At 43.8% G+C, this 70,778-nt stretch overlaps 4 protein-coding genes across 11 annotated transcripts in view; 1 reads left to right on the forward strand and 3 right to left on the reverse strand.

Moving 5' to 3' along the window:
- Window positions 1-19,744, reverse strand: part of ADAT1 (adenosine deaminase tRNA specific 1) — a 25,699-nt gene extending 5,955 nt beyond the window's left edge. Inside the window, exons 1-10 of one of the 7 annotated variants that reach the window (XM_079799401.1) lie at window positions 19,447-19,744; window positions 18,914-19,027; window positions 15,758-15,947; window positions 15,393-15,461; window positions 14,403-14,457; window positions 13,790-13,920; window positions 10,602-10,703; window positions 8,816-9,434; window positions 8,043-8,188; window positions 7,417-7,516 (exon numbers count right to left, since the gene is read on the reverse strand). In XM_079799401.1, the coding sequence (XP_079655527.1) occupies window positions 7,417-7,516; window positions 8,043-8,188; window positions 8,816-9,434; window positions 10,602-10,703; window positions 13,790-13,920; window positions 14,403-14,457; window positions 15,393-15,461; window positions 15,758-15,926 (1,391 nt within the window). In that variant the 5' untranslated portion in view covers window positions 15,927-15,947; window positions 18,914-19,027; window positions 19,447-19,744. The other 6 variants (XM_079799402.1, XM_079799400.1, XM_079799399.1 and 3 more) reach the window with 6 other exon arrangements.
- Window positions 19,745-22,626: 2,882 nt separating this feature from the next.
- KARS1 (lysyl-tRNA synthetase 1) lies at window positions 22,627-40,293 on the reverse strand. Of its 2 annotated transcripts, XM_079759925.1 has the most exons (15): window positions 40,175-40,293; window positions 36,305-36,484; window positions 34,222-34,372; window positions 32,916-33,081; window positions 31,411-31,504; window positions 30,630-30,816; window positions 30,422-30,547; window positions 27,768-27,887; window positions 26,570-26,732; window positions 26,288-26,461; window positions 26,054-26,139; window positions 25,708-25,793; window positions 24,999-25,125; window positions 23,439-23,582; window positions 22,627-22,904 (listed from the first exon to the last, which is right to left on the reverse strand). In XM_079759925.1, exons 2-15 carry the CDS (start codon window positions 36,448-36,450, stop codon window positions 22,809-22,811), a joined length of 1,866 nt encoding a protein of 621 aa, XP_079616051.1. In that variant the 5' UTR covers window positions 36,451-36,484; window positions 40,175-40,293; the 3' UTR covers window positions 22,627-22,808. The 2 variants fall into 2 exon arrangements, with proteins under 2 accessions (XP_079616051.1, XP_079616052.1); XM_079759926.1 differs by lacking the exon at window positions 36,305-36,484 and having other exon boundaries at window positions 40,175-40,292.
- Window positions 23,606-24,922, reverse strand: LOC307092607 (NADH dehydrogenase [ubiquinone] 1 beta subcomplex subunit 5, mitochondrial-like). The gene has a single exon (XM_079759927.1). The coding sequence runs from the start codon at window positions 24,330-24,332 to the stop codon at window positions 23,715-23,717; it is 618 nt and encodes a 205-aa protein (XP_079616053.1). The 5' UTR covers window positions 24,333-24,922; the 3' UTR covers window positions 23,606-23,714.
- An 81-nt stretch (window positions 40,294-40,374) lies between the features above and the next one.
- TERF2IP (TERF2 interacting protein) lies at window positions 40,375-51,871 on the forward strand. The gene is made up of 3 exons (XM_079759505.1): window positions 40,375-41,124; window positions 48,364-48,512; window positions 50,647-51,871. Exons 1-3 carry the CDS (start codon window positions 40,455-40,457, stop codon window positions 51,037-51,039), a joined length of 1,212 nt encoding a protein of 403 aa, XP_079615631.1. The 5' UTR covers window positions 40,375-40,454; the 3' UTR covers window positions 51,040-51,871.
- Window positions 51,872-70,778: the final 18,907 nt, after the last annotated feature.

The raw sequence follows: 70,778 nt of genomic DNA on the forward strand, positions 1-70,778 counted from the left end.
AGCTGGGAACTGTTGTGTGTGTCCACAATGTGTGTCTCCTGTCTACACACCGTATCTTTCACTGTTTCCACAAATGGCACCATCAGCTTGGACACAGTGGCCATATTGGTACATATGATATAAGGGATTGTACAATCTGTCAAGAAACTCCCTTACTTGGCTGGAACCTGGCCTCCTGAAAAGAATCACTGCTTAAAGCAGAACCTTGAGCCCTCACAGGCTGCTTTCCCTGGGCCTGAATTGTGGTAAATGGCTTTTGGCACTCAGGAATATAAAGCTGCTTTAACATTTAAAAAAAAACCCAAAGCCAAAAAAATAATGGAACTCATCTCATTAACAGATTAGAGGAGAAAAGTAATATAACTATGAGGAAAATGTATGCAGAAAAAGCATTTATTAGAATTCAACATCCATCAGATGATTTAAATTCTTTTTCAAATGAGAAGAAAGGTATTGAAATTCATGGAGGGTATCTATAAAAACCTATAGCAAATATATGTCCTTAAATCAGGAATAAGACAAGAGTACTTGTCATCACTGCTTTTATCTAACATTATACAGAAGGTTCTGGACAGTAAGACAAGAAATAAAAGGAATAAGGATTGAAAAGCAAAAACTAGCTCTAGTTGGTTTGGCTCAGTGGATAGAGCATCGGTCTGCAGACTGAAGGGTCCCATATTTGATTCCAGTCAAGGGCACATGCCTGGGCTCGATCCCCAGTAGAGGGTGTGTAGGAGGCAGCCAATCAATGATTCTCTCACATCATTGATGTTTCTATCTCTCTCTCCCTCTCCCTTCCTCTCTGAAATAAGTAAGAATATATATATATATATATATAAAGAAAAGCAAAAACCAAAGCCATTATTTGCAGATGAGTGTGATGTTGTCAGTTCTAGTCAGCACAATATGTCAAAAAATGAAAGAAATGGAAGATTAGAAAGGAAATGCTACTTACAGAAGATTATCTATATTAAAAAATTCTAGACCCTGGTAGCTCAGTTGGTTAGAACATCATCCTGATACGCCAAGATTTGGGGTTCAATCTCTAGTCAGGGCACATATAAGAAGCAACCCATAAATTCATCAATAAGTGGAACAACAAATCAATGTTTCTCTCACTCTCTCTAAAAATCAATAAAAATAAAAATTTTAAAAATTCCAAAGGAATTCCTAAATAAAATAATAGGATAATAGTGTTAGCAGAAGTTGCTGGATACAAACACTGATTGCAGCAGAGAGAAACAAAAAATTGATTTCAACAACAATGCCCAGAAAATGAAATAAAAAGAAATTACATCTATTGTACCCAACCTCTAAGATGGTGATTCGTGCCTCCTGGAATCCATGCCTCTGTGCAATCCCCTCCCACACTGAAGAGGACTGATCTGTATAACCATTAGGAGGTTGCAGATGCAGGGTGACTTCTGAGGTTAGGCCATAAAAAACACTGTGGCTCCTGCCCTGTTCTCTTGAGTCACTTGTTCTGGGGATCTCAGCCACCGTGTTGTAAAGAGGAACACTGGTAGCCTTATGGAGAGATCCAAGTCGGGAGGAACTGAGGCCTCCTGCGACAGCCAGCACTGACCTGCCAGCCACATGAGTGAGCCATTTTGGAATTGGAACCTCTAACCACAGTCAAGCCTTTAGATGACTGCAACCTTGTGAGTCGCTGAGTCAGAATTATCCAGCTAAGCTCCTCCCAAATTCCTGACCCACAGAAATATGAAATAATAAATGTTGATTGTTGTTTTAAGCCACTAAGTTTTGGGGGGCAATTTGTTACACAGCAAGAGATAATTAATATAACATTCAAGGAAAAACTCTAATAAAATATGTGAGATTTTTTTGTTAATCCTCACCAGAAGATATTTTTTCCCCACTGATTTTTAGAGTGGAAGGGAGAGGGAGAGACAGAGAAAAAAAAATTGATGTGAAAGAGACACATGGATTGGTTGCCTCCCACACGCGCCCTGACCAGGGCCAGGATCAAGCCTGCAACCGAGGTATGTGCCCTTGATCAGAATTGACCCTGGGACCTTCAGTCCCCTGGCCAAGACTAACCACTGAGCAAAATTGGCTAGGGCAAAGATGTGAGATTTATATGAAGAAAATTAAACTTTACTGAAATATATATAAGAAGACTTAAGAAAGCTATACATACATATGTAATTTAAAAAATATATATATTTTTAAAAATATATTTTTATTGATTTCAGAGAGGAAGGGAGAGGGAGAGAGAGACTGAAACATCAATGATGAGAACCACTCACTGATCGGCTGCCTCCTGCATGCCCCTACTGGGAATTGAGCCTGCAACCCAGGCATGTGCCCTTGACCATAATCGAACCCAGGACCCTTTAGTCCGCAGGCCGAAACTCTAGTCACTAAGAAAAACCAGCCAGGGCTTAAAAAATATTTTAAAATTAATTTTAGAGAGAGGAAGGGAGAGGGAGATGGAGATAGGGAGAGAGAAAAACATCGATGTGAGAAACATTGATTGGTTGCCTCCCGTACACACCCCTACCAGGGATCAAACCCACAACCTGGGTATGTTCCCTGACGGGGAATCATGCACCTTTTGGTGCACTGAATGACGGTCAACCAACTGAGCCAGGGCCCATAATTTTTTTTTTTTAAGATTACACCTTCACATTGATATTTTCGATCTAGCACTATCCTTACTCTAACATACTTAGATATACATTTATTTTGTAATCCCTCAGTCTTTTCTTTTATAATCCAATGAGCTATATAATAATTCCCTGGGATGCCTGTTATCTGGACAGGGAGGGAAGAGAATTTTCCATTTTAGGGCAAAGGAATTTGCCTGTAAGAAGCAGGGTAAAATTAAGCTTCACAAAAATTAGGGTCCTGTTATCTCATTGTTGGTAAAAAACAAACAAATGAAAACACCAAGATTTAAATAAAATAGTTCTTTTAGTGTTGCACTAGTATATTGTCCCAGTCTGAGTTCCTATTCCCTATAGTTCTAAAGAAGGTGGTCCCTGGATGCCAGCACTCAGGAATGAGCAATGAGAAAACCTGCTTTCTCCCCAGCAGCTGCTGGTCTTTAGAATAAAACTGACTCTTTCACAAATAATATGAAGCTTTATTTGACAAATGAAGGGGAAATCCACCTTAACAAGATGTCTACTGCAAGCACTGCACCATGTTAGAGGCATCCTCTCCTTCAATTTTCACAACAGTCCTGTGCAGTACATACTCTTAGTTACCTTTGCTTCATTGCTGGGGAAACAGAAGCTCAGAGGCCAGAGTAATCTTTCCAAGTTCACACAACCAGGGAGAAAGGGAGCCAGGAAGTACAAAGCGCCTGCTTTTCCGACCAAATACTTCCTCCCTGGGTCGAGTTTGCCTTGTAAGTGCAGAGACACAATGTGTCAGAGACCTCAGGTCATCTACTCCAATGTCCTCGTTTTACAGAGATGAACACACTGAGGCCCAGAGGGCAGGTGGGCTTGTTCAAAGTCACCTGGATAACCAGAGACAGAGCAAAGGTGGGAACAGGAGACACTCCCAATCACACAGAAATCAGTGACATGTTGGGAGAAGCTGGAGAACACTACTATGGGAATTTAGAGAAAAGATGATCATTTTGAGCCAGAAGGCAGTGGTGGTTGAGCTGAATGCTTAAAGTAAAAGAGGGTGTGGATTCACAGTAAAGAAGAGCATTTTAGACTTAAGCAAAGGAGCAAACCTAAACCACAGTCAGGTGGGTGGGGCCAGTAAGAGTTGCTGCTAGCCCCTCACCAAGACTCAGCAGGAAACATGTGGTTCCTGTCCCTCACAACCTGCTCTGTTCACACATCCTTGGTCCCCTGAGAGGTGCTGACAATGGTGGCCTGAAGCCAGGAAGGCTCTTGGGGAAAAACTCCAAAAATCTCTACCCACAAACAGTTTTGTAAACATTGCTCAATTCAACATCCTAGGCCCGTGGTCGGCAAACTGTGGCTCGCGAGCCACATGCGGCTCTTTGGCCCCTTGAGTGTGGCTCTTCCACAAAATACCACGGCCTGGGCGAGTCTATTTTGAAGAAGTGGTGTTAGAAGAAGTTTAAGTTTAAAAAACTTGTCTCTCAAAATAAATTTCAATCGTTGTACTGTTGATATTTGGCTCTGTTGACTAATGAGTTTGCTGACCACTGTACCTAGGCCACCAGGGACAGGCCACATCTGCCATCTAGGCCATTTAAAAACTAGTTAATGGCTGTGAAGAATGAACCTTTTTTTTTTTTAAGTCTAATAAGATGTAATTAGTTGTTGTTTGTGTTGAATCAGGCAAATAAACATGTCAAAAAAATCCACCTACATATAATACCTTAATAAAAAAAAAATCCACCTGTGAAACTCAATTTCACAGCTCAACCCAGACTGTGGTGGAGAGGCCACTCCCCCACAATCCCTCCCACTCTGAGGCTATTGCAGAGCACCTGTGGCTCAGTAGGAGGAAAAAGGGTAGAGACCAGCTGAGCATTTAGCACAAGAAGAACTGGCAAGATAGATATATGAATCTCCAAACACACTAGAATAACTATCTCATGTCCATCAGCTCATAAGCTCTACACTTCAGCAAAAGCCAATTTGAAGACACAAAATCTTATTTCCATGGTGCCCTTTTGCCAATACAATCACTATGGAGCTTTGTTATAAGTGGGTTCCAACCTGGACCTACTAAACCAGAATCCCTAGTGGAAAAGCCCAATTAAATATTCTTTTCAAAATCTCCCAGGGGGAAAGAACAGCATTTCCAAAAAATGGTGCCAAAGAATAAAGTTGGTCCCCTACCTCACACCTTATAGAAAAAGTAACTCAAAGTGGATCAGTCAAAAGCATAAGAGCTAAACTATAAAACTATCAGAAGAAAACATAGAGTAAATCTTTGTGACCTTGGATTAGGCAATGGTTTCTTAGACATGACACCAAATGCACAAACAACCAAAGAAAAAAATAGGTATCAAAATTTTAAGTGTTTTAAGCACTGTCAAAAGGTGGGAAGACAGCCCACAGAATTGGAGAAAATATTTATGAAAGTGTATCTGATAAAGGACTAGTGACTAGAATATATAAAGAAATCTTACTACTCAAAAATAAAAGATAAATAAAGCAATTTTTAAAAATGGGCTAAGGATCTGAATAGATGTTTCTTCAAAGAAGATATACAAATGGCTAATAAGTATGTGAAAAGATACTTAAGATCATTAGTTATCAGGGAAATGCAAATCAAAACCACAGTGAGATAGCACTTTACACACATTAGCATGGCTTTAATATAAAAGACAGACAATAACAAGTATTATAAATGATGTAGAATAACTGAAACTCATACATTGCTGGTGGAAGTTTTTTTTTTTTAAACATATTTTATTGATTTTTTACAGAGAGGAAGAGAGAGGGAATAGAGAGTCAGAAACATCGATGAGAGAGAAACATTGATCAGCTGCCTCTTGCACACCCCCTACTGGGGATGTGCCTGCAACCAAGGTACATGCCCTTGACCGGAATCGAACCTGGGACCCTTAAGTCCGCAGGCCGACGCTCTATCCACTGAGCCAAACCGGTTTTGGCTGGTGGAAGTTTTAAAGTGGTGTAGCTGCCTGGCTGGTGTGGCTCAGTGGTTGAGTATCAACCTATGAACCAGGAGGTCACGGTTTGAATCCTGGTCAGGGCACATGCCCACACTGCAGACTCGATCCCCAGTGTGGGGTGTGTAGGAGGCAGCTGATCAATGATTCTCTCTCATCATTGATGTTTCTATCTCTATATCCCTCTCTCTTCCTCTCTGAAATCAATAAAAAATATATACATATTAAAAAAATGGTGTAGCTGTGCCCAGCTGGTGTGGCTTACTAGTAGTGGTTGAACATTGACCCAGGAACAAGAGATGGGGGGGATCGATTCCTGATCAGGGCACACGCCCAGGTTTTGGGCTCAATCCCCAGAAGCGGGTGTGCAGGAGGCAGCCAATCAATGATGTTTTTCTCTCATCAATGTTTCTATCTCTCTATCCTCTCCCTTCCTCTCTCTCTAATAATAAAAAAAAGAAATTCAACTAAGATGGTATAGCTGTTATGGAAAATAGTTTGGCAGTACCTTAAAAGTTAAATGTAAGGTTATTTTTTTTTTTTTTAAAAAGATATTTTATTGATTTCTTAGAGAGAGGAAGGGAGAGGGATAGTTAGAAACATCGATGAGAGAGAAACATCAATCAGCTGCCTCCTACACACCTCACACTGGGGATGTGCCCGCAACCAAGGTACATGCCCTTGACCGGAATCAAACCTGGGACCCTTCAGTCTGCAGGGTGACGCTCTATCCACTGAGCCAAACCAGTTAGGGCACGTAAGGTTATCTTAATACCCAGGAATTCCACTCCTAGGTACACACAAGAGAACTGAAAACATATGTCCACCAAAAATATTGTTACAAATGTTCATAGCAGTATCCTATATAATAAAAGCCATGATGTCATCACAAGATGGCCACCACAAAGATGGCCACCCTCATGTTGTCATAAGACGGTCATCACAAGATGGCTGGCAGGGGAGGGCAGTTGTGGGTGACCAGGCCAGCAGGGGTGGGCAGTTGGGGGTGACTAGGCCTGCAAGGGAGGGCAGTTGGGGGTGATCAGACCTGCAGGGGAGGGCAGTTGGGGACAACCAGGCCTGCAGGGGCGTGCAATTGGGGGCAATTGGGCTGGCAGGGGAGGGCAGTTGGGTGTGATCAGGCCAGCAGGGAAGCTGTTAGGCATCAATCAGGCTGGCAGAGGAGAGGTTAGGAGGCGATCAGGCTGGCAGGCAGAAGTGGTTAGGGGCAATCAGGCAGGCAGGCAGGCAAGCAATTAAGAGCTAGCAGTCCCGTATTGTGAGAGGGATATCCGACTGCCAGTTTAGGCCCGATCCCTGCGGGAGTCAGACATGCCCCAAGGAGTCCCAGATTGGAGAGGGTGCTGGTTAGGCTGAGGGACCCCCCAGCCCCCACCGTGCATGAATTTCATGCACCGGGCCTCTAGTTTATTCATAACAGCCAAAAAGTGAAGCAAATGTCCATCAATGGATGAGCAGATAAACAAAAGGTGATATAATCATACAATAGAATATTATTTAGCCAAAAAATAGAATGAAGAACTGATAAATGCTACAACATAGATGAACCTTGAAAAAATGCTAAGTGAATTAAGTTAGACATAAAAGGCCACATGCTGTATGATACTATTTATATGACACATCTAGAATAGATAAATCTGTGGAGACAGAATGGAAATTAGGGGTTGCCAGAAGTGGGGAGAGGGAAGTGTGGGGAGTGACCGTTAACGGATATAGGGTTTTCTTTTTGGGATGATGAGATGTTGTGGAATTAGTGGTGTGGTATACCCATCTCCTTCTGTCCCAATGTGCTGTACCTGGCCTGAAGGCTTCTGATTCCCTTCTTCGTTGTTCCCTGCGGAAAGCCACTGGCAGTGACATCCAATGGCTGCTCAGGAACTGCACTCCAGCTGATGGCTGTGAAAAGATAAGATTCTAGAGTTAAAACTGTTCAGTTTTCTATAAACCCCAGAAGTGTTTTAATAAAAATATTTCCCTGCCTCTGCAGACCCATGAGAGCTAGATATAACGTCAGACATAATGACGGTCACTCTGACCCTTGGCTTCCAGAGTACAAGTGGTTCATAATTAATCCTCCTCCTCCTCCTCATCATCAAAACAACTATCACTGAGCATTTATTATATGCTAAACACACAGTAAATGAATGAAACAGAATTTCTCACTTAATCCTCATAACAACCCTGATAAATAAATTATATTCTTATCTGAAGGTGAAGAAATGAGGCTGAAAGAGGATTAAGTAGGTTGCCCAGGGTCACATAGAGCATGAACCTGACACAGTGTGGGTGTCTCCAAAGTCCACACTATGGACCATTTGCATGGTAAACAGCCTCTCCAGGCCGAGAGGATGCAGCCCATCCCAAGCCACTCCATGGTCTGGGGACAAGTTGCTCCAGGGCAAGTGGAACCTGGATCCCTTACCTGCTCCACAAGGAACAAGTCGCCCTGTTCTGTCAGCCCTTTTTGCCTGCACTGCACAGCGGCTCTGCTCAAACAGTAAATCCGACTGCTGTATTTTTATTTCTTGAACTCCAAAGCCTTTGGGTAAAGAGGAGACATTCTGACACCTAAACGGGACGGAAAATGCATTCAGTTTAGGCATGCTCCTTGAGAAAGAGAGTATCTAGGCCTGTGGACCACATCACCACCCTTGTGTCTCGGTGGGAGGCAAAGGCCATTTGACACAGGCCTTCCCCTGGCCATGGCGTCATCCTGCCCTCAGTCACTACAGCGTTCACTGGCTTTAGCTGCCTTCTTTAGGGGGACCACACTTGAGTGGTCAACCTTTGTCATTTACCTTTTTAAAAATTAACACTAATGTTTGAAGGTTTTTAAAAAATTTAACAGCAATATGTGTACACTGTAGAAAAATTAGAAAATACAATAATCACAAAGAAGAAAAAACTACCAATAATACCACATCTCAGTGGTAATAAATATTAATACCTTTGTGCATATCTTCCTACAATCTTTTTCTATAAGCACATATACTTTAAGACTAAAATGAACTTACTTTATCTTCTAAATTGTTCTTTAAACATTATGAGCATCTTATCATATTAAATTTCCTCAATAGAAGTCTTAACAGAAATCACTTGATCTACTGCTGGCCATTTTAGTGATTTCCTTTTCTTTTTAAAAAATGATGACACACGACGCTAAATGTTTGGAGCCCTCCCTCCCCGCCCTCTCACCTCCTCATCAGTGCCCTCTGCATGGCTTCCTGGTTGTACGGGCACTTCCCGATGACCACGGCTGACAGGTAGACAGGCTCTTCCAGGAAGTGCATCAACAGTGACCCCTGGCATCCGAGGACATTCCACCGTGCCAGCTTGTCGCTGCAGGACATGGAGCAAGTCCTGTCTCCCCGGCCTGGCTTCACTCGGAGCAGCCCTACCCGGTGATACGCAACACCAGGCTTCCCCGAGTCTCCAACTTCGCCGGGCACACACTTGGCTCCTGTCCTATAAACATCCACCACTTTGGGACCACTGGGGGCCGTCCCAGGAACAGTGGCCAGTTCCTCTGAGGTGACGTTAGAGCTGCTGCCACTTGGTGGGATTGGGACACTTCCCTGATTGCCAAAGCTCTGATGGTGAGCCACACCGTTGGTGACTTTTCTGTCAGGAGTTCCGGGCTCAAGCCTCATTTTTTTGGTCATGGGACTGTCCGGGTCTTCACAGTTCCTTTTATCTTCAGTAGCTTCCAGGTTGCCACTGGCTTCCATTGATGGTTTATGGGCCCAATCTCTACTGACAGGATAGCAAGGCTGATCTTCAAACTCAAGCATTGGAATGATGGAGGCATCCCCACCTACAGGAGAAGAAACCCCTTAAACCAGTGGTTCTCAAAGTGCCACTAGCCACAGCAGCATATCTTAGGAACTTGTTAGAAATGCAAATTCTTGGGACCCACAGTAGACCTGCTGCAACAGAAACTCTGGAGGTGTATCCAGCAGTCTGTACATTAATAAACTCTCCAGATGATTCGGATGCAAACTCAAGTTTGAGAACCACTACTTTAAACAAAGCTTAATATTATTCTCCCAGCTGACCTGAGATGAATTAAGAACAGTTGCCCAAATTTGCCTAATACGAATCCTTTTGTTGAAGACCCCGAACCTCTGCTAGACTCAGTGAGTTATAATCTCTGGAGGGGAGGGGTCTGGAAAACTGACTATTTTAACAAAGATCCCAGGGAACTCTTATCACAGGAAGTTTTGGAAACACTAGTTTTAATATACATTTTTATTGATTTCAGAGAGGAAGGGAGAGACAGACAGAAACATCAGTGGTGAGAGAGAATCATTGATTGACTGCCTCCTGCACGCCCCCTACTGGGGATCGAGCCCGCAAACCCAGGCATGTGCCCTTGACCAGAATCAAACCTGGGAGACCCTTCAGTCTGTAGGCCAACGCTCTATCCACTGAGCCAAACCAGCTAGGGCAACACTAGTTTTAGGCCAGGGTTTCTCAACCTCCGCATTATTGACATTTTGGGTCAGATAATTCTATACTGTGTGGTCTGTCCTGTACATTACAGGATGTTTAGCAACCTCCCTGGTCTCCACTTATTAGAGTTCCCTAGTCTATCAAAAATGTCTTCGATGTTGCTAAATGTCTCCTGGGGAACAAAACAGTCCTACGCTGAGAACCTCTTGTTTAGAATGAGCAGTTTCCCAAGTGCATTTTGTGGAATGTTATCCCTCAAGATGTCCTGGAAAACAAAAGTGGGTGGCTGATTTCATGGTTAAATAAGTTTGGAAAATAATGCTTAAAATTTCCCCATCTTAGAGATGTATGTGCATATCCTCAGAGTAAAAACTCTGCAGTAAATTACATAGCTGGTGTTTCCCTATACTGGTTTAGGGATTTCTGACCTACTCTGTGCTTACAGGGAATAGAAAAGAAACAAAAACAGGTTAGTAAAGAGTACTCCGAGAGATGCAAATCAAAATTATAATGTGGTACCATCTCACACCTGTCAGAATGGCTATCATCAACAAATGACAAGTGCTGGTGAGGATGCGGAGAAAAAGGAACCCTCGTGCACTGCTGGTGGGAATGCAGACTGGTGCAGCCACTGTGGAGAACAATATGGAGTTTCCTCAAAAAACTAAAAATGGAACTCACATTTGACTCAGTAATTCCACTTCTAGGAATATATCCCAAGAAACTAGAAACACCAATCAGAAAGGATATATGTACCCCTATGTTCATAGCAGCACAATTTACCATAGCTAAGATTTGGAAACAGCCTAAGTGCCCATCAGCAGGTGAGTGGATTAAAAAACTGTGGTACATCTACACAATGGAATACTACGCTGTGGTAAAAAAGAAGGAATTCTCACCATTTGCAACAGCATGGATGGACCTGGAGAGCACTATGCTAAGCGAAATAAGCCAGTCGGAAAAAGATAAATATCATATGATCTCACTCATTTATGGAATATAATAAAAAACATAAACTGCCGAAACCGGTTTGGCTCAGTGGATAGAGCGTCGGCCTGCGGACTCAAGGGTCTCAGGTTCGATTCCGGTCAGGGGCATGTACCTTGGTTGCGGGCACATCCCCAGTAGGGGGTGTTCAATAGGCAGCTGATGGATGTTTCTCTCTCATCGATGTTTCTAACTCTCTCCCTCTCTATTCCTCTCTGTAAAAAATCAATAAAATATATTTTAACCCCCCCCCCAAAAAAAACCCATAAACTGATGAACAAAAACAGATCCAGAGACAGAGAAGCATTGATCAGACCGTCAAACCTCAGAGGGAAGGTAGGCGAGGGTGAGGATAAGGTAGAGAGATCAACCAAAGGACTTGTATGCATGCATATGAGCCTAACCAATGGATACAGACACGGGGTGGGGGGGGCATGAATGTGGGAGTGGGGGGCAATCGGGAGATAAGGACACATATGTAATACCTTAATCAATAAAGGGGGGAAAAAAAGAGCACAGCTTTCGAGAAGGGAGCTATTTCTTCAAACACTAACCTAATGTGGTGCTTTTCTAAAGCATTTGAGTAATACATCTGTAGCTTTAAAACTGAAGAGTGGGAAAGGCAAGAGATGCATTAGTGGGCGTGTTGCCAGAGAGGCTGGCTGGCAGATTTCCAGAGACCTCATAAGGTGACAGTGACTTTGGAGAATTTATCAGGGCTCACTTCCCACTCTGCAGGCTCAGAGATTTGATCTTGACAGATGCCTGAACTCGAGAGGCTGACTCATGCTAATAAAACTCACAAATAAGAGTCTGAAGTAACTAACCCACGCACCAAATTATCAATTAATAATGAGGAGTAAATGCCAAGAGAGCCAAATAGTCACATTCTTTAGGTAGTGTTCTTTCTTTCTGCAGACAAACCATGGATGGACATCACATTAAGAAATTTTTTTAGAGCTCTCCCTCCAGGGAACACGCAGGCAGCTTCCCCTACCCCCTTATCTACAGCCCATTAACTCCTGAGCCCATTTCTTCTACTGTTCACTTCTATTTCTGTGACTTACTAAATACATTTTCTCTTATATTTTGGGTAAAAATTATTATTTTTTTAAATGAGCCAGGGAGTTAGATTAGTGGCTCTAGATTTTTATTTCACAGACTAGTAAAATTTCCAAAAGATTTTAAGATTAACAGAAGATCAACTTTTTATTCCATCAAGTAAGGTCTTTAAGAATCCTAATTACTGTTATTTTAAAAAGATTAAAATCTTATAGCCTTTAATTGAAAGAAATTAGCTTTTTAAAAAACTCACTACATAGTCCTGATTTTTCTCATCGATCAGTACACTCACAGAGCAGTACCAACCTGCGGACATTGATTTATGTCATTTGATTAGGTGGTCAGACTAGCTTGATCCTGAGATGCATCTGATTCTCTACTAGAATCAGCCAGACCCTGGCTACTCAAAGTGTGGTCCACAGGCCAACACCAATGGCATCAACCATGAGTTGATTAGAAATGTAGAACCTCAGGCTCCACCCCAGAATTTAAATCTGAATTTTAGCATGATTCCTGGGTGATTCGTATGCATATTACAGTTTGAGAAGCACTGAGTTAGGAAACATCCTTTGGTCCTAGGACCAGAGCACCCACTGTTAAGAACAGCATGGATGAGCCCTATCATTTTTCTGGCCTTTGACTCTTAAACAACTCTTTTTCAATACTCATTCTTTCTTAAGCTATATATATGTATTTTTAAATATATTTTATTGATTTTTTACAGAGAGGAAGGGAGAGGGATAGAGAGCTAGAAACATCGATGAGAAAGAAACATCGACCAGCTGCCTCTTGCACACCCCCTACCAGGGATGTGCCCGCAACCAAGGTACATGCCCCTGACCGGAATCGAACCTGGGACCCTTCAGTCCGCAGACCGACGCTCTATCCACTGAGCCATACCGGTTTTGGCTAAACTATATTTTTTATTTGAGTTATGATCAAGTCTTCACAGCTATTCTGTCTCTTAGAGTGATTACCTATCTTTGCTCTAATTACATGTGTTGCTCTTAAAGTTTAATACACAGAGAATAATCTTACATCCTTATTTCAAAGATTTTACGGTGAGGACAGCCATCCCTGAGGTGTTACCTACCAAGGGCAGAAATTATTCTTAATTTTCAAGACAAAAACCAAGAGAAATGACTCTCTGTAGGCCAGGTCTGATCTTCCTGCCTAATGCAATCACAGCACCTGAACATCCTCCTGTAACTCACCAAAATTTACCTTAACCATGATTGTCAACATTCCCTAAAAGACTATGAGAGTAAGCAAGGGGCTAGTCTTATTCATTGTATGTACCCAGTGTGTCATACTGTCCCTGACAAATAGAAAGTATTTGTTTAATGCATGAATGAATGAATGAGTGAATGAAGTAAGTTTATACTTCTAAGCCTTATTGTTGGTTTCAGACCTGGTGGGGTTTCAGCTTTAGGATCCCCAGTTCTGATTAGACACTGAAAAGTGAGTCCCCCTGCCCGGATATCCCTGCCCTGCCTTTTCTTGGCAGAGAAATGGTTAGGCACACTGGCCTGTTCACAAAAAGGCACTGCTGTTGGTTGTAGCTACACTTCAGCCCGAAGTGCTTTTTTTGAGAAACATATCTACCGATAAGACAAACATAAGGAAGTAAACAATGCAACATTAATCCAAAGGCTTGACTATACTTACAGGGCGTATGGCTGGAGAAAAATAAAAACGAAAGGTCTGGTCTGAGTTTCCACAGTCCTCTCTGAGTTCCTGGGATAAAAATGCTATCCTCCTTCCGTGTGGCCGCCAAGTGAAGTTGATGGAGGAGGTACCTAATGGGTGCAGGAAGGTATCAGAAAGAATACCAATCTCTGTGGTAAATGGAAGACTGGCTGGGTAATTATTAAGAAAGAAAGACCTACTAATGACCAATGGAACTGATAGTTATTTGGAATTATGAGAAATCTAGACCAGTGATTCTGAAAGTGTGGTCCTTGAACTGGTTGCATAAGCATCATCTGGAATTTGTTAGAAATGCAACTTTAAGAAAAAAGAAAGAAAAGAAATGAAAGAAATGCAACTTTGACCGGCTGATTCAGAATCTCTGGGGGTGGGCCCAGCAATCTGGATTTTAAAAAACCCCTTAGGTGATTCTGATGTACACTCAAGCATGAGACCTACTGTATAGACCAGTGTTAGTCAAAGTTTAGTTCACAGGCTAAATAACATAATCCGTTTTGCTGGGAGCTTATTAAAAATGCAAATTCTGGGGCCAACCCAGGCTAAATCAGACTCTCTGGAGATGTGACTTTACCTTTGGAAACTCCTTCTGGCTATGACCTCAGCATGGCTATCATTGAGGATATCTCCTGTGGCAAAGACAGGACACTAGTGAAGACACAGGAACCTGGAGACGCCCTGGTTCCTGGCAGCAGAACATAGCAGTTTCCCCCAGCACCCAGGACGGCCATGTAGCTCCTGGAGGGCTTTGCCAGAAAGCATCACAATTATTAACGGCAATGCATTTACTGCAGGCTTCCTCAAATCAGCACTATTGACATTTTGGACCAGGAAATTTTTTGTTGTGGGGGTCTGTCCTATGCATTGTAGGATGTTAAGCAGCATTCCTGGCAGGCCAGCAGCACACTCCCCTTTCCCAGGTGTGACAACCAAAAATGTCTCCAGACATTGCCAAATGTCCCCTGGGGGCAAAATCTCCCCTAGCTGAGAACTACTGATTTATAGGGAAATCTTTATCTGGTGGAGGACAGGGGTCCCAGATCTTGTGTGCCCTGGTGTCATACTTGGGCTCATGCTGACATATTTCCATGGGATTCAATCCATAGTGGTCCTTGAACAACTTCCTCATATACAGGAGGCAAAGCTAGGAGAATGGGCAAAGGAAACTTGAGGAGGCCTCTGCTAACTGGAAGATGAAGATGCCAGATCTCCAAGGAATTTCCATATTCTTTTTGGTGCCGAAGTCTAAGTCAAGATTGCTGTCTGGGTTTTCAGAGATACTGAAAATTAGCTAATCCCAGGGAACTTCTGTTTGAGCATGAACATACTGGCCAACTTTCAATCCACTCAGAAAGTTCGTTCCTGGCAGCCTTTGCTTCCACTGGTTATTCCCATTCTTTGAATGAGTTCTGTCCTTCCAACTGGAGCCAGTGACAGGCAGCGTGAACTGAAATGTCAGCCATCTCAGTAATATGACCCCTTGGCCCTGGAGAGGAAAGTGCAACATGGACACCATTTCCAAAGCTCCCTACACAGGCAATGTTTAGACCCAATGTGGGCTTACCGCTCTTCCTCATTTTGGACTGGCCTATGCATTTTGTTCCTGTTCCCATTGAGACAACTTCCTTTGTCACTGAGGGAGAAAAAACGAGTTATTAATGAGCTTTTAGAATCGGAATAGTACCCAGGCCTCGGGGTTAATAAGTCTGCACATTCCTCAGCATTCCCATATAGGCTGACCCATCTAGGACTGCGGTTCCAGCACGGCCATTTCCCACCGCTTGAAGTACTGCGCCACCTGGCGGAGAGCAGGGGAACATGCCCAATATCGCAGTTTATACTCGGCGACGACTGTCCCTGTGTAGAGCCGTGTATCATTCTACCACCTCTGACAAAAAGAGGGAGAGTTTCAAGGAGAAAAGGTCTCACCTTGCACCTGTTTGTCAGGGCAGTCACAGGCTTGGCCAGCTAGAGGCTGTATCTTCACCACGGCTGCTAGTAACGTCCATTCCCGGTTGGGCTCAGGCTTCCCCTGCTTGGGCAGCCTGCTCCTATAGTGCTCGTAACACAGGCCCGCAATCTCATCCGGGGTCCACATGGTTGAGCTGGTGCTGAGATCCTGATCAAAAATCACAACCATCACAAGTACAGAAAGGAGGGCCAATGCACAATGCTACACCCTCGCACCAGTGTATTTCAACAGGCTTTCAGGTGTAGCTCAACCTGTGTTCACACTGAGGTTTCTTTATCTGAAACTCTATGGGTCATTTTCTCCTACTTCCCTGCCCATTTTCATCTTTAAGGAAAGATCAAAGAAATCCCAAATCCTACCAACCCCAGAAGACAACTATTTCTTCAAGCTGTTTTTTAAAAAAATATATATTTTTATTGATTTCAGAAAGGGAGAGGGGGAGAGACAGAAACATCAATGATGAGAGAATCATTGATTGGCTGCCTCCTGCATGCCCCCCACTGGGGATCGAGCCTGCAACCTAGACATGTGCCCTTGACCCGAATCAAACCGGGGACCCTTTGGTTCCCAGGCCAACGCTCTAGCCACTGAGCCAAACCAGTCAGGGCCAAGCTGTTTTTTATCCTCACTTTCAGGTATTTTATTTTTCTCTCTCCTCTACCCCCTTCCCCCAAATTGGTTCTCTCTTTGAAAAAAATATTTTTATTGATTTCAGAGAGAAAGGAAGAGAGAGATAGAAACATCAATGATGAAAGAGAATAATTGATTGGCTGCCTCCTGCACACCCCTCCCTGGGGATTGAGCCCCTGACCAGAATTGAACCTGGGACCCTTCAGCCTGCAGGCTGACACTCTATCCACTAAGCCAAACTGGCTAGGGCACAAATTGGTTCTGGACTTCCCTCCAGTAAATCTCCACTGATGCCCCTCTCAGGAAAGCAACCCTTTAATTTCTCCTATAACATTTTATGAATCAGAGTGAAGTGACAGAGCCCAGTAGCTTCTCACTAGCCAAGTGTTCTCATAGGAATTGTGAAGAGTGTGGGTTTAGTCACCATTTCTGGGGTCTAATTACGGCTTTGCCTATATTAACTTTGTGGAACTGGGTAGATTGCTTAACCTGTGTCTGTTTCTTCATCTATTAAAATAATAATTATAGTCAAATTTAATCCATGGGGTTATTGTGAGGATTAAGTGTCTATAAAAAGTAACTGCTATAATATTGAGCGTAGTGTCAACTGTAATTAGTATTACTAAAAAGAACCTTTGATTTGGAGGAAAACCAAATTTGGAGGAACCTTTGGATGTGAAGGGAAAAGGGGCCACATCCTAAACCTGACAAGTTCAGGGAAGGCCTATATGGCAAGCCTTACAAACTCAGAGACCAAAAGTAACTACATAGATGACTTGAATATAAAACTTCCTAACAAAAAGCAAGTTATGGTGGGTAGTCATGTCCTAGGCCTGTAGATTCCTTGACAAAGGTCAATCTTTACCCTGTGAACCTGTCTATTGTCTTTCTGCATCGAAGAAAACATACTTTTGAAATATCAGAGTATTCTCCTTTTCCAGACCCCTGAGAGCACAACTACCATCAGAGCAAGAGACCATAGAAGCCCTCATTGTCATCTTGTTCCCTACATACCATCTCTATCTATAATCTATAATAAAAGGGTAATATGCTAATTAGACCAGACGTCTTCCAGACATCATTCCGGACATCCTTCCTCACGAAGCCGGGTGCGGAGGGAAGCAGCCCAGGTCCTGGGTGCTGGAGAGAAGCCGGTGCTGGCAGCGGGGGAAGGAAGGCCTACTCTTGCATGAATTTTTGTGCATCTGGCCTCTAGTCTATAATAATAAAAGCATACTATGCTAATTAGACCGGACATCCTTCTGGATCACCTTCTGGACGAAGCCCGGGCTGTGAGGGAAGGCCAGGTCCCGGGTGCCTGCTGGTGGCCGGAGGAAAGCCGGGGTCCCGCATGCCAGAGGGAAACTGGTGCTGGCAGCCGGGTGAAGGAAGGCCTACTCTTTTTTTAAATATATTTTATTGTTTTTTTTACAGAGAGGAAGAGAGAGGGATAGAGAGCTAGAAACATCAATGAGAGAGAAACATTGATCAGCTGCCTCTTGCACACCCCCTACTGGGGATGTGCCCACAACCAAGGTACATTCCCTTGACTGGAATCGAACCTGGGACCCTTCAGTCCGCAGGCCGACACTCTATCCACTGAGCCAAACCAGTTAGAGCTGGAAGGCCTACTCTTGCATGAATTTCCTGCATCGGGCCTCTAGTGTGCTATAAATGTTGATGATTGACTATCCTGTATCTACCAATGTAAAACATCTGTGTTTCTCTCTTTGGCCTTTTTATCCAATCCCCGAGATGTCCCTGCTTTGCTTTCTCCAGCCCCCTTAATCTACATGGATTTCATGTAACCCTCCTAAGTCTCCTTTTATTCTAATACATAAAATAAGTTGCAAAACTACTATTCTCTAAAGCATTTTCTCAATCCATCAAGATTTTGCTTCCTGGCATTTGTCAGTTTGGTTCAAATACACTTATAAAAATTATAGGTTTGGACCTTTCTTACCTCCACAAAGCTTATATCAAAACACTAAGGACAACCAATCACAGCCAACTAGGCTTTAAGCTATAGCCAATCAAATAATTTCCTTTCTTGCTTATGCACTTTCTCTGTCTTTCCCTAGCTCCTGTCTGCAGAGTGCTCCAAACCACTTCTGGTTTGGTGCTGGAAGATTAGTATTACTTTTTGCTCAAATAAACTTTTAAAATTCTTTCACATGCCTATCTATTTAGCAGTTCAGATGTGCAGGCCTATTACTGCAATAACTGGTCATAGAAAATCAGACCAGAGTGATTTAAAAACAAGAATCTGGCAGAAACTGATATAACTGTGACTTTAAAGTCAGAAAAACCAACGCAAGTCTTGCATCTATTGGAGCAAAAGAAAAGTATGGGAGACTCTAAAATCCTCCATTTGGATTTCCCCCTCATTTCTAGGGGGAAGGGATGCGGCTATCACAGGGCAATATATTTTATGAAGGCAGATACTCAGAGAAACAGCCTGAAATTAAACCAGAGATACACACCACAAGCTGCTAACAGCAAGGAAGACAGAACTTGCTGTAAGAAACGTTGACGCCTAAGATGAAGCAGCCCAGAACTGGATATCGCCTCATTAACATATGTGAGTCTGGATGAGCCTGCACAATACATGAAGGAATGTATTTTTATATACTGGGTCCACTAAAATTCAAATCCACTCTCTCCTGGATCTTAAACAGCTTCTTCCTATGCAACAATATAGCTCAGTTAAACAGATTATTATTATTTTTCTTGGCCTGCAAGACCAAGACCGCTTGTTATTACAGTTGCAAAGAGCTTATGAACACACTACCTTTGAAGTAAAAATTAAGGCAGGTCGGCTGCCAGCGGAGTGAAGGGTTTAGCGAGGTTGGGAGGACGGTCAGCCACGCCCCTCAGGCCCCCTCCTCAATGAACTCGGTAGCGGACCCTCTTCTCCAGAGGCCTGGGCTGGGGCCCATTGGTCCAGTTACAACAGACACCCAAGGTGACCAGGGGGTCTCCAGACCCGAGAAGCAGGGATACCGTGCGCGCCTACCTCCGCGGGTGATGCGGGATGCGGCGGCGCGGGCACACCCCCCGCGCTCGCCCGCAGCTAGAGCTCACACACGCGGCGTACACGGGCGACGCCGAGCAAGGAGCTGCACTTTGCCACGCAGCGCGCATGAGGGGGTGGCACGGTCCTCACCTCTTCCCACACAATATGGCCTCGGAAAAGTCAGACCGAGGGCACCTCACCGGGAGTCCAAGATCCCCAGCTCGTCCGCGTGCCCACGGCCGAGCAAACCCACCGTCTCACCGTCGCTCCCCTCCCACCTTCCAGACGCGCGCCCTCGAGGGAACACGCGGAACCGCGCAGCGTCGGGAACGTGACGCCACAAAGAGGCTGCTCTTCCAAGCCCCGCCCCCAGAAGTGCGCAGGGAATGCTGGCTCTTGTAGTCCTTCAGGGGGCGTGGTGCTGGTGCTTACAGTCCGGCGGCCTGCGGAAGCTGACTCCGGGGTAAGATAGGGTTCAAATAATAGTAGAATGATATCATGTCTTGGAACACTAGCCTGAAACACATTGTCTAAAACAGCAATGTCCAATAGAAATATAAGTTGAGCTAGATATGTAATATAAAAGTTTCTAATAGACATATTTTAAAAAGTCAAGCTAAATAGGTGAAACTAATTTTAAACACATCTTATTTAACCCAGTATATCCAAAGTGGTATTTCAAGGGTAATCAATATGTTAAAAAAATTGAGATATTTTAAATTCTTTTTTTTATACCAAGTTTAAGAAATCCAGGGTGTATTTTACACTTAGAGCATATCTCAGTTTGAACCAGCCACATTCTAAATGCTCAATAGCCACATGTGGCTAATAATGAGGACTTTATAATCCTTCTATCATCTTGTCATTTTCCTGCTTGACCCCATAAACAAGTTGTCTACTGCTGCTTTAGTTCTATCTCCAGCCTTGTTGAGGCTCTGAGAGCTGGCTTCTGCCCCCAGCTTACTACTAAAAAGCTCTTTAATGATCACTTGTGACCTCATTAATCCCTTTCTCTTCAAAGGTCCACATTGATGGTACAATGTTGCCTGAAGTCCAGGCCCTTATCTTGGCTCTATACCCTCTGCCTTGGTGAGATGATTGTTTTCACTTTAACACCACCTTGCTGAAGGATGTGCCAGGTGCAAGTGTTTCCCCTGGAATACCACCTGGTTACCTACTATCATGCCAAGTGCTCCTGGAGCCTATGCTTAACTAACAGCGAGAGGTGTAGGTGCTCACCACTCTCTGAAGTTATTTCTACTTAGGTAACTCTGCATGCTTAGATAATTTTATCAGTAGACTGGCACCTCTCAAACCAGGATGCTTGCCGTTTTGCTGAGGTACAGAAGATAAGTCCTTTGTTATATGACTCATTGGAAAAAAAGGTCCCCCCAGATGCCTCCCTGTGCCAGGGATCAGGGACTCCATTATAACAGCAGTCCCTCAGCCGTACCCTTATCATTCTTGAGTTGAGTTGAAAAATAAGAAAGATTCAGACTACAGTAGGTCCTCGGGTTACGTCGGAGATCCATTCCTATGGCGTAAGTCGGAACACACCTACATAAGCACCCATGTCACTCACATGGAGCACATACACAGCAGTAATGAAATGAAACAGTAAAAAAAAAATTAAAAGAAAGATAACAATTCCTGACCTTCACTTGTGGTAACTAAATAATAAAAAACATAAAGCACATATGTACATACGTTGAAATGACAGAACTTTTTTTTTTAATAAATAAATGGGAGATGGCGACGTAACCACGAAACGTTGAGTCTGACGTAACCTGAGGACTGCCTGTATTCAACATGCTGCTATCCCCATCCATCTTCTAACAGGCATGTCAAACTTAACCAAATACTCTTCCGTTTCAAACCTGCCCTTCCATCTCAGTAAATATAGGGCAATTCTACTTTTCAGTTGTTTAGACCCAAATCCTTGAATTCATCTTAGGCTTTCTCACAATCCACTTTCAATCAGCAAATTTTGCTGACCTCAGGAACACAGGCAGGGAGTCCAATGACTTGTAACCACCTTTATTACCTTAAACCACCCAAGTCTAAGCCATCATCTCTCCGCATCCCACTGAAATAGCGCAAGTGGTCTCCCTACTTGCACTCTTGTCCTCCACATGCTAACTAGATCTTTTAAAAACAAATTATCTGCTCTGCCCAGCCGGAGTGACTCAGTGTCTGAGCATCGACCCATGAACCAGGAGGTCACAGGTTGATTCCTGGTCAGGGCACATGCCCAGGTTGTGGGCTCAATCTCCAGTTGGAGGTGTGCCAGAGGTAGCCAATTAGTAATTCTCTCGTCATTGATGTTTCTCTTTCCCTTCCTCTCTGACATCAATTAAAACACACACCACATATTAAGAAAATAAAAACCCAATGGCTTTCCATCTCATTTATAAAACACTCCTCTGCATGGCTAACGGGGGGTGGGGGTGGAGGGGGACGGTGGCTGTGAGATCTGGCACTTCACTGACCTTCATTAGCTCTCCAGTCACATCAGAACCTTTGCTCTTCCTAAATGTGGTCCTCTAGTCTGAATTACTCTTTTCCCTCAGATCTCCATCTCCAGATCTCTACTTAGTTACTTAGATATTCTCTGATCACATATTTGAAATAGCACTGTCCCTATGCACCTCTAAAATAGTACCTGTCTCCTTATTCTGCTTTACTTTTCTTCTTAGTATGTACTTCTACCAGAAATAATATATACTTGTCTCTTTATTGTCTGCTCACCCAACCCCCACCCCTAAGTAAAGAATGTAAGTTCTATGAAAGCAGGGACTTGGCTTTTGTTCATGGCTGTGTTCCTAATCCCTTAGACCAGTGGTCGGCAAACTCATTAGTCAACAGAGCCAAATATCAACAGTACAACGATTGAAATTTCTTTTGAGAGCCAAATTTTTTAAACTTAAACTTCTTCTAACGCCACTTCTTCAAAATAGACTCACCCAGGTCGTGGTATTTTGTGGAAGAGCCACACTCAAGGGGCCAAAGAGCTGCATGTGGCTCGCGAGCCGCAGTTTGCCGACCACGGCCTTAGACCAATGCCTGGCAGACATTAATATAAATTTGTTGAATAAAGAGGTATAATTCTAAACCTTCTTTAGGCCAGCAACCTGAGAAAAAAGTTGACATTCCAAAGGTAAAAGAGTGATGAGGCAGAGATAGAGACAAATCGTTTATTTGGTAACAAGAAGTAAAAGAGGAATTCTTATTTCCTTTTCTCTCTGTGGTTACTGAACTGCAATAGTGAAGTGGATAGCAACATATAAGAATTCCCTTGCAGTCCCTGATCTTCTGCAATAGTGCAAAGATGCCTGAGTTCTGTGACTTGCAATTATTATTTTCTAGACAGAAGTGCCAGCTGTTGTGCCTTCCACTGTATCAACAGTTACATTTTCCTTCTTGTCTTCAGGTTTCATGGCAGGAAACAGAAGTACTTCCTACAGGAGATAAAATGCATTTTGAAGCTAAAAAACACTCCTTTTGCCTCTGGTTATTGTTACAACCAAAACCCAGAGATCCCTACATCCCAGCTGAAAAGACAGATGTGTTCTTTAATTCAACTCAGTTCCTTTCCATTATAGAGGATGGAAAAGAATACAAACATGCACAGCACGGCCCAGGGCACAATGTCAAAGGAATCAATAAACGTGGGCGTTCTCTGAAAGTCTGATTTTCTCATCTATAAAAAGGGACTAACTATAGTTTCTATACCACAAAGGGCTGACTTAAGTTAAATGAGATAACGCATAGCATGTTTCTTGGATCCTCAAGAAATGCAGCAATTAGTATTCCTTCTGCCTCAAATCCTGTAAGGTTAGATGCTCTGATCTTCTGCCCATGGCGTTACCTATAACTCCTTTGCCCGCTCCTCCCTCCAGCCCAAAGCGCACTCTTATTCTCCAGGCCCAACACTCCCAGGTCTGACCCAGTGGAGCGCTTCAGGGTGGTGTGCACATGGAGGGCTGCTGTACCTTGATGTTATTGGAGTCTGTGAGAAACATGGTGACTCGATCAATGCCCATGCCCCAGCCAGCTGTGGGGGGCAGCCCGTATTCCAGGGCAGTGCAGAAGTTTTCATCTATGAACATGGCCTCATCATCGCCAGCGGCCTTGGCCTAGAAGAGAAAAGAACCACACAGGGACACTGTTCCGGGCTGCATCATCTCTCAGTGTCTTTTTTTTTTTTGCAATGGAAGAGGGTCTTTTATTCATTACTCTGAGCAAAAGCACGAAATATATTTATTACTTCATTTTTCCATAAAGAGAATGTACTTTGTATTTAGAGAAATAAAAAATTGGGCGTCGGGATGTGTTTTGGGAGAATGATCAATAAGCCCCTTATCAATGGTTGGTTCCTGAAACCAGGGACCATCACCTCTCGCACGCATTAATCTTCGTACTTCCATCTCCTTTAACCGTAATTCAGCCTTTTCAGCTTCAATTTGAAGGATAGCCATTGTTTGTTCATAATTCTTTTCAGGACTATCATAAAAAGTTCGGGCAATCCATCTTGATATAGGATGCTTGTAATATTCCCAGTGTTCTGGGATATAGCCTTCTGGAATTTCTGCTAACTCAGCTTCACCAATGAATACATTCACCAGAGTTATGCCAATTATTACTGGAATCCCAGTCAAACAAAGGTAGAATTTCAGTAAATTCAAAAAACGCCTGTCATAGAATCGAGAAGGTTTGATAACAAACAGTCTTTTCCCATGGTCTGCACTGTGTCTCACAGGAGCAACAGCCTTCGGGAAGCCCCGCGTGAGGAAGCCCCCGGATCCGAGCCGCGGGCCCAGGCGGCGGCCAGCCAGCGCCGCCAGCGCGGTGACCGAAGCCCGCTGCAGCAAGCTCATGGCCGCCATGGCTACCTCTCAGTGTCTTGAGTCAGCATGTTAAGACACTCAGAGGATGACCATTCCAGGGATGCTCTGGACACCTAGCACTTACTGGGAATGGGGTTTCCTAGTAAATCTAGGATGGAGCCTGGAGGTCAGAACAGATGAAATCTATCTCAGAACACATGCAAATTTCTCTGAAATGAAAGTAACTCCATGGCTTGGGGGTCTGCAAGCCCCGTGAGACTGATTTTCAGAGACTCTGATGATTCCCAAGAGTCCTCCTCTCATTTCCTAAAACTGCCTGTCAGTGGCAATGTTCGTGCAGGCAGCCTGTGAGGGCTTTGTCTGCATTCATCTTTATCTGCCGCTCACCCCCAGTCACGTCAATAAATGTACCATCTGAGAAAAATTACATTCTTGTTAGGCAAATGTATTTTTAAGTCAAGTGTCACACTCCCTACAGAGATAATTATGCCTAAAGCTCCTCTTATGTAGAAATTCTAGGGCCCAACTAGTCAAGTTCTCCATCTTAAAATGTGAGCTCCTCTAGTGAAGCCAGTGGCTTTATCCTTCATTTCTGCTGAAGTCACCAAGAGATGCAAACAATGACACAGACCAGGGTTCAAGCTGATTTCCTGGTGAGTATGGGCACTGATGAAATGTATGCCTCTGCTCCTTCTCCTCCCTTACCTTGGCCTGTTCTTCGAAAAGCTGCCGTTGCTTCATGGGGTCATTCAGCTCGGTGTAGGCATTGCATATTTCCTTCTTCATGACAAAAAGCTCAAAGCGCTCAGTCAGACCCTCTTTAGAGCGGTGCCTGGGGACAAGAGACCAAAGGGGAGGTTCACTAATAATAATCTACCATCTGGTACGAACATGAGTTCCTGAATTCCAGCCGACTCAAAAGTTACTGAAGCCTGCACGCATTCTCAGCACCAAATCATTTGGTACAATAGTGAGGACGGTTACACAAGGAGACAAGGAAGCTCTATCTTCACAACCTGGGTGGTAGACTGCCACACTGAACCACACTTCCTATCGTCCCTGTCACATGGACTCTGGGCTGCCCATATGACTTGCTTGGTCAATGGGACAACAGCAGAGGCTTGATATGTGTTTGCACACTGGGGTTTATCCTTTGGGAGTGCTTCCTCTTAGAACCCAGCTGCCAAATAAGAGTCCAGGCTACACTGTCAGAGAGGTGCACGTGGAGAAGCAAGGTGCCCTGGCAGAGTTCCCAGTTGAAAAAAGCCACCTGAGTTACCCTAGCCAACACTACGTAGAAGAGAGATTACCCAATGAACTCATGAAATGTTGAGAATTAATAAGCTATTTTATGCTACTTAAATCTGGGGATGTTATGAAGCAATAGGTAACTGACACATGCTGTATATCTTACCATTTTGCCAGAGGGCTCATTATCTGAGGGTGGTCACAGATGAATGTAGGATTGATGCAGGTCACTTCCAGGAACTCCCCAACAAGCTTGGTGAGAAAGAAAAGCAGAGCTAGAGATCCTTTCTGAATGGCATTTTGATGGTCCCAGGCTAGGTGGAAGAGGATCAGTCTCCACCCATACCAACTCTTCAAGGGCCAAGGATTAACTGAGATACCATCCATAACTATTTTGCAGAATTTAATATAGCAAAACTTGTTAATTCTCTTATGTCTAGTTCACCTTCATAAGGAACAGGGGGCTGGTTACCACCGGATGAAGGGATGTACTAACGTGCATGGCCTTTCACCTTATCTAGGAGCCTGGCTGTAGTCCGAGGTGGAGGGCATTCAACACCTTTTGTCACACAGATATCATCAAGGATTTTGCGAGTTTCTGTAATACAAATGTACGAGTTAGGACAGAAGACATCACACTTCCCCAGTAAGACGGTATATAAAGTGCGAAATGCTAGCCCCAACATTATCTAATTCAGAACTAAACAGAAAGGAGGGGCATACAATGGAGGAGTGCATCACTTTACCTTCAGTTTCGAAGAGGTTCGTTTCTGGCAGCTTCACGCCCAGGGCTTTCTCGAGCTCTTCTACCATGCTGATTTTCCGAAATGGTGGGGTGAAGTCAATCTCGTAGGCTTGGCCCTCTGGGCCATCTGGATGGTAGGTGACCTTATAACTGCCTGTAATGTGCTTTACCATCCCTGGGAAAGAAATACCATTTAAAGAGGACCAATGGGAAGTCCTCCTGGAAGCAGCACACCAGCCCCTCAGACTGATATAAAAAAGACAAAGCAAGCGGGAGGGGTCACCTGAAATCATCTTCTCTGTGATTTCCATGAGATCTCGATAGTCTGCGTAGGCCATGTAGAACTCACAGGTGGTGAACTCAGGATTGTGAGTCATGTCAATTCCTTCATTCCGGAACTGGCGTCCAATTTCATAAACCCGGTCAATGCCACCAACCACCAGCATCTAACAATAACATATATGTGGTCATGGTGGCTAATCTTGTCTTAATGACTCTGGAAAGTTTCAGCCTATAAAAGCTGTGCCTTGGTTTTTACAGCTCAGGCATGATCTCAGGTCCCTACCTGAATGCCGAGCACCCTACTCTCTTTAGGTCTTTGTACTCTCTTTAGTGGATAGTCATCACTAATTATTTTGGCTGCCAGGACTTCTGAATCCTGTTCCTTTGTCTGGGTGTCCCCCGTATCTTGTGAGTGTAAACCTCCCCAAGAAAGAAGCCTCTCGGGGTTAGGATGCAGACACACGACCACAGCTCCCCACCAATCAGACACAACTGTGAGGCTTCAACTAGGAAGCTATTGAAAGAAGATGTAGGTATTGCACGGAATTCCTTCCGGCCAAGGGCGCCAGAGAGATCTCGCTTTTAGAAGTAGTAACTGCAGAGGGTCCTAGGGGCAGTGACCTGTGCCTAGTGCCAGGGTTATGACCTTACAGGTTTCCCAGGGGATGACCTTACAGCGGATTCAGAAACCTCAGCATGTGGTTTCCAAGCCTGATTTTTTGATCCTCCTGAAAACTGTGATCATCCTCATATATTTTAATACATTTTTCTTTTGCTTAAACTAGTTGTAAGAGATTTTGTTGTCTACAACTAAGAATCTTGAATGATAAGTCTTCAATATTTACTTTGGTGATTTGAAGGTAGTTATTTCAAACTTCTAGAGAGAGATTAAGTTCTCTTTTCTTCAAAACACTAAAATCAGATCTAATTCAAGGAGAACTATAAACTATAATGGAAACCAAAGTAGGGTAGGAAGACCTGTACACCTAGGAAAGATCCCTTTGCCCTCTAACCTGTAAAGTTCTACTGATCTCGTAGAGAAATTCTGTAAGTTTAACCCTCACAAGCCTGAAAAATTAGAATATTCTCCCAGCTGTTCTACCCTCACTATTCCTCTTATTTCTAACTGCATCTGTCCAGTCAATGGCTTTCCAACATTCTGCTTCTCTAAGGCAACAAGGCTTCTTCTTCTTGATTACCTTATGGTAGAGTTCTGGAGCAATTCTCATGTATAAATTCATGTCCAGCTCATTGTGGTAGGTGATAAAAGGCTTTGCCACAGCTCCCCCTGGGATGATGTTCATCATGGGAGTTTCAATCTAAAGGATAGGGAGAAACATTTAGTTCTCAGGAGTGTCAAACCAGAGGCGTTGGGGAAAGTTCATGTTCTATCCCTAAGTAAAAGTTAAATTCAATAGTAATGTGCAAGTACTTGACAAAAAAGTAGAGGCAGCTTAATTTTCCAAATACCAAACACCATTAACATAGTACAACAGTTCCTTGGATAACATTTCGTTAATTATAACATTTAAATGCCACAGAAACTTAACTCTTAATATCAATCAGCCTTAATAGCAACAGTAAAATTATTTTCATTATGTTGTTTTGTTTAAAGTTGCAGAATCGCCGAAACCGGTTTGGCTCAGTGGATAGAGCGCTGGCCTGTGGACTGAAGGGTCCCAGGTTCGATTCTGGTCAAGGGCATGTACCTTGGTTGCGGGCACATCCCCAGTAGGAGGTGTGCAAGAGGTAGCTGATCGATGTTTCTCTCTCATCGATGTTTCTAACTCTCTATCTCTCTCCCTTCCACTCTGTAAAATCAATAAAATATACTTTAAAAAAATAAAATAAAAAAATAAAGTTGCAGAATCTATCGATGATGTTAAGGGAGGATTTACTGTACCATACACTTTCACAAGCTGTTAAGTGTGAATCTAAATGGGGAACAGCCTTTCTTGAGTATAATTTATTAAATTTTATAGAATTTATTAAAAATTTAACTGCTTAAAAAACAACAACAAAAAGGGCCAAAAAATTAAAAAAATTTAACTGCTTGTATCCTTTGACTTAGTTATTCCATTTCTAGAAATTCATCCTACAGAAACACTTGCACATAGATGTATTATAGAATTATATATCTGAAACCTGAATTTTATTAACCTACTAGAGGCCCGGTGCATGAATTCATGCATGGGTGGAGTCCGGCCGGCCACTGGCCAGCCTGGGGGAGGGAGGAGGGAGCCCCCCCCCGCCACCACAGGAGGTTGGCCGCTGGTCCTGCCCTCATTGGGCCTGTTGGTCAGCCGCAGTGTGTGTCATAGTGACCAGTCGTTCCAGTTGCTTGGCTTTTATATATATAGATGTAACCCCAATAAATCCAATTAAAAACAAAAAAGAAACACTTGCACATGAGCACAAAGATGTTCACTGAAACATTATAGAAGAAAAGCAGAAACTTAGAGAGACACATGCAAAGGGTTCCAGAATATATTAGGTAGGAAAAAAAAAACCCAAACAGGTCCATCATAATCTATATAATGTGACTTCATTTATGTTTAAAGAAAAAATAAAACTCCTGCCCAGCCGACCTGGCTCAGTGGTTGAGTGTTGACCTATGAACCAGGAGGTCACGATTTGATTTCCAGTCATGGCAAATGCCAGGGTTGTAGGCTCCATCCTGTGTGGGGCATACAGGAGGCAGCCGATCAATGATTCTCTCTCATCACTGATGTTTCTATCTCTTTCTTCTCCCTTCCTCTCCTAAATCAATACAAATATATTAAAAAAAACACAAAAAACAAAAACCTCCCAAAACGTCTACCCCATCTGCAACATGCATAGCTAAATATGTATATACACATAGTAAATAGAGGGGAGTTAGTTCGGAGAAATAAAAGGGGACTTTCAGTTTTGCTTCTATTTACTTAAAAAAAAAAAATATATATATATATATATATATATATATATATGTATATATATATATTTTTTTTTAAAGTAAAAAAAAAAAATCAATGTATATTTTATTGATTTTTTACAGAGAGGAAGGGAGAGGGATAGAGAGTTAGAAACATCGATGAGAGAGAAACATCGATCAGCTGCCTCCTGCACACTCCTCACTGGGTACGTGCCTACAACCAAGGTACATGCCCTTGACCGGAATCGAACCTGGGACCCTTCAGTCCGCAGGCCGACACTCTAGCCACTGAGCCAAACTGGTTAGGGCTTCTATTTACTTCTTTATTGTTTGAACATTCACTCACCTTTCTCATGCAATTAGAAAACATGTTTTAAAATGTTTTTCCTAAAAAATATTTTTAATTTAAATAAATTAAAAACAATTTTGCTACAGAAAAGCAAAATGAGTTGATAACACACTGAATGTGGTATAATTACTGTTTGGATGGTATCGTTACTACACTTTGTCCTTTATCTAGGAAACCAGGTCCTTCCTAATCAGGGTACTAAGAAAACACAAGGTAGTACAAAGATGCTGACAAGAAAGGGAACTTTTCTTTTTTTAAAATATATTTTATTGATTTTATTACAGAGAGGAAGAGAGAGGGATAGAGAGTTAGAAACATCGATGATAGAGAAACATCGATCAGCTGCCTCTTGCATACCCCCTACTGGGGATGTGCCCACAACCAAGGTACATGCCCTTGACCGGAATCGAACCTGGGACCTTTCAGTCCGTAGGCCGACGCTCTATCCACTGAGCCAAACCGGTTTTGGCAAGAAAGGGAACTTTTCATTGAGCATGAAGGATACTGACATAAGACATGCCCAGGGAAGGGAAGGAACAGTAAGAGGCAAGCATAGCAAGGCAGCCTATTGGTTAAGAACTCTTCATTACCTCTAGGAATCCCAACTCATCCAAGAAACTTCTTATATATGTGATGATCTTAGAGCGGATGATAAATTTCTGTCTCACAAAGTCATTCAGGATCAAGTCCAAGTATCTTTGACGATATCGTGTTTCCTAAACCAAAAGCAACAGAGGTCACGAACACGTCTGATTCAATGGTATGATAGACCATAGTTGGGAAGTCACGAGAGCTTACCTTGTCTTTGAGGCCAAAGTGAAGATGAGGTAACATATGCAAGCAAGGAGACAGCAGTGTGATCTCATAGGGAATAATGCTCAGCTCACCCTTCTTGGTTTTCCCAGGATTACCCTGAACTCCAATTATGTCTCCCCGACGCAGTTTGTTATTGATACGAATAAATTCTTCTTCTGATTTATAATTCCTGAGTAAAAGGAAAATGTGGTTCAGTATACAATATTCCAACAATTAAAACTGACAACAAAAACAAACAAACAAACAAAAAACCTGACCACTGGCTTCTCTGGAAACCTCACTAAATTGTTAATGCCTAGTTAATGTGAGCCCAAGAAAAATCTCAGATTCAAGATCAACTATTAATAAAATAAAAAGTATTATCTTTTGCTCTAGCTGGTTTGGCTCAGTGGATAGAGCGTCTGCCTGTGCTGAAGGGTCCCAGGTTAGATTCTGATCAAGGGCACATGCCAGGGTTGCGGGCTCAATCCCCAATAGGGGGCGTGCAGGAGGCTGCAGACCAATGATTCTCTCTCATCATTGATGTTTCTCTCTCTCCCTCTCTCTTCCTCTCTGAAATAATTAAAATAAATTTTAAAAAAAGTATTATCTTTTAACTGCTACACAACCCATGAGCATTCATTATTCTCCAGGTGACCACATGTCCTTTTTATTCTCTCTTCAGCTTTTTTTACCCAACCATATCCTACTTCTTCTAACCAAGGGGAAAAGAAGACCACACTGGTCCATCCTAGAAATCATGTAATTTGATATTTCTATATACCTAGAATTGGCCATGACTTGCAACTTGACACCCTCTCCTCGAAGGTCATAGAAGATGAGCTTTCCTCCAGAAGCTCTTTTGGCATGGATCCTTCCTAGAAAAAGAAAAGCAAGAATATTGACTGATAGAACCAGAAGCCATTTCATGATATCAGTGCCAAAAAAGCTCCCTCTGCATTTTTGTGTATCTGGGCACAACATAATTCAGAACAATTTGATTTTAGCCATAGGCCTAAATCCTGCCTTTGTCTTCAGGACAATGTTGGATGCCCATTCCAACCAGTTCAAGATGTGCAGGAAGATCTGACTTTAAAGATGTTCACTGAATTCACAAAAGATGGCAATGCTGGTGGCAGCATAGATTTTTTTTTTTTGTATCATCCTGAATTCTCACAAACAATAAGGCCAATCACCAACAGTCCCCAATGCCCCTGTGTGGGGAGCAATGGGGTGTCCAATGGGTCTGAAAACTGACAATCTCCCAAACAGTCATAGGTATTCACTGGAAAAGTGGCAGGCTAAATGGAAGATAGCAGCTGAAACTGGAAGGGGGTCTGCCCACTGCGAGTGAGAACAATGGGCTGCATTAAAGTCTAGGTCAGTGGTTCCCAACCTTGTTTTTTGGCTATGCCCCACCTAAGCATCTCTAAAATCCTGATGCCCCCCTGGGATATATAATTCTTATTATTCAAAAAGTGAACTCCTATTTATGTGGAGGAAGCCTAAAAGGCCATTAACTTGGTCTAAACAAGCTTCCAAAGAACATGGCATCCATGAAAAAGAAAAAGAAAAGGATGAAAGGACAGTCGAAGTACTGAGGAAGAAATCACTAAGAAATTGTTAAAAAAAAATAATATGAAGTGGTATGAAAAAATAGCAAGTAAAGTTTCAAAACATATAATAGAGAACTGAAATGCATAAATATGCCACAATATATATTTATACTAGAGGCCCGGTGCACGAAATTCATGCACATGTAGGGTCCCTAGGCCTGGCCGGCAATCAGGGCCGATCAGGGACTTCCTTCATTTCGTACCACCCCCTGGTGGTCAGTGCACATAGTGAGCAATTGATCTCCCAGTCGAACTCCCACAGAGACTTTGCATATTAGGCTTTTATATATGTAGACACTGTATATAAGGCCCCTAGAACCATAAGAAATGTAAAATATGTACTGTTAATAACTCATTCTGGAATTGCTCCCCTTAAAAATCAAACTGTTCCTCTGTGGGGGCGTGTGCCCCACGTTGGGAACCACTGGTCTAGAGGATGAAGCCCTCTAGTGTAGGCCCCAGGAACTCTCTAAATTTAACAGCCAGAGATCTCTTCTAGGACAAGTCCCTGCAAAATTGAATAAGACCAGGGAAACAGACAAAGAAAAGAGAAGTTACAGCAAAAATGAAGGGGAAAGAGAGCCTGGAAATCTCAGAAAGCAAGCTACTATATTTCTGAACACTTCACTAAAATAGCAGAAGAGGAAGCTCAGTGAAGTTGGAGTCTTCTTACCTGCCACCTTTAAGGTAATGTCACTCAGGTGGTCCCCAGGCTGCAGGTGACTGTATTCTTGGATGAAGTGAGTGAGTGAGATGTCTACATGGAACTTGTGTGGGTACGGGTTTTCTCCACTGACCTTTAGTTGATGGACTGCTTGGCTTCGGATCTTGTAGTATTGCTATTTAAATACAAAAACAAAAATGAAAGTGAAAATTCAAGTGAGAAGTTGAACCTGGTCAGATCAGTGGCCCATCTGACAGAGTACTGTATTCTGCCTCGGAGTGGCCCTAATACACTGAGGTTTCTATAACTGCCTCCAATCCACCCCAATACCCTTGAAATCACAGGATTGGATATAGAGTGAGATTTGCACTTAAAAGCAAGATTCAACAAATAAAAAATTTGAGTTCTGCCTAAAATAATAAGCATAATTGGTACAAGTGGCCTTGGTTACCACTTTTGTGGAAACATAAGCATTAACTTCATTCCCACTTACTCACATTAGACTTTTCCCTAAGGGCCAGGAGGATGTTAAAAAAGGAATATTCAAGTCCTAGCCAGTTTGGCTCAGTGGATAGAGTGTTGGCCTGCGAACTGAAGGTTTCCGGGTTTGATTCCTGTCAAGGGCACATGCCCGGGTTGTGGGCTCGATCCCCAGTAGGGGGCGTGCAGGAGGCAGCCGATCAATGCTTCTCTCTCATCATTGATGTTTCTCTCTCTCTCTCCCCCTCTCCCTTCCTCTCTGAAATCAATTTTATATATGAATATTCTACAGCAGGGGTCAGGAAACGTTTTCTGAAACAACTATTCATCCCTACTGTTGTAGTCTAAAAGCAGCCTCAGACGTTTGTAAAAATTTTTGCATTTGTAAAAAAAAAAAAAAAAAAAGGTCATGGCTGTGTTCTAATTTTACTTACAATATCAGGGAGGAGGGAGGAGATGAGGATAGGGGGAATGGATCTGGCCTGCAGACCACTATTTACCATCTCTGGTCTAAAGTATACACTTTCCCTGGACCTTAGACTGGAGACACTTTCTCTGGGGCTGCATTTTTGCCCAGCTAGTTCCAAGGAAGATTAATCAGTCACTTTGAAGTACTAGATGCTCCTAAATGCCTGTTGACAGCTGCTTAGAAAAATGCTCAGGGCTTGTGCTTTTGACCAGATGGAGTGGTAGGCTCTCCCTCATAGTGCCTTAGGGCCCGGTGGCTGTTCCAGTTCCTATTTTATCTTCTTAGTCATTGGTTCCCAGGCATTTGCCAGAAGCCCCATCAAAAGCTTCCCCATGCCCAGCCAGGGTGGTGGCCCAGACGACTCACGTTTGGGTCCAGGCTCTCCTCCTCGGCACCCACATCATTGTCAGTGGTGTGGTTGGTGGCAGCAGCATTGGGCTGTTTCTCACTGAGCTCCTTCTGCTTGGCTTCCTTCTCCGCTATTTTCTTCTCAGCTTTCAGGCGTCTCTTTAGCTCGCTGTTGGGAAGATGAAAATGTTCAATATGATAGTTGTCTGAAGAGTCCTCTACTATGTTCTGCCCCGTAGTCACTTGTCAAAAATATAAACAGCATGGCGGAAATGTTCTTGCTTAGTTCTCCACCCCCAGTTCTAGTCTCTTGGTCAGGAAACTCTATACATGAGAGAGACAAAGGGAAAAGTGAACTTAAAATAAAGCTGTGAAAGTTCTTTCTCAGTATATGCTTTCCAGTCTAAGGTCCATGGCAAAGAAAAATCCTACATATTAGTTTATATTTAGAATAGAAAAAAAGGTTTTCCAGAAAAACCAGCAATATAGCCTTTTCTCAAGCTAATTAGGTCAGGGAGCCTTTTGAAGCCAGGGACTGAATCTTAGTTGTCTGGTATCTATCCTTTGTAGAGTATGAAGTTCCTTGAGTACCATACCTGATATGAGAAGGCAATATCTCTAGCTCTGTCTGCCACCCTTCCCTACCCCTCCAAGGAGTGGGTTAGTCTGGGGCAGGGAAGGGTGGCTCTTTAGAGTTCAAGGAGACATTCCACAGATAATCTCTCCCTCTGCATTAATCAATGCACTGACAAGGGCCTCCAGCATTAGTCTCACTCTGCTCACTGGAGCCTGGCTCAGACAACAAACTGAATAGAACAGTGTACAAAGCGGCATAGCATAGGGGGTAATTTATCATCTTTAGAGCCAGACTCCCCGGGACTAAATTCTGACACACCTACCTATCAATTATGTGACCTTGGACAAGTAACTTAACTTCTCTCCATCTTGTAAAATGGATAATAGACACCCTCCTCCCCAAATGCTATTGTGAGGATTGAGATAATGTATGCAAAGAGATGACCCTGTCCCTAAAGCATATAGTAAGCATGCACATGTGAGCTATTACAGGTATCCCTCACTATCTTAACCCTACTCACTGCACCCAGGACAGAAACCTTAAAAAGCAAAGTAATTCACATAACTTGGTATCCCTTATGATCTGAAACCTTGCTATGTGAACCCAGAAACCAAATAGATTTGGATAGAAAGGGATACCCTCATTATTCAAATAGAATTGATCATTCTTGCCCTGGCCAGTGTAGCTCAGTTGGTTGGGCATCATCCTGTACACCAGGAGATTGCTAGTTCAATTCCTGGTCAGAGCACATGCCCGATTTGGGGGCTGGATCCCCAGTGAGGGTGTGCAGGAGACAGCTGATTGATGCTCTGCTCTCACATAGATGTCTTCCCCGCCCCGCCCCCCTTGTGCTGTAATTCAGCCAGGGGGCATCTCATCCCATCTAGTTCTTCCTAGCATTAACGTAATAAACCCATTCAACTGGGTATTGCTCTCTCTTTTGTACAATATATTTTTATTGATTTCAGAGAAGAAGGGAGAGGGAGATAGAAATATCAATGATGAGAAAAAATCAGTGATCAGCTGCCTCCTGTACACCCCCTACTGGGGATCAAGCCTGCAACCCGTATATGCCCTTGACCAGAAAGGAACCCAGGACCCTTCAGTCCGCAGGCTGACACTCTATCCACTGAGCCAAACCGGTTAGGGTTAGGTGTTGCTCTTTAAAGCATATCAATCCTAAGGATAATCCAAAAAGGTCATGTGGCTAGAAATTAGACTGGAAACCAAATTAACCTTAAGAGCAGACAAATTCTAGACAGACAGGAAAGGGAAAACAACCTGAACTGGAAATTTTTCATTCACACAAGGTTTCTTTTCAGCACTGTTCTAGAATAAGATCTGCAATTTTAAGGACCGAGAATATGAATTTATTAAAGAGAACATGAGAAAAGTTTTGGTAGCAAGGCTTTTTGTTTCCTGAGCAACAAGTCCAAAGACTTAGCCAGAGGCTTAACAGAAAAGGACCCAAGTAAGGGGAGGACTTTTGCTCCCAGAACAATAAAGAAGGTAATGAGCACCAACCTTCTTTTATTAGAAAGTGGCTGGTCCTTGTGAAGCGCTGTGAAGGGAGCAAGTGGACCCAGTCGCGGCTGCCTCTGCCCCCACTGTGCCCAGGAGGTTTGGCGCAGGGACCCCCTAACAAGCCTTACAGCAGCTTGCGTCAACATGGCAGAACACCCTGGAACTAATGTTTACCACCACCTGACAGGAAACACAGAGATGTGGTGTCAGATGGGACAGACAGTATACATAAACCCAACCAGCACTCCTGCTCTCATGGGTTGGGGGCGGATGCAAAACCTTTCAGGGTCCCATTTTACTTAAGACCCTCTTAAGTAAAGCAGCCCCTAACACCCCCTCTTCTGCAACTGGACCTGACAATGTTCTCAGTCCAGGCTACGGTAAAAAGATGCATATCTGGGGTCAAAAGTCAACAGCAATAACTCACAGGTAGAAATTATGACAATATTCTAGAAAATCAGAGACAGGACCTAAAGCAGTGTTTCTGAAGCTCCCATTTCTTGGCACAGAAAAGCATATAAAATGTCACTGTCAACTACAACTCTAGATGAAGGTAAAAGCAAGCCGTACAAAAGCACCTGAGTCTAAGATAAGACCTGTTTGGAGCTCTAGGAATAAGGAAGAAAGGAGAATTTCAGGAAGGGTCTTAAAACTATATTATGTTTATACATTAACACTGGAAGGCAACAGAAATACAGGGATCATGTTCTTTATTGCATTCAAATAAATTTGGCCTTTCATCTGGAAATGAGTCACCTGTCAGGCAGGCCACCTGTTTTTGTTTTTTTGGTGTGTGTGTGTGTGTGTGTGTGTGTGTGTGTGTGTGTGTTCGGACATCTTGCTTTTATTTCTAAACAATCTCGATGCTTCTCATTACATCTCACAATGTTCGTGGGAAGGGAGAGAACATAGACGTCCTGTCGCCCACTGCAGAGCTGATTAATGGTGAGGATATCCACTGCGAAGGACAGGAAGCGGCAAGGCAAGGAGATCCCTTATGCCTGGGGATGGGCATGGCCAACAGCCCTCTGGCCTGTGCCCCTCCTCACGGGGAGGACTCCATGGAATGCCCATGACTCCTGACACAGGCCATCTGTTTCTAAACTTGGAGAAAATAACTGGCATAAAATGGTGCTCACTAAAGATTCAGACCATGGAAATTCCAAGAACAATAATAGAAAATATTAATCATATTATTATAGCCAATGGTCACTAGAGGTATACCATCAATGGCAGATTCTTTTAGACAACATGAGGTATGGTGCAGTCACTACAGAGAGTTTGATTTTATCTCTCTGCTCCAGAGTTTTGGATCAGTGGTAGACTATACTTTAGTTATGCACACTTCAGCAATGTATGTAATCACCCAGAGTCTCAGTCCATTAAAATGAAAAATGGACACTTGCAAGGTTATTATTGAGATCATATAAAAAGTTTGTACATTTCCAGCACAGTGCCTGACACAGAAAAGCTGCTTTAAAAAGTGGTAGCTATGCTTAATCTAAGAAAATTCAGTAGAAAGTGGCCAGTTTCTAAAATCCTATTTTCAACTGGAGACCTTGCTTATGAGTCATCTGTTGATTTACAACCCTAATGTACAATACTAATGTAACAGATCAAAGTCCAGTCAGTCTTCCCAAAGGCAGAAGTCCAAGACCAGGTTCCAAACATAGAGGTCCATCAGACACTCTCAGAACAAAATATTAGGGTCTATCAAACCATGACTTTAGGTATTTCCTTTTTAATTTTTCAATAATACTTACAGAACAAACCCAGAGACACAAAATGGAACATTTTTACTAGTTGAGAGCAATTTCAGCAGGGCTCAGCAAGAGAATTGAGCCCTAAATGCACTAAAACAGCCATCCTATATAATAAAACCCTAATATGCAAATCAACTGAACAGCAGAACGACCGGTTAATATGACACGCACTGGCCACCAGGGGGCAGATGCTCGATGCAGGAGCTGCCCCCTGGTGGTCAGTGGGCTCCAACAGGGGGAGCGCTGCTCAGCCAGAAGCCGGGTTCACGGCTGGAAAGCACAGCGGCGGTGGCGGGAGCCTCTCCTGCCTCCGCTTCAGGTGGGCAGTAAGGAGTGAGGGGTCCCAGACTGCAAGAGGGATGTCTGCCTGCTGGCTTAGGCCCGATCCCTGGGGGAATTGGGCTAAGCCGGCAGGCGAACATTCCCTAAGGGGTCCCAGACTGCAAGAGGGCGCAGGCCGGGTTGAGGGACACCCCTTCCTCCCCGGCAGTGCACAAATTTCGTGCACCGGGCCTCTAGTTACATATAATGAACTAACTTCTGTCCTATGCTTTTGGAATGGTTATATTTATGTACCATTCTTGGGAGTATTGAGAAGAGTCACTCAAGCCTTAGCTGGTTTGGCTCAGTGGATAGAGCGTTGACCTGTGGACTAAAGGTCCCAGGTTCGATTTTGGTCAAGGGCATATGCCCGGGTTGTGAGCTGGATCCCTGGTGGAGATCATGCAGGAGGCAGCCAATCAATGATTCTCCCTCTCTCCCTCTCCCTCCCTTTTCCTTTCTGAAATTAATAAAAATATATTAAAAAATTACTCAAATCATTGCCTATGTTCTGTGAAGAACCCTGGTTAAGAGGGAGTGTAGTATGTAGAGAATATAAGACATAGTTAAAAAGTGTAGCTAGCCCTGGCCAGTGTGGCTGGGTTGGTTGGAGCGTCATCCATCCACTGAAGGATTGGATTCCCGATCAGAGCACATGCCCAGATTGCAGATTCCATCCTGGGTGAGGCGGGAGGCAGCCGATGAATGCTTCTCTCTCACATCCATGTTTTTCTCTCTCTCTCTCAAAAAATAAAAGTAGGGGCAGGGTATAGCTCAGTGGTTTTGTTGACCCATGAACCAAGAGGTCACCAGATTGATTCCTGGTCAGCATCTGATCCCCAGTAGGGTGTGTGCAGGAAGCAGCAGATCGATGTTTCTCTCTCATGGGTGTTTCTATTTCTCCCTCTCCCTTCCTCTCTCTCTCTAAAATCAATAAAAACATTTTTTAAAGGGGCGGGGGAAGGCTAGTCTTTACTTATTTATATTCACCTTCACACTTCAAGGAGTGTGATTAACAAAGTTATATCCAACAATGCTAAATGCAGCTTAGTATTCCTGGCTGGCTAAGACAGTTCCTACTACTAGACGTCGGTCATTCCCTCAGTACTCAGATTCTTTGAATAACCCATATGGACAGGTGCACGACACAGTTTTATAACTGATAACGTTATTTTTTTAAAAATTTTATTTATTAATTTGAGAAAGAGAGGAAGGGAGAGAGGGAGATTTTGTTGTTCCACACATATCCATGTATTCATTCATTGGTTGATTCTTGTATGTGCCCTGACCTGGGATCGAACCAGCAACTCTGGCATAAAGGGACACTCTCCCCAACTGAGTACCCTGCCAGGGCTAGAACGGATCGCTTTAGTACATAAGGTTCAGAATGGCCTTAGTGAGGCCAAGGAAAATTAAGGTCTTTCTGAAAAGCCAGGGTATTTAACATTTCTCCAACCTCCTAATTGGGGCGTGGGTTCAGTATTAAAACAAGGCATTTCCTCAGGGGGAGGAAATGGGAAGGAGTAAGTTTCGCTTTTCAATCCCCTCTCAGTTCTTGGAATCCTTATTCCAGGATCCGACAGGTGGGGAACCCGCCAGGCCTCGACCCCGGGACACCCTGGGGAATGTAGTTTCCAGGCGTAGCGACTAGGTCCCCACGCGTCCTCACCCATGAGAACCAGCAGGAAGGCCCCAGGCTCGGCCCCCTCGGCCGGAGCCTAGAGGAATTTCCTAGCCCGGACTCTCTGGCTGCAAAGGCCTTAGTGACCCGCAAAAAAATACTTACTTCTTGCTCAGTTTTGACTCGCCGCCGTCCACATTCACCTCAGGCTCCTGCACCGCAGCCATCTCTCCGGAGGCCCCGAAGTGAAAGTAACGAGGCTGTACAGCAATTTCCCAGTCAAGGTCGGAAGCCCCGCCTCTTCCGGAGAGAGGGGGCGGGTACTCCTTGCGCGCTGCCGCCGCGCAGGCGCAGCGAGGGGTTTCGCAGCCGCGCCGTCCGGAGCGGCACCTCAGGTCCGTCAGTTGTGCTCCCTTGCCTAGCTCTTCAGGTCTCTGCGTCCGCTATGGCGGAGGCGATGGACGTGGGCAAAGACAACGGGCCCACTCATTCCTCGACTCTGTTCGTGAGGGAAGATGGCAGCTCCGTGTCCTTCTACGTGCGTCCCAGCCCGGCGAAACGCCGGCTCGCGACGCTCATCCTGCACGGCGGCGGCACCCTGTGCCGGGTGCAGGAGCCGGGGGCCGTGCTGCTGGCCCAGCCCGGGGAGGCAGCGGCCGAGGCCTCGGGCGACTTCATCTCCACGCAGTACATTCTAGACTGCGTGGAGCGCAACGAGAGGCTCGATTTGGAGGCCTATCGGCTGGGCCTGGCCCCGGCGGCCGACCCGGCGGCGGAGACGAAGAGCGGGGCTCCGGCCGAGCGCGCCGCCGTGGAGCCCGAGGGGCCGCCGCTCACGGGGCGGCTCGCCTTCACCGACGCGGACGACGTGGCCATCCTAACCTACGTGAAGGAAAATGCCCGCTCGACCAGCTCCGTCACGGGCAACGCCTTGTGGAAAGCGATGGAGAAAAGCTCGCTCACTCAGCACTCGTGGCAGTCCCTGAAGGACCACTACTTAAAGCACCTGCGGGGCCAGGAGCACAAGTACCTCTTGGGGGACGCTCCGGTGAGCCCGTCCTCCCAGAAACTCAAGCGGAAAGCGGAGGAAGACCCGGAGGCTGCAGATAGCGGGGGTGAGGCCTGGTGCTGCGGAGGTGTGGGTCCCTCAGCCTGTACTGGTGCTGGTGGGGGCGGGCCCTCCATCCCCGTGCCGTCGGGCGTCCTTTTTGGCGGCTTCGGTGTCATCGTCCGGCCCCTCCCCCCTTTGACATCCGGGCAAAATTACACCCCTTTTCTAATCTCTTCCATTTCCTTTTTCAATAATTAGGATATGGCCATCGTTTACTATTCAAACGGTGTAAAAAAAAAAAAAAAAGTACTACATATAGGAAATTTTCTCTCTCTACTCACCAGTTAGCTATCCAGTTTTCTTCCCCAGAGGCAAACGGGGGAACCAGCTTCGTGGGTAACTTTATCAGAGATATTTCAGAGGCGTCCCATTTTATTTTAATCATTTATTTATTGAATTATAAGTGACATACAATATTACGTTAGTTTCAGGTGTAATGTATTTGTATACATTATGAAATGATCACCATAAATTTAGTCACCCTACAAGGTTACTGACTATATACTGTGTGCTGCGGCACTGGTGTGCTGCAAGAATTTTCAAAAACGTGCAATACCTGACTGGTCAGAGGCACTGACCTCTTTTCCCTTAGATTGTCAAATAATAAAATGACAACAGCCAACACAACAATAGCCCTCCAGTGTGAATGAATAAAAATTGTACCTTTTGTAAGTTCGGCAAAAACATATATATTTTGGTGTGCCACAGAATTTTAGTAATTAGTTTATGTGTGCCGTGTGATGAGGAAAGTTGAAAATCCCTGCCCTGTGCTTTACATTACATCCTGTGACTTAAAACTGGAAATGTGTACCTCTTAAGTCCCCCTTACCTATTTTGCCTCTCCCCCCGCCCCATTCCACTGCCTTCTGGCATCCACCAGTTTAAAGACATATTTCTCCTGTGTTCAGGTAGATTCAGTATAAATCTACAGGCAAGCCAGATCAGTTTATTTTTCAGTATAAATCTACAGGCAAGCCAGATCAGTTACAGGCAAGCCAGATCAGTTTATTTTTCTGTTTTGGCTTAATTGTGTATTCACATAAGAAGGTTCTTGGCTATTGAAAGTTGCTTCCTGGTCTCCTGGGTGAAGTGAATTTTTTTTAAAAAAAATATTTTTATTGATTTCCGAGAGGAAGGAAGAGGGCGAGAGAGATAGAAACATCAATGATGAGAGAGAATCATTGATTGGCTGCCTCATGCACGCTCCCCACTGGGGGAGGAGCCCACAACCTGGGGATGTGCCCTTGACTGGAATCGAACCTGGGACGCTTTAGTCTGCAGGTTCACGCTCTATCCTTTAAGCCAAGAAGTGAGTTTTTAAGTCAGTTGAATTGAATGTTGAGATGCAGGCCTGGTTAGTGCTCAGTGCAAAGGCTTTAAGTCACTTTACTTTTTACATAATAATGGCTATTGGAACTTAGATTGACAAACCCATTTGTTTAAAGAAGCTTGCTTTCTCTCTACTTCCCTTCTCTTATGTGACATTTGAAGTCTGGGGAGGTAAAATCTATTTCTCCTTTTCGTATGCTTTGTAGAATTTTGGTTTTGGTAAAAGTGACATTTCAGATTTATTCATTCAACAGAGATTTGAGTGCCAGACACTGTTATCCTGCTGGGATGTAACAATAAGTAAAAGTCCCTGTGGTCATGGAGCTTAACATGCTAGCTGGGAAGTGGTAAGTGCTATAGAGAAAAATCAGGGTAAAGGTTGGGGAGAAGGTTGTTTTCTATAGGTTTATAGGGAAGGTCACAATGATGAGCTGATATTTGAGCAAAGACCAAAGGAAATGAGAGTAAGCCAGGTGGTTATTTGAGTAAATGTTCCAGATAGAGGGAATAAGTGCAAAGGCCCTGAGGTGGAAGTATTTTCTTGGAGCAACAAAGAAATCACTGTGGCTGGAATGGAGTAAATGAGAGGGAGCATTCTCAGAGAGGTCAGGGCTAGGTGTGTGGGTGAAGTATATCATTTAGGATGTTGCTTTTAAATCAGTGGTGTTGGGACTACTGGCAAGCCATTTTTGATTTGGGACAAAATTAGGCTGACTCACCCACTCAAAATAGTATTTTGATAATCAGATATATAATTGTAAAAATTAAAATCCTAAAGTGACTAAGAGAAAATGTCAATATACTTTTTAATATTAGCATGGTGATAATCCTAAAACCGAGAAGACTAAGGAAACATTTTCTAAATTTGATTACTTAAAATTAAAAGCTTTTACCCAACAGGTGTAGCTCAGTGATTGATTGACAACCCATGAACCAAGAGGTCCCTGGTTCAATTCCTGGTCAGGGCACATGCTTGGGTTGCGGGCTTAATCCCCATAAGGGACATGCAGGAGAAGATCATTGTTTCTCTTTCATCGATGTTTCTATCTATCTCTCTCCTTTCCTCTCTCTCTAAAATCAATAAAAACATACTTTAATTAAAAAAAAATAAAAACTTCTCATGATAAAGTTAGAGGGCAAACTGGAAAAATATTTCCAATACATTGCAACAGAGTTAGTTTCCTTACTGTCCAAAGAGCTTGCAAAAGCTAGTAACTAAAAAAGAAAAACTAGTAGAAAAATGAGCAAAGCAAATGGAACAAGAAGTTTTCCAGAAAAGGAAATAAATGGCAATAAACAATGCAGAAATATTGTTATTAACCAAAAGTAAACTAGACTCTGAATAGAGGACCAAATAAGCCATACCTGGACTTCTGACCCATGGAAACTATGAAATAATAAATGTGTGTATGTGTGTTTAAAGTAAACTAGAGCAAGGAAATGTCATATTTTATCTATCAATCTGGCAAAAATTAACAAAATGAGTAATATCCAAAGTTAGTGTGGTATATGCAAACAAATACACTCCTACCTAATAAAAGAGTAATATGCAAATTGACCCTAACTCTGCTACGTACCCACAAGCCACGCCCGCCAGCCAATCAGGAGCAAAGATGCAAATAAACCCAACCAAGATGGCTACAGCCACAGAGAGCAGGAGGGAGGCTTGGGTTTCCCTGTTAACAAAGGAAGCCAAGCTTTCTGCCTGCCGTTGCCGGCCTAAGCCTCCACTCAAGGCTACAAAGTTTCAATTATGGAAGTTGAACAAATCCAAACAGAAATGGTGGCAGCCACTGAGCTGGAAAGAGCAGGAGGCAAGGGTTGCCCCCGGCAATGGAGGACGCAAAGCTTCTGCAGCCCTGGCCGGCCTAGGCCTCTGCTCCAGGCTACAAAGTTTCTATTATAGAAGATACACAAAGCTCAAAAGAAATGGCTGCTGGCCATGGAGCAAGCAGGAGGCTTGGCTCCGCTCCAGGCTACAAAGTTTCAATTGTAGAAGATACATAAATCCCAGATACCAGGGCCTCTGCTTGGGTCGCCAGGGGCGTGGCGGGCCTGCAAACCACCACAGGCCCCTTGCTCAGGCCGCCCCACACCCCAAGGGAACCCCCACACTGATCCGGGATACCCTTCAGGGCAAACCAGCTGGCCCCCACCCACGCACCAGGCCTCTATCCTATCTAATAAAAGAGTAATATGCATATTGACAATTACTCCAACACACAAGATGGCTGTCCCCATGTGGTCAAAGATCCTGCTCCCATGTGGACACAAGATGGCCAGCAGGGGAGGGCAGTTGGGAGGGACCAGGCCTGCAAGGGAAGGCAGTTGGGAGCAATCAAGCCTGCAGGGGAGGGCAGTTAGGGGTGACCAGGCCAGCAGAGGAGGGAAGTTGGGGGTGACCGGGACGGCAGGGAAGGGCAGTTGGGTGGGACCCAGGCCTGCAGGGGAGAGCAGTTGGGGGGTACCAGGCCTGTAGGGGAGGGCAGTTAGGGGTGACCAGGCCTAAAGGGGAGGGCAGTTAGGGGCAAACACGCTGGCAGGGGAGCAGTTAGGCATCAATCAGGCTGGCAGGGGAGTGTTTAGGGGGTGATCAGGCTGGCAGGCAAAAGCGGTTAGGGGCAATCAGGAAGGCAGGCAGGCGAGCAGTTGGGAGCCAGCAGTCCTGGATTGTGAGAGGGCAGTTGGACATCCCTTGAGGGGTCCCAGATTGGAGAGGGTGCAGGCTGGCCTGAGGAACACCCCCCGTGCACGAATTTCGTGCACCAGGCCTCTAGTTGTTAATAGAAGGAAATTGATACAATTTCTTTGGAAGGCATTGTTTAAATTGCTTGTTCCCTTAACCGAGGCAATATTGCTTCTAGGAATTTATCCTACAGATATACAGAATACAAAAGGGTCACATAGTGAAAAGTCTGCTTGCTATATACCCCTTCCCCTGGTTCCTCTCCCAGAGGCAACCATTACTATTGTCCTTGTTATGTGTACTTTTTGCTCATGATAATACTATATACTAGAAACCAGTTCTGCAGTGTTGTTTTTTTTTAACTTAATAATGATAGACCTTGAAGTCTTTGTGTCTGCGTGTTGCTTCAACTCATTCTTTGTTTATTGATTGCATTGTATTCCATTTTGTGAATGAACCATAATTTGTTCATTTTATTATAGAAAATTTCAAACATTTACAAAAGTAGAATAGTATAATGAACTATACTGCATGTACCCATTGCCCACCTTCACCTGATTATAGTTCATGGTCAATTTTTTTTACATCTATTCCTTTCAATCCAGACTTTTTTAAAAAATATATTTTATTGATTTTTTACAGAGAGGAAGGGAGAGGGACAGAGAGTCAGAAACATCGATGAGAGAGAAACATCGATCAGCTGCCTACCGCACACCCCCCACTGGGGATGTGCCCGCAACCAAGGCACATGCCCTTGACCGGAATCGAACCTGGGACCCTTCAGTCCGCAGGCCGACGCTCTATCCACCGAGCCAAACCAGTTAGGGCCAATCCAGACTTTTGAGATTATTTATTTATTTATATCCTCACCTGAGTACATGCTTAGAGGAAGGGAGAAAGAGAGAAACATTAACCAGTTACCGATTGCCTTCTGTACACTCCCTGACTAGCAACCCAGGTATGTGCCCTGACTGGGAATAGAACTGGCAACCCTTCAGTGCATGGGCCGATGCTTAACCAACTGAGCCACTCCAGCCAGGCAGACTTTTGGTACTATTTTGAAGTAAATGCCAGGCATCATCCATTTTATTTATTTCAGCATTATCTCCAAAAGATAAGCCTTTTTAAAATTACTATTTAAAAAATTTATGTAAAAGAAAATTGACTTATTTTTATGTACAGTTTATGCATTTTAAAAATATATATATATTTTACTGATTTCAGAGAGGAAGGGACAGGGAGAGAGAGAGATAGAAACATCAATGGTGAGAGAGAACCATTGATCGGCTGCCTCCTGCACACTCCACACTGGGGATTGAGCCCGCATCCTGGGCATGTGCCCTGACTAGGAATCAAACCATGACCTCCTGGTTCATAGATTGACACTGAACCACTGAGCCATTCTGTCCAGGCAGTTTATGCATTTTTAAAATTTATTTTTTTACTAGAGGCCTGGTGCACAAATTCGTGCACGGGTGGGGTCCTGCTGGCCTGCCCTGATTGGGGCCGATTGGGGGCAGGGCCAGCCAGGGGCAGGGGCTGTGGACAAGGAGACTTAGTTTTCACTATGTGACCCTTTTGTATTCTGTCAAGGGGACAATTTGCATATTAGCTTTTTATTATATAGGATTGTGATAAAATGCACATCATATAAAACTTACCATTTAGCTGGTTTTAAGTGTTCAGTGGCATTAAGTACATCCATATCAGAACTTTTTGATATTCCAAAACTGAAACTCTGAATCCATTAAACACTCCCTATTTCTCTCTCCCCCCTGACAAACACTATTTTACTTTTTTGTCTCTGAATTTGATCTCTCTAGGTACCTTATATAAGTGAAGTCATACAATATTTGTCCTCTTGTGTCTGGCTTATTTCACTTAGAATAATGTCTTGTGTCAGAATTTCATTTCTTTTTAAAGCTAAATAATATTCCACTGTATGTCTATACCACTTTTTGTTTATCTGTTTATCCATCAATGGGCATTTGGGTTGTTTCTGTCTCTTGGCTATTGTGAATAATGCTGCTATGGATATGGGTATAGTAAAATCTGTTTTGAGACCCTGCTTTCATTTTTGGGAGGCAAAAACCCAGAAGTGGGATTGCTCATGCATATGGTAATTTTATGTGTAATAGTTTGGGGAACTGTCATACCATTTTCCAGTTATGTGTTTTAACATGTATAGATTTGTATAACCACCACTAAAAATCAGGATATAGAACAGTTCCATCACAAAAAACTCCCTCATTTTGCCCCTTAGCAGTCTTTATTTGTTAAGTGGAAAAGAGAGCAAAGTAAAGTCCTTGGAGAACAAGGAATAAAAAGGAACCGAGAGGATGTTTAGGTTTAGGGGCCCTCTTTTGTGTAGATGGTATATGGTAGATTGTGGTATAGCCCCAGATCTGCCTTCAGCAGCTGGGAGAGCTGCCTTGCCTAAAGTCCTGTCATCTTAGAGTTGCTGGTATCCAGTGACTGATCTATATACATTTTTTTTAAAACATTTTATTGATTTTTTTACAGAGAGGAAGGGAGAGGGATAGAGTTAGAAACATCGATGAGAGAGAAACATCAATCAGCTGCCTCCACACCCCCAACTGGGGATGTGCCCGCAACCAAAGTACATGCCCTTGACCAGAATCGAACCTGGGACTCTTAAGTCCGCAGGCCGACGCTCTAACCACCGAGCCAAACCGGTTAAGACTCTGTATACAGTTTTGGCTCCCTTGCCCCAACTGGGCCAACCATGAAGGACCTTTTTGCTTCAGATGAGGCCTTGTTGGCACTCTTTCACAGCTCAACTATTTTCTGCCCGTCCTGCTTTCTTCACTTCAGTGTGGGTTTTCCCAGGCATGCTCTCTGATAAACACTTTATATAGTAACCTCCACCGCAGGATCTGCTTTCCAGAGAACCCAGTTTATTCCAGTTTTGTTAATTTGAAAAATCCATTAATACAAGACAAAAAAATGCATTAAGCTTGAAGAGTATTTTTATTTTACATATCAGGACCCAGGAAAATTACCAACATTTGGATAGTATAATTTTTCAGAAGCAAGAGCAGAAATTATTGAATATGCGCCTTAGGTTTTTCTTCTTCTGATAAAAAACAGATATCTTCTAATGGAAAAAAAAAGTACAGGCTCATTTTTGGTCCAGAGCTCACAGAGCATTTTTGTTTTCTGTAAAAGAGGCTCATTCTAATCTAGTGCTGTTCTTCTCTGTAATAGAACCACAGAATAAGAGAACTCCCGACTTGCCTGAAGAAGAGGAAGAGGAGGAAGAAGAAGAAGAAATTGTAAAGGAAGAGATCAAGGAGAATGAAGAAGTAGTCAAAAAGATGCTTATAGAAGCCACCCGGGGGTTTGAGGAGGTTGTGGTATGTTAACTAGATTTAACTCATTTTTTTCTGTTTCTGCCTTCTTCTCCTTTGAAATTGATCATCCCATCTACCTTTTTTATATACCCAATGCCCAGAAAGGTAGGAGAGAAGTTCAAGGTGGAAGAGGGAAATGGAAAGTGTTACTGATCTAGGTTCCAGGCTTGTAGTTTTTGCTTTTTGACAAGGAAAGCTTGAGGGGGATAGGTAGAAAAGTTGGGGCGAATTCCTTTTAAACAGTATAAAACATCCTATTTTTAATACTTTAATCTCAGTATAAGTTTTTCAAAGTTAGCATTTTATAAAAATGTTTTTATGCTTCTCAGGAACATAAATATAATTTAAAAAAGAGTTTAATTTCTTAACCAAGCAAGTTTAATTTTTATGTATTTAGACTTTTTTTTAAGGAAAATTTTAGCTCTTTCATATTCAGTCTCATTTCTAATACTCTGTTGAAATCCTATATTAAATCATCATTCTAGAGTAAGGCAGGAGCCATAAAATGAGAGTGATTGAAAAAAAACTCCAAATTATATGTGCATATCTTCTCCAATAAAAAGGATATTTTATTTATTTTTAATACATATTTTTATTGATTTCAGAGAGGAATGGAGAGGGAGAGAGAGATAAGAGACATCACTGATGAGAGAGAGTCACTGATTGGCTGTCTCCATGCCCCGCACTGGGGATTGAGCCTGCAATTTGGGCAATGTGTCATGACTGGGAATTGAACCGTGATCTGGTTCACAGGTCGAAGCTCAACCATTTAGCCAACCCGGCTGGGGAGAAAAGGGTCTTTTAAATTAACTTTTCTTATTAATACACAAAAAAGTGGTTAGGCTTCAGTCTAAATCAGGAAAATAATTTAAAGTTTCTGTAATTGATGAGTGAAGGAATGCATAAGAATTGGCAGAATTCGGGGGTTGTTGCCTTGTGTAATCTGAGTTTTGTTTTATTATTTGATATTACATAGGTTAACTTTCCATAAACTTCCAAATGCTCTCAACAACTCCCAAACAAGGCCTACATAGGTCTCTTCTCACATAACATACTTTATAATGTGGCTATAGTAATATAGTTTAGAGACCCTAATACAGCAATGTTTTTTTTGTGTGTGTGTTTATTTTGTTTTTGTATTGATTTCAGAGAGGAAGGGAGGGGGAGAGAGAGATAGAAACACCAATGATGAGAAAGAATCATCAATCGGCTGCCTCCTGCATCACCCCCACTGGCGGGTTGAGCCCACAACCTGGGTATGTGCCCTTGACCAGAATCGAACCTAGGACCCTTCAGTCTGCAGGCTGATGCTCTATCCACTAAGCAAAACCAGCTGGGCCTACAGCAATGTTTTTTGATTATGTGCAGCCATTGATATGTAGTGGGGATGGATGTAATGATAAGCAAAACATACAATTTCTGTCCTTATAGAGCTTACAATTTGGGAATGAAGTCACACTTTTAACAAATAATGTAATGCTGCCCTAGTTGGTTTGGCTCAATGGATAGAGCGTCAGCCTGCAGACTGAAGGGTTCCAGGTTTGATTCCGGTCAAGGGCACATGCCTGTTTGCCGGCTGGATCCCCAGTATGGGCGTGCAGAAGGCAGCTGATCAATGATTCTCTCTCTCGCCCTCTCCCTTCCTCTCTGAAATCAATAAAAAATATATAAAACAAACAAAAAGAACAATATTCTTAAAAAAAAAAACAACCACAAAAAAAACCCAAATAATCTCCCCCCCCCAAATAATCTAATGCAAAAATATACACATAAATGTATGCATATACATATATTTTTTTCATATTCACTGGAGCTTCTAATGTTCTTTTGGGATACCATAGATAATTATACATATACATACACACAGAAGCATGTTTGCACACACACACCTCACCTGTACACACATTTTTCTTACCCTGTTATCACATATGTACATACATACATATATATACACACATACATACACACATCCAAGACAAATAAATCTAAGAAGGAACATGGCATATTAGTGGAACTGAAGGAAGTCCAGTGTGATTAGAGTGAAAAGGGCAAGGAGATGGTAATTGGGAGAGACCGGATATTGCAAGACTAAGTGTAACTGGGTAATTAGACTAGTTTTATTTATCACTTTCTCTAGGTGGAGGAAAGCCCTGATTTTGAAATACACATAACAATGTGTGATGATGATCCACCCACACCTGAAGAAGACTCAGAAACACAGCCTGATGAGGAAGAAGAAGGAAAAGTTTCTCCACCGGAAGTGGGAGCTGCAATTAAGATCATCCGGCAGTTAATGGAAAAGTTTAACTTGGATCTGTCAACAGTTACACAGGCCTTCCTAAAAAATAGTGGTGAGGTGGAGGCTACCACCTCCTTTTTGGAGTCTGGTCAGAGGGCTGATGGGTATCCCATTTGGTCCAGACAGGATGACTTAGATTTGCAAAAAGGTGATGAGGATGCCAGAGATACATTGGTCAAAAAATTTGGTGCTCAGAATGTAGCTCGGAGAATTGAATTCCGAAAGAAATAATTGACAGGATAATGAGAAAATAAAAGAGATGTGGCAGATGAAGTGGTGTTTTTATGACCATTGAACTTCAGAGATTTTTATGTTGGAACTGACATGTCTTCTGACCAAATGCTGTGATTGCTCTGCGAGTCCATATTTTGTAGCCATGCAGGGTTGTGTAGGAGGATAAAAATAAAAGATACTGGATATATTTAGAGCTGTACCTGGCAGTATCAGTGTTTCTTGAAGGAAAATATAAACCAGAGAGAGGTTGGTCTACATAGTAATCTTTTTTTGGAATGGAACCTGTATCTTATTGTACAGGAGCTAGTAACCCAGTCAAAGGAAGAAAATTGGAAGACAGGTCTTTTCAGGCAGCGTGAATAAAGAGCCTCCTATCTTTTGGCAGAAGCTCCTCTAGATTGTGATAGATTCTAAGTCAAGGATTTAGAAACATGGAAAGATTTCATTACAAGGCCTTGAACATGGATTACCCCAAACTCTTGCATCCCCCAGTGAGTTCTGATTTCTAAAATCATCCGACAGTTAATGGAAAAGTTTAACTTGATCTGTCAACTACTCTGAAAACCCTGTTTCCTTTGCTGACTTAATATTTGGGGACCCTGCTCCTTGGCTGTTCTTTGAGTCCTTGTCAGTCAAGCACCTAATGTGTTTCTTTACCTACCTAGTTTTGTTTAAAAGAGTCTCAAGAATAGTCTTACTTGGTTACTAGTAATAATGTGTTTCCATTTGTTTAGGATAGTTTTGTGCTAAGGTTGTGTTAGACTTAAAAATTAGTGAATTTCTTTGTTGTGTTGCTTTTGTTATTGAAAATAAATGGAACTTTGTATTTTAGTCTCCAATAAGTGATTATTCACAAAAACTTTTAGGTATAAAAACCATAAAGGAACTGACACTTTTGCTTATTATTTAGATAATCAATAAAGTACTTCCATTTTAGAACTATTACGTCATTAGCAGAATGGATGGAGCAAAGAGATCTGTGTTAAGACTGTGAAAGATGGCAAAATAGGGTGAACTGCTGAGAGCCAAAGAGAAGAGAAGCCAATCTGAAACAATCAGGAACTATCAGGTGTGTAACAGGAGGTGTGAGTATCCCACCCATATCCCCATGTCCCCATTTCACCACATGCCACCAACAGGAGTCCTGCAAGCACCTGCTTGAGGCTTTCTGTCTGCTTGAGTGCTGTGGAGTGGCTTTCAGCTTGTGGTGTGTGGAAATTAGAGGACATATACCCAGCTTCCTTGCTGACCCAAAACATGACACAACTGAATACATATTTGAGAATTATTCCATGAGTAGTATAATTATTTCATGTGTTGATTTTCTGGATACTGTGGACATGTTGATTATAGGGAAGAGGTCATATTTATCATTTAAAAGCTTTTGCTCAGAAGGATTCAGCGGATGTGTCCACTGCCTCATGTCCTGGTACTTCTAGAGGCATTATGGTGCTTGGAAACAATCCTTTACTCAGTGAAATGAGTACAGAAGATAACCACTGCCCACAACACAGAGTAGAACTTTTATTTGGGTTTCCAAGTGGTTTCTCCTTCCCCTGCATTAGTCTCATCCTGAACAGGATGAGTTCATTGTTTATCATCCTTTAAATTGCATTGATTCTGCCTTCCAAAGAAAGGAGGCCTGGACCAGGTTCTATGAGAATGTTGTCTTCCTCCTCCTGAAAGTGAGCCTTGCATTACGTGGAAAAGAGCCTGAAAATGTTGATTACCTCATACCTCGGTTGCAGGCTCAATCCCCGGCCCTGGTTGGGGCATGTATGGGAGGCAACCAATCGATGTGTCTCTCTCTGTCTCTCCCTCTCCCTTCCACTGTCTCTAAAAATCAATGGAAAAATATCCCTGGGTGAGGATTAACAAGAAAGTAAAATAAATAAAGGCTTGAGGTAAATATTGTTGGTGCAATTAGCCGAGGGAATGAGATGGGTCTCCAGCTGAGCTGTGTGTTGTGTGGCTCTGTGTTCCTTTCCGAGGGTCCCATTCTGCAATCAGAGCCTGGCACCTCTCATCGCACCATTGCATAATGTAAGAGATGTCCATCTGATCCAGATCCTGTAATTGGTGTTTTCTGTGGTCAGGATGAGGCTGAGAATAATCCTGCAACTGTAGTACTCCTGTGGCAGTCTGTTCTTTGTGATTCTGGCATTTTTCTTGGTTTTGGAGCCAGAAAGGATTGTGAGCACTGGAGAGGCCCCCTCCTGGAGTCAGCGGTATTGGCAGGTAGTTTGTAAGTGTCCAAGTAGAGGGAGGCTTCTCTCCTCCCTGCCCAGCCTGCATGGGCTGCACCATCATGACACTTGGTCCTTGGTTCACAGAAGGGACAGAAGACACATGGGACAGGAGTAGAGCAGGTAGAGATGTTTGGTTATTGCTGAAAACATTGGAGGAAGGAAAAGGAGACCAGCATGGGAGCATGGTCAGGTTGATTTGGTGCTGCTGAACTATCAGATCCGGTGTCTCATTTGGGCCCTCTACCAAGAAATTCACAGGCTTACTTCTGCTCTGCCCTGGGTATGGAGATCTTTGGTTCTGAAACCACATGTATGCAAGGAAAAGGGGAGATATGGACATCATAAGTTAAGCAATTCTGGCACCATTTCTCATACTGTGTAAAGCAAAGGCAATATTAACATAGGCCCTAATATATATATACACTTACATACACACAGTATATACTTATATACACACACACACACACACATGCATGAAATATGTGTTCAGTATGTGTATGTGTGTGTATGCATATGCATGTGTATATACACAAACATACACATAAATTAAGGTCATAGCACACTGAGCAACAGATGAATTGAAACAGGCTGAAAAGAAAAAAAAAAAAAAGAAACAGGCTGAAAAGGCATATGCTCTAGAATCCTTCCTTTAATTACAACATTTTCTCACATTTTTGCTGCTGATTTTATTTATTTATTTATTTAAAAATATTATTATTGATTTCAGAGAGAAAGGGAGAGGGAGAGAGAGATAGAAACACCAATGATGAGAGAGAAGCATTGACCAACTGCCTCCTGCACGCCCCACACTGGGGACCGAGCCTGCAACTTGGGCATGTGCCCTTGACTGGAACCGAGCCTGGGACCCTTCAGTCCATAGGCCAACACTCTATCAGCTGAGCCAAACTGGCCAGGGCAATTTTATTTTATTTTTTAAAACTAGTGGCCTGGTGCACGAAATTTGTGCATGGTGCAGGGGGGGGGGGTGGAGAGGATATTCCTCAGCCTGGCCTGCACCCTCTCCAATCTGGGACCCCTCAAAGGATGTCCTACTGCCAGTTTACAGGGATCGGCCCTAAACCAGCAGTCAGACATCCCTCCCACAATCCGGGACTGCTGGCTCCAGCTGCTCACCTGCCTGCCTGCCTGCCTGCCTGCCTGATTGCCCCTAACCACTCTGCCTGCCAGCCTGCTCGCCCCCAACTGCCCCCCGTGCCAGCCTGCTCGCCCCCCAACTGCTCCCCTGCTGCCTTGCTCACCCCCCCTTCCCTCCCCACTGGCCTACTCACCCCCAACTGCCCCCCTGCTGGACTGCTCACTCCAAACTGCTCCCCCCACCCCCCGCTGTCCTGATCACCTCCAACTGACCCCCACTGACGGCCTGCTTACCCCCAACTGGCCTGCTGGGGCAACCCAAGCTTCCTGCTTGCTCCAGCTCCGTGGCCGCTGCCATTTTTGTTGGGATATATTTATCTTATATAATTGAAACTTTGTAGCCTTGAGTAGAGGCCAGGGCCAGCCAGTGCGGGTGGGAAGCTTGGCTTCCTCCATCATTGGGGCAACCCAAGCCTCCTGCTTGCTTCAGCTCTGTGACCGGCTGCCATCTTGGTTGGGTTAATTTGCATACTAGCTCCTGATTGGCTTGTGGGTGTGGCTTGTGGGTGTAGCAGAGTGATGGTTAATTTGCATGTTTCTCTTTTATTAGTGTAGATTATTAAAAAGAGAGAAAACAAGATGGTGGCATAGGTAAACACCTGAACTTGCTGCCTCGCACAACCACTTCAAAACTACAACTAAAAGACAACAGATATCATCCAGAACCACAGGAAGGATGGCTGAGTGGAAATTCTACAACTAGAAGGGAAGAGAAAAGCACACTGAGCCCTAGATGGTTTGGCTCCGTGGATAGAGCCACGGCCTGCGGACTGAAGGGCCCCAGGTTCGATTCTGGTCAGGGCACATGCCCGGGTTGTGGGCTCAATCCCCAGTGGGAGGAGGCAGCCAATCAGTGATTCTCATCATTGATGTTTCTATCTCTCTCTCCCTCTTCCTTCCTCTCTGAAATCAAAATATATTTTTTTAAAAAAGCACACTGAGACTCAGAGGAGGTGCAGAAGTAAAATGTGGAGGTACGGAGGCACACGGGCAGAAAGGGCTGGCAACTGAGGACGGGGTTGTCTTTTTCAATCCGGAGGGAGACACAAGCTCCCAGCTGCTCTGAACTCCAGTTCCAGGTGAGACTCTGGGGACCCAGACTCATACGGGGTGAAATTGAAATGTCTGGCATCAGGCCAGAACACGAGAGTGGCTTTTTCTCAGAGGTGCTTGCAGTGATTACCGTGGGACACTGAGACCCGGGGGCCTCTTAGGGCAGGGCTGAAGGTCAGCCATTGCTGTTTGCTCCTCCCTGTTGATTCCCTGAGACCCTGCCCCACCCAATTTACAACCCCACCCCAGCTGTGCGCAAAGGCTTTTGCATATGAATGGCCTGGCCCTTTGCAATCTAAAATTACCTAACAAACTGCAGCTGGGTCAGAGAACCTCAGAGCTTCCAAAAAAAGGCCCAAGACTCCACAGCAGCTTGCATTGCTTCATAGCTGGGCCTCATCTGGGCACCTCCAAACCCCAAACAAAGAAGAGAAATCTGCAGATTTCTCTGTAGCTCCTGCTGGGTGGCCTCAGGCAGAGGCTAAATTAGTACCTCCTTGGAGATCCAAGAGCCAGTGTACCCAGGGGTCAGAGTGTAACCATCTAGATTACAACTCAGATCCATAAGGGACACACTCAGGAGGCAGATTCAGTGAGCACCAAAGCTCCACTGAAGCAAGTCTTGTCTCATAAGCGTGTCCCCAGCACAGAAGTTCTCCTATTGTAGACACAGTTGATCCTCACAGCCAATTGGCCTGGAGGTCAATTCCTCCCAGTGATACCAACAACAATCAAGGCTTAACTACAACAAGACTGTGCACACAGCCCACAAAGGGGGGCAACCTCTCAGTTAATTGGGGAGGCTGAGCCACTGGGCCCTATAGGACACCTAGCACACAAAGCCACTCTATCAACACAGGGAAGCAGCCAAAATGTGGAGACAAAGAAACACGTCACACAGAAATGGAGGAAAGCAAACGACTGGATATAGAGTTCAAAACAACGGTTATAAGGTTTTTCAAGATTTTCTAGAAACCGCCAATAAATTTAGTGAGTCCCTTGAGGATATGAAAAAAGGACCAACTAGTAATTAAGCGTACACTGACTGAAATAAAGAATAATATACAGAGATCCAACAGCAGACTAGAGGGTCACAAGAATCAAGTCAAAGATTTGAAATACAAAGAAGCAAAAAACACCCAACCAGAAAAGCAAAAAGCAAAAAGAATAAAAAAATATGAAGATAGTGCCGTGGTTGGCAAACTGTGGCTGGCGAGCCACATGCGGCTCTTTGGCCCCTTGAGTGTGGCTCTTCCACAAAATACCACGGCCTGGGTGAGTCTATTTTGAAGAAGTGGCGTTAGAAGAAGTTTAAATTTAAAAAATTTGGCTCTCAAAAGAAATTTCAATCGTTGTACTGTTGATATTTGTCTCTGTTGACTAATGAGTTTTCCGACCACTGAAATAGTGTAAGAAGCCTCTGGACAACTTCAAGCGTACCAACATCTGAATTATGGGGGTGCCAGAAGAAGAGAGAGAGCAAGACGCTGAAAACCTATTTGAAGAAATAATGACAGAAAACTTCCCCTATCTGGTGAAAGAAATAGACTTACAAGTCCAGGAAGTGCAGAGAACCCCAAACAAAAGGAATCCAAAGAGGACCACACCAAGACACATCATAATTAAAATGCCAAGAACAAAATACAAAGAGAGAATATTAAAAGCAGCAAGAGAAAATCAGTTAGTTACCTACAAGGGAGCACCCATACAAATGTCAGCTTATTTCTCAACAGAAACCATGCAGGCCAGAAGGGAGTGGCAAGAAATATTCAAAGTGATGAATAGCAAGAACCTACAACCAAGATTACTCTACCCAGCAAAGCTATGATTCAGAATTGAAGGTGAGATAAAGAGCTTCACAGATAAGAAAAAGCTAAAAGAGTTCATCACTGCCAAATCAGTATTATATGAAATGCTGAAGAGTATTCTTTAAGAAGAGGAAGAAGAAAAAGGTAAAGATAAAAATTATGAACAACAAATACATACCTATCAATAAGTGAATCTAAAAATCAAGTGAATAAAAATCTGATGAACAGAATAAACTGATGAATATAATAGAATCAGGGGCATAGAAAGGGAGTGGACTGACAATTCTCGGGGGGAAGGGTTGGGGGGGTGCGGGAAGAGACTGGACAAAAATTGTACACCTATGGATGAGGACAGTGGGGCGGGGGTAAGAGCATGGGGTGGGGTGGGAACCGGGTGGAGGGGAGCTATGGGGGGGAAAAAGAGGAACAACTGTAATAATCTGAACAATAAAGGTTTATTTTAAAAAATAAAAATAATAAAAGACAATAGTGATATACAGTCACATAAAAATGATTAAAATATTTTTATTGGTTTCAGACAGGAAGGGAGAGAAACATCCTATCTAATAAAGAGGGAATATGCTAATTGTCCCTCATGCTATATCAAAGATGGCAGTGCCCACAGCCAATAAGGAGGGAATATGCTAATTGACTGCCTTGCCCTCAAAATGGTGGTGCCCAGTCCCCTCAGCAACACAGGGACGGCAGGCGCGGCACGGCCAGGCCCGCCCCCAGGCGGGTCCGGCCGTTCTGCACGCCTACCTCCGGAGTCCTCCAGTTCTCTCAGCCTCCCAGCCACCCAGGGCTGGCCCGAGGCACAGGTAAGCCTTGGATGGTGGCTTCCCAGCCACCCAGGGCCGGCCTGAGGCATAGGTAACCAGGGCCAGCCAAGGCTTGCGCTGACAGCAGTGGCAGCAGCAGAGGTGTGATGGGGCATCACCTTCCCCTGATCACCAGGTTGCCTTCCACCCCTGAGGGCTCCCAGACTGTGAGAAGGGACAGGCCGGGCTGAGGGACGGCCCCTCCAGTGCATGAATTTTCATGCACCGGGCCTCTCTTCAATGATAAGAGAGAATCATTGATCAGCTGCCTCCTACACGCCCCACACTGGAGATTGAGCCTGCAACCCGGGCATGTGCCCTGACTGGGAATTGAATTGTGACCTTTTGGCACAGCCTCCCCAAAGCAAAAAACACCCAGCCACATCAGCTGGGTTGCTGGTGATTTTAAATGGACACACTACTAACAATATGATGCAAAAATTCTTCCTTTTGTAGGAATCTAACTTACAATGCCAGGTTTTTACCATCCATTATCTTTGTCCCTTGATGACTGATAACTCAAGATAGGGCAAACCTTTTCCAGCAATCTTTGAGGGGCAATATCATAGGAGGTATTTGGTGCCACAGACATAGAACTTACTTGAATTCTTGATCCCTGAAGGCCTGTTTGTTCAGCCAATATTTTCCTGGTTGTAGTATTAGGTAATCGGTTCCTGTCAAAGGCTTGAACTAGGATGTTTGATTGAGAGCTTGTGATGGATGTCTGGCCTTTTCTGGTAGCTTCTAGGACAGTTTTTAAAAATATATATATTTTATTGATTTTTTTTACAGAGAGGAAGGGAGAGGGATAGAGAGTTAGAAACATCAATGAGAGAGAAACATTGATCAGCTACCTCCTGCACACTCCCCACTTGGGGATGTGCCCACAACCAAGGTACATGCCCTTGACTGGAATCGAACCTGGGACCCTTCAGTCTGCAGGCTAACGCTCTATCCACTGAGCCAAACCGGTCAGGTCTCTAGGACAGTTTTCACATTTGATCTGGAAACTCAAGTTTGAGAAGACCATAACTTACTCTCTCTGAACCCCCTGAGGTGACATCAGGCTTAGAGGAGCAGAGCCAAAGGCCCAGAGATTTTCTTGCTGAGAACTTGCCTGTCCCAGCCAACTGGCGGACCATGCTTATATTTCTGACTCTAGGGTTCCTAGAACAAGCCATAACTAGGTCCTAAGATAAGGACGTTTTGTGGAGAATTTGAACACAACATGCAGAATCATTTTTGCTCTCAAGGGTACCCACTGAAGAAATGCCTTTGGATCTGTGGATTCTTACCTTGAGTCCAAGGCTGCTCCTGGTGCTGCTCCTGGGTGTGGTCTTTTCCTGAAGACGGTTCAGTTCCCAATGTTCTCAGTTTTGTTCTGTGGTTTTTAAACCAAGTCTAAGTAGGAAAAGACATGATATTCATGTAACCCAATCTATGTCACTGCAAATATCAATGCAGTTAAATAAAACTTATTTGATCAACTGCTATTGGGATAATAACCATCAGAAAAAGGTGATGTTTTATCCTAGGAATGATGTAACTATTAGCATACAATTCAGGCAGCACACAATCTCAACTCAAATTAACATTTCCTTTATGGTCATCCTCATAGTATCCAAAGTAGATCTCCCTGATTTAAAAGACACTGTTAGTTTTCTCAAAGGAGATCAGTATTTCTCTCCGCCGATCTCTTGCTCTTAGAGCAGGTCTTCAATGTTTAAATGTCTTCTTGGCCCCCATCATCTCTTCATAAGAAATACTCAATACATATGGATGTGATCTTAGAAAATAATTTAACTGGGGAATAGAATTAGCTACAGTTAAGAGTTAGACTAACACGTGTCCACACTTCCTCTCACTTATTTTATCCCACACTCAGCAATAGGTACGGAGATTCCTAGAGACCTTGTACAACTCACTGTGAAACTACGGTCACTAACATAAAAAGTGACCTCTTGCCCAGCTGGTGTGGCTCTGTGGTTGAGCACCAACCCATGAACCAAGAAGTCGCTCGTCAGGGCACATGCCCAGGTTGCAGGCTCAATCCCCAATAAAGGAAGTGCAGGGGGCAAATAATTGATGATGTTTCTATCTACCCTTCTCCCTTTCTCTCTTTCTAAAATCAATAAAAACATTCTTTTAAAAAGGTGAACTCTTTGCTCATTTATTCATTACTGGAGTCAAAATTGCAATGTACTTTCTAATTATTGCTGAATGTTTTACCTTTATAATTAGACTAGAGGCCTGGTGCATGGATTTGTGCATCGGTGGCGGTCCCTCAACCTGGCCTGTGGGGATCAGGCTGAAACTGGCTCTCTGACATCCTCTGAGGGGTCCCGGATTGTGAGAGGATGCAGACTAGGCCAAGGGACCCCAGTGGTGCATGATTGGCTGGACCCCAGCAGCAAGCTAACCTAACGGTCAGAGCGTCTGCCCCCTGGTGGTCAGTAAGCGTCATAGTGACTGGTCAAACAGTTGAATGGTTGGACACTTAGCATATTAGGCTTTTATATATATATAGATAATCCTATCTAATAAATGAGTAATATGCAAATTGATCGTCACTCCAACACACAAAATGGCCACGCCATGTGGTCAAAGATGGCTGCCCTGATGTGAACACAAGATGGCCAGCAGGGGAGGGCAGTTGGGGGTGATCAGGCCTGCAGGGGAGGGCAGTTAGGGGTGACCGGGCCGGCAGAGGAGGGCAGTTGGGGGCAACCAGGCCTGCAGGAGAGGGCAGTTGGGGGCGACCAGGCCTGCAGGGGAGGGTAGTTGGGGGTGACGAGGCCTGCAGGGGAGGACAGTTAGGGGTGGCCAGACTGGCAGGGGAGAGCAATTAGGGGCAATCGGGCAGGCAGGGGAGCAGTTAGGCGTCGATCAGGCTGGCAGGGGAGTGATTAGGATGGCAGGCAGAAGCAGTTAGGGGCAATCAGGCAGGCAGGCAGGCGAGCGGTTGGGAGCCAGTAGTCCTAGATGGTGAGAGGAATGTGGGATTGGGCCTAAATGGGCAGTCGGACATCTCTCGAGAGGTCCCTGATTGGAGAGGGTGTAGGGTGTAGGCTGGGCTGAGGGACATGCCCCCCCCCCCCCCCCCGTGCATGAATTTCATGCACCGGGCCTCTAGTTTGTAATAAGAGTTAGACTATTAATGACAACCAATAGCCCAGGAACCACTCTTATAACCCAGGCATTATGCTAAAAGGTTATATCTGTTCTTTAAATTAATTACTAAAAATATTTTAAAATACATTTTAAGCACAGGTGGAACCTGAAAACTAATGAATAAATCAGTGAACACTACAGCAGAGCCAACCTCATTCTACATGGTTTTCTGGACTTGCCATCTTCCACATCAGTTCAAATGGGCCCAATATCTCTCATTTAGCTATGATCACCAGATATTGCCATAGGATGAGATTTGAGTAAACTGTCTCCCACACCCAGAACAAATGCATGAAGAGTAAAATTTCTTTTTCCCAGCATCTCATCACACTGAGAACCTTATAACCAAATCTGAACTCATTATTTTCCTCTAAAAGCACATTTCAATCGTCTTCATTGTTTTAAATACTGTTCCACCTGGCATAATTGTATTGTTTACAGCTATCTTCTTGCTGACTGAAGAAATCCAACTTATTTTCAGTTTTACATCAGTAGTTTTATTTTTAATTTTTTTATTTTATTTTTTTTATAAATCTTTATTGTTCAGATTATTACAATTGTTTATCCTTTTTCCCCCTATATCTCCCCATCACCCGGTTCCCTCCCCCCCGTTGTCCTTATCCATAGGTGTATTATTTTTGTCCAGTCTCTTCCCATACCCCCCACACAGACACCCCTTTCCCCCTGAGAATTATTAATCCACTCCCATTCTATGCCTGATTCTATTATGTTCACCAGTTTATTCTGTTCCTCAGATTTTTAATTCACTGGATTTTTAGAGTCACTTGTTGATAGATATGTATTTGTTGTTCATAATTTTTATTTTTACTTTTTTCTTCTTTTTAAAGAATACCTTTCAGCATTTCATATAATACTGGTTTGGTGGTGATGAACTCCTTTAGCTTTTTCTTATCTGTGAAGCTCTTTATCTGCCCTTCAATTCTGAATGATAACTTTTCTGGGTAGAGTAGTCTTGGTTGTAGGTTCTTGCTATTCATCACTTTGAATATTTCTTGCCATTCCCGTCTGGCCTGCATAGTTTCTGTTGAGAAATCAGCTGATAATCGTATGGGTGCTCCCTTGTAGGTAACTAACTGATTTTCTCTTGCTGCTTGTAAGATTCTCTCTTTGTCTTTTGCCCTTGGCATTTTAATTATGATGTGTCTTGGTGTGGTCCTCTTTGGATTCCTCTTGGTTGGGGTTCTGTGCGCTTCCTGAACCTGTAAGTCTATTTCTTTCACCAGGTGGGGGAAGTTTTCTGTCATTATTTCTTCAAATAGGTTTTCAGTATCTTGCTCTCTCTCTTCTGGCACCCCAAAAATTTGGATATTGGTACACTTAAAGCCATCCTAGAGGCTCCTTATGCTATCCTCACACTTTTGGATTCTTCTTTCTTTCCGCCTCTCTGGTTGGGTGTTTTTTTCTTCCTCATATTTCAGATCTTTGGTTTGACTCTTCGGGTGCGGTGGTCTACTCTGTATATTCTTTATTTCAGACAGTGTATGCATAATTTCTGACTGGTCCTTTTCCATTTTTTTGGTATTCTCATTTAGGTCCTTGAAGGTCTCTTCAAGTTTCTCAGCAGTTTTTAGAAGATTCTTGAGTAACCTTATAAATATGGTTCTGAACACTGTGTCGTCCATTAGTTTGCTTTCGTCTATCTCTCCTACTTGTGACATACTTCAATGTCTCCACATTTTGGCTGCCTCCCTGTGTTGATGGAGTGGCTTTGTGTGGTCGGTGACCTATAGGGGCCGGTAGCTCAGTTTCCCCAATTACCCTAGGTGGTCGCTCTTGGTACTCCCCTTTGTGGGCTGAGTGGAAAGTCTTGGTGTAGTTAAAAGCTCTGATTGCTGTTGGGAGGAATTGACCTTCGGTCCAATTGGTTGTGAGGGCTTGCTGTGTCTATAACGGAAGAATTGCTGTGCTGGAGACACAGTAGGGCTTTGGTGCTCACTGAGTCTGCCTCTTGAATGTGTCCCTTATGAGAGTGGTTGAAATCTGGTGTCATCCACACCGACAGAAAAGTCACTCTCACTCTCCGACCGATGGCCGAGAGTCCTGTAGGCGTCTGGGTCCCCCGCGTGTACCCAGAAACTGGAGTTCAGAGTGGTTGGGATTGTTGGTATCACTGGCGGGAGTTGATCTCCAAGCCAGTTGGCTGTGAGGATCAGCAGTGTCTCTGCTGGGAGAGCTTCTGTGCTCAGCTTGGATGGGGCGGAGTCTCAGGGTGGCGCAGACAAGCTTTGGTTTCCCGTCTGCTCCGCCGTTAGAGGGGCGGTTTCTCCGTGCCCGAATTAATGGCTGCGCGCCTCTGAGAGAAGGCAGCTTTCGAGCCTCTCCCGCTGCCTAACAGACCAGTTTCTCCCCAGCTGGGGCTGGATTTCAGTGCAGACCGGAGGTTTTGTTTTTCTCCCGAACAAACGAGAAATCCAGTGACTGGGAGGGCTGTGCTCAGCTTGGACGGGGCGGAGTCTCAGAATGGCGCAGACAAACTTGGTTTCCGTCCACGCCACCCTAAGAGGGCAGGTTTCTCCATGCCCAAATTAATGTCTGGGCACCTCTGAGAGAAGGCTGCTCTCAAGCCTCGCCTGCTGCCAAAGAGCCCAATTTCTCCCCGACCGCAGCTGGATTTCAGTGCAGTCGGGAGGTTTTGTTTTTCTCCCAAACGAGAAAGCTCGCCACGCAGCGTCTGTTGCCCTCCCTCTCTGCACGCTGTGAGCAAGCCTGCCGCGTACTCAGCCGCCCGCCCTTTCCGCGCTCACGGATCTCCGCACCTCTGCAGCTCCTGAGGCTCAGCGTCCCCCTCTCTTTTTTTCTCTAGTTGTAGGTTTTCCACTCTGCCAGCTTTCCGGTGGTTCTGGACGGTGTGCGCTCTGTTTTCCAGTTGTAGTTTCAAAATTGTTGTGGTAGGCAACAATTAGGTGTTTACCTTATGCCGCCATCTTGGTTTCTCTCTGCTACATCAGTAGTTTTATTCAAAATAACACAATATGCGATTTTACTTCATACACTCCTGTTTATGAATCACATTTAAGATAACAATTTAGCCCTAGCTGGTTTAGCTCAGTGGATAGAGCATCAGCCTACAGACTGAAGGATCCTGGGTTCAATTCCAGTCAAGGGCACATGCCCGGGTTGTGGTCTCTACCCCCAGTGGAGGTAATGCAGGAGGCAGCCAATTAATGATTCTCTCTTGTCATTGATGTTTCTATCTCTCCCTCTCCCTTCCTCTCTGAAATAAATAAAAAAAATATGTTAAAAGAACTTTAAAAATATGTATTAATTTATATATATATAAAAAAATACACCTGGGCCCTAACCAGTTTGGCTCAGTGGATAGAGCGTAGGCCTGTGGACTGAAGGGTCCCAGGTTTGATTCCGGTCAAGGGCATGTACCTTGGTTGCAGGCACATCCCCAGTGGGGAGTGTGCAGGAGGCAGCTGATCGATGATTCTCTCTCATTGATGTTTCTAATTCTCTATCACTCTCCCTTCCTCTCTGTAAAAATCAATAAAATATATTTAAAACAAAACAAAACAAAACAAAACAAAAACCTGGTCTGAAAATTGGGAGTTAAATAAGTTCTTGTCCCAGTTTCCTAATTATATAATAACTAGAGGCCTGGTGCATGAAAATTCATGTACTGGAGGGGGGGTCCCTCAGCCTGGCCTGCCCCCTCTCACAGTCTGGGAGCCCTTAGGGGTGGGAGGTAACCTGGCGATCAGGGGAAGTGATGCCCATCACACCTCTGCTGCTGCCACTGCCGGCAGCGCAAGCCTTGGCCAGCCCTGGTTACCTGAGCCTTGGGCGGCCCTGGGCGGCTGGGCAGCTGCCATCTGAGGCTTGCCTGCTCCTTGAGCTGGCCCTGGGTGGCTGGAGGACTGTGGGACTGGGGGACTCCAGAGGCAGGTGCGCGGCAAAGGGGACTGGGCTCTGCAATCTTGTAGCTCTGGGTGCCGCCATCTTTGAGGGTGGGACAGTCAATTAGCATATTCCCTCCTTATTGGCTGTGGGTGCCACCATCTTTGCAATGGTATGAGGGTCAATTAGCATATTCCCTCTTTATTAGATAGGATAATTATTCTGGATAAATATTCCAATATTAATACCATATCATTATCATAGTGATCTAATTTATTATATTTGCTAACATTGATTTTAAGTCTCTCCTATGAGAGAGCCTATGTTAATATATTCTTCTTCCATCAGTGAATTGTTTCCCCCACTGGTAAAAGATATAAACAGAGTTCTTGTCCCTTTTATTTTGTTTTTAAAGTTATAATAACAGGAAAAAAACTGGGAAGCATACCAGACATAAGAGAATTGCCTGACAGTGCTGAGCCCACCTTTTCTCTTCACCTTGACTCTGACAGTTAATGAAATAGAAAGCTAGTGCTTACCAGAATCTTTTTCTCCGGAACGCCAATCTCCCTGGCCAACTGTTCCTTAGTAGCTCTATCAAGGTAGGGGTTTTGTTTAAACTGTTTTAGAAGGATATCCTTTTGACTCTGGTTGAAAATAACCTTGCCTTGCCAGGTTCTTTTCTGTAGTTTGCCTGATGAAGAGAAAATGGGGAGAGGAATATGAAGGATGTGCTTATGGATTGAAAACTGTGTGAGCATATGTCTATGTTTATTTCAGGTTGAAAGCTTGTAGGTCCAATGATTACAGTGGAACCCCTGTTCTGGAACTTACTTCATTCTGGAAGGCTATTCGAGAAGCAATTTGTTCGAAAACAAAATCATTCTTTCTCTTTAGAAATCATGTAAGTTGAATTAATCCATTCTAGATCTCTAAATGATTCCCTGTGTAACCTTTCTTATATACAGTACGTCTAATATTCTGTTTAACCTATAAACAAATACTTCTTTTCTTAAATTTATTAAGCCACCCTACTAGTCTTAAATCACTTTCAGCACTCGTTCCAGGGGTACAGCATCTTCCCTTTTTCACATATCATTGCCTCAGAAATGCTGTCATCAACAAACTGCTTTTCATTTATCCAAAACAACAGTTTTTCTACTTCATTTGTCTGTCATCTTTGTTTTGTTGAGCACTTTCACACCCTTAGTAGCATCTTGATGGCCTCTTTCTGTTTTAAAATTGTGCTAACGATCCATTTCACCAGCAAGGATAGCAAAACAAAACAAAACACCTAAGAAGATGTTCACAACACAATTTCCTGAGATTTAAACAACTGGAGGGTTAGGAGTAAACTGACTTGCATTCTTTCCTTTGTTTGAACCTAGGAGATGCTTTTTGTCATGCTGATGTGTCAACGAGAAAGGGCTGTCAGATTTAGAACTGAAGTTTTGTTAGGAAGTGGAGACATTTTTTCCTTGAACAACTTGGTGGAGAACCGAATTGTTCGAGATGGGAGACTACTTTCAAGAGCTAAGGTTTGACTGTATTCTCTATTTTTTCTTTAGGAATACATTTATAGTCATGCTAAATTGAAGACATATAGGTTGGAGATATATATATATATATATATATATATATATATATATATATATATATATATACAATAGTAAAAAATGACAGCATATGGTCTGAGTTACCAAAGGAAGTTACTGAAAATCCACAAAATTACATGCAAAGAGAATAGCGAGCCATAGGAGCCAGGAAAACTAATAGAAATAAATGACACAAGTAACACACGAAAAAACCTAATAGAATTAATAAAATATACAAAAACTGTTATTTTGCGATAAAAATAAATTTTAGAAAAATTACATATAAAATATTTAGGTATTCCACATATGTTTTTCTTCATTTAAAGTGCCAACTTTGCCCTAGCCGGTTTGGCTCAGTGGATAGAGTCTCGGCCTATAGCCTGAAGGATTCAGGTCAAGGGCCCATGCCTGGGTTGCAGGCTCAATCCCCAGTAGGGGGCGTGCAGGAGGTGCTGATCAATGATTCTCTCTCATCTGATGTTTCTATCTCTCCCTCTCCCTTCCTGTCTGAAATCAATAAAAATATGTTAAAAAATAAAAGAATACATAAAGTGCCAACTTTGCCCTGGCCAGTGTTTCTAAGGGGTTAGAGCATTGGTCCACACACTGAAGGGTCTCGGGCTCAATTCCCGGTCAAGAGCACGTATCTGGGCTGCAGGTTTGATCCCCAGCCTCCATGGGGGCATGCTCGGGAGGCAACCAGTTGATGTGTTTCTCTCACATTGATGTCTCTCTCTCTCTCTCTCTCTCTCTCTCTCTCTCTCTCTCTCTCTCTCTCTCTCTCTCTCTCTCTCTCCCTTCCTCCTTCCCTCCCTTCCATACTCTCTGAAGAGCAATGGAAAAAATATCCTCTGGTGAGGATTAACAAAAAATAAAGTGCCAACTTTAAAACTTTTGACAATCCACAGATGGGACTCATGGCTGTCTCTTACTATGTATGTTGCCCAGAAGGTTTTTCCTGTCGTATAATATCTTAAAGGGACAACAAATGGGCCCAGGTTGCCTGTCACTACTTGAGCCAATTAAGCAGAGACGGGATTGAATCACATATGAGTGCTTATTCCAATAATGCCAACAGTATGGGAGAGCGGCAGGTCACTCATGAAAATCTGCTTTACCCGCCTCCCCCCATAAGCCAGCTGCTTATATTGGGTAAAAGGACAAAGATTACATGGGAAAGTAGGCAAGAGGAATAAGAATGGGATGCAAAAGGAATAAAAATGGGTATTACAGGCTTGGGGAAGTGGGCAAAAGGAATAAGCATGGGTAAAATGATTACAGATTAGAGGCAATGCAGGCTGGGGGGGGTTGTGTTGTTTTGGCAACAAGGTAGTTAGTTAATCTATCCATGATGTTAGGCAGTTCTTGAACAAGGAGAATGGACAGCATTCCCAGGTTAACTCCCATGTCCCGGGGAATACAACTCTCAGCCAGGTTAGAATGTGATTTCTCTTCCAGCCAGGTCAGAGGTTGAGCATTGACTTATGAACCAGGAGATCATGGTTCGATTCTCCGTCAGGGCATAAGCCTGTGTTTCAGGCTCCATCCCCAGCAGAGGGCGTGCAAGAGGCAGCGGATCAATGATTCTTTCTCATCATTGAAGTTTCTAGCTCTCTCCCTCTCCATTCCTTTCTGAAATCAATAAAAATATGTTAAAAAGAAAGAAAAAATGTGCTTTCTCTAACCAAGACAGAACAATCATGGTTAACAGAGCATGATTCACATTTCTGCCCCTAACACAAGGTACCAACAGAAAACACCCGACTCCAACAGTCTATTTCTCTAATCATGACTGAGTTTAACCTTAATAAGCTCTGGGAAGTACACAAAACGTGGCATTATCGAAGAAGAGAGCAAAAAGCAGATGGCAACTTACCACTTGCAGTGCTGGTCAAACCCATCTTGGGAAGAAGTATCCGGATTCCGCAGAGCGGAGAGGGGAACTGAGCAGCTCGGCGTGCACCAGGGTTTATCAATGCCCAGCGTGACCCACCCTTTTCTTTCCTACTTAATCCCTTAATTAACCATTTAACACATTTAGAAAGAAATTTGAAGCAATCTGATTAAGAGGCGGTACAGATTCTACCAGGCAATTTTACATCTATCATATTTTCCCAAGATAAGATTTAGAATTTATATGACTTAGAACCTATGCTCTCTAGTTGTACATGTATACTTATATAAACACTAGAGGCCCAGTGCATGATTTAATCATGCACCTGGTGCACCAGCGGGCTGGCTGTCCGCCGGTGCACCAGGCCTTCCGAAAGCCTCCGCCGGCAGGGGGCGGGACTCAGGGTGGCCGGGGTAGCTGATTGGGCCAGCAGGACGCTGAGCCGGAGGCTTTCGAAAGGCCTTGTGCCGGAGCAGACAGCCGGCCAGCTCCCCCGCTTTGGCTTTTGATCGCGGGGGAGCTGGCCGGCTGTCCGCCGGTGCACCAGGCCTTCCGAAAGCCTCCGGCTCAGCGTCCTGCTGGCCCAATCAGCTACCCCGGCCACCCTGAGTCCCGCCCCCTGCGCCTCCTGCTGGCCCAATCGTGGGCATAGCGGAGTGATGGTAATTTACATATTACCATTTTATTATGTAGGATTTTTTTCTCTATAATGTTTTAGATCTCTTGCTTCTTAATTTCTTTTTGCTTGACAATATTATTTTATAATATATAAATATCCTGACTTCTCTTTGTATTTTTCCTGTTTTCTCAGCTCTTACTGACACATTTCTTTCCATCGTTGGGCGTATGGGCTTACGTGTCTTCTTGGCTAGTCTATACTTGCACAGTTATTAAGAAAACTCACTAGCCGAAACCGGTTTGGCTCAGTGGATAGAGCGTCGGTCTGTGGACTGAAAGGTCCCAGGTTCGATTCCGGTCAAGGGCCATGTACATTGGTTGCGGGCACATCCCCGGTGGGGGGTGTGCAGGAGGCAGCTGGTCGATGTTTCTCTCTCATCGATGTTTCTAGCTCTCTGTCCCTCTTTCTCTCCCTTCCTCTCTGTAAAAAATCAATAAAATATATTAAAAAAAAAAAAAGAAAACTCACTAATCTAGGTGTTGCTGTAAAGGTATTTTGGGGTTCATTGGATTACAGAAACAGTTGGATTTGCATAGAGGAGGTGATTCTCAATAATCTGGGTGATGCATCATTGAGAGTCTTAGGAGCAAAGCTTCTTCATTCCCCAAGGAAAAGAAATCACACTCTTTACAGCAGATTTCTTTCCTGCCAGAGTGTCAGCCTGCCCTTCCAGTGGCCTGCCCAAGAAATCTCATTCTGACCTATCCAGGCCCTACAAGTGTATAAGCCAATTCCCTATAATAAACGAGGCATATCATTAGCATATTACGCTTTGATTGGTTGAACGGCCGACAGGACAACCCAGAACCTGGGTCAAGAAGTGGCTGTTACCAATTGAGGTTACTGGTTGGGACCTCAGTTCTCGTTGACACAGAAAAGATTTCAAGGTCAACGAAAATGAAAGTAAAGCAAAGTGGGATTTATTGAAGATACACTCCTAGAGAGACGATGGTCCTAGAACTCTGGGCATATATGATTTAAATGAGGGATTTTCTGGGTTAAGACTTTTATTTGCATTCAGGGTTGATTGACAGAATAGGGTTATATAACTTTATTTCTTCTGGACATGCTCTTACCCATAATGCATACAGAAAAACCCATGGGTGTGAAAATCGAAATGTAAATTTTATTATAATTGAGGTCATGTCCTTTTCATCTAAGCTTGCACCAAGAACCTGAACCTGCCCACTGGTGGTTTGCTGGCTGCTGGGCCACACCATAGAAGGCGGTCTGAAGGCAGTGTTGGTCCCACCCCAGGGCAGACCCCACCCCCCAACCGCTCACCTCTAACTTCCTACCTAACAGCTGGGTTTGAGCTGTGAATCCAGTTACTTCCCTAACCCCCACCTGGGACACCTTTCAGAGCCAATGTTTAGGTTTCCTCCCAATCAGCTCCTCAAGGCGTTCAGGAGGGTGATGCAGCTGTGGCTTCAGGGTTAAATCTGAT

Source organism: Cnephaeus nilssonii (assembly GCF_951640355.1).
Source record: "Cnephaeus nilssonii genome assembly, chromosome: 20".
NCBI lineage: Eukaryota > Metazoa > Chordata > Mammalia > Chiroptera > Vespertilionidae > Cnephaeus > Cnephaeus nilssonii.

Excerpts from the sequence above, each read along its gene's own strand:
- LOC307092607 (XM_079759927.1), bottom strand. The coding sequence starts at position 24,332 with ATGGCGGCCATGAGCTTGCTGCAGCGGGCTTCGGTCACCGCGCTGGCG.
- KARS1 (XM_079759925.1), bottom strand. The coding sequence starts at position 36,450 with ATGTTGACGCAAGCTGCTGTAAGGCTTGTTAGGGGGTCCCTGCGCCAA. Across the intron at positions 30,817-31,410 it reads CAAGTCATGGCCAATTCTAG|GAATTATAAATCAGAAGAAG; the intron begins GTATATAGAAAT and ends CCTTTTACTCAG. Across the intron at positions 25,126-25,707 it reads ATGAGCCCTCTGGCAAAATG|GCACCGCTCTAAAGAGGGTC; the intron begins GTAAGATATACA and ends TCTTGTCCCCAG.
- TERF2IP (XM_079759505.1), top strand. The coding sequence starts at position 40,455 with ATGGCGGAGGCGATGGACGTGGGCAAAGACAACGGGCCCACTCATTCC. Across the intron at positions 41,125-48,363 it reads GGAGGCTGCAGATAGCGGGG|AACCACAGAATAAGAGAACT; the intron begins GTGAGGCCTGGT and ends TCTCTGTAATAG. Across the intron at positions 48,513-50,646 it reads GGGGGTTTGAGGAGGTTGTG|GTGGAGGAAAGCCCTGATTT; the intron begins GTATGTTAACTA and ends CACTTTCTCTAG.